General features: G+C 40.6%; 1 long non-coding RNA gene across 2 annotated transcripts; it reads right to left on the reverse strand.

Annotated features, from left to right (window-relative positions):
* Positions 1-31,186: 31,186 nt before the first annotated feature.
* LOC311608405 lies at positions 31,187-36,679 on the reverse strand. Of its 2 annotated transcripts, none has more exons than XR_014782955.1 (3): positions 36,453-36,679; positions 35,714-35,880; positions 31,187-35,120 (listed from the first exon to the last, which is right to left on the reverse strand). It is a non-coding gene; the product is annotated as an uncharacterized lncRNA (long non-coding RNA). The 2 variants fall into 2 exon arrangements; XR_014782956.1 differs by having other exon boundaries at positions 35,714-35,921; positions 36,448-36,679.
* Between the last annotated feature and the right edge of the window lie 26,679 nt (positions 36,680-63,358).

Raw genomic sequence — 63,358 nt, forward strand, 5'->3', positions numbered from 1 at the left:
TGACACCCTAGAACTTGCTATGTGGAAGGACTCAGAAGATAGCATGCCAAGTAAAACAAGCCTGACACAGAAAAATATATCACTATCATGTTTAAGTACTGGATTCTTTTAAAATAAGAATATATATGTACATATTTATGTGTTTACATACATATATTATTATAATACTACAATAAGTAATATAATATATATGAGAGAGAAAAGGAGTTGAAGGGAAATGGTACAGTCAAAAGATACAAAATAACAATATTTAAGATGTACAAACCTATAGATCTAAGGTATAACTTGAGGAATACAGGTAAGAAATTTGTATTGTTACATACAAATATAATATAAAATAAATGAATATATCCTCAGAACCTATTACAGGACTACTGAGGAAATAAATGAACTAATGGTTCTGTATCCATTGCCCCATGACTATACTTAATAATATGATTTTTATCCATCACCTTTTCCTTTATAGCTTCATATTTCCAAAATTTTAAGATTATTTTTCATATAGAGCTCAATCCTATATTAAATACACATTTTTTATTCTTTATATATGATGACTTGAATGAGAAACCACATTTTTTGAAAATAAGAGCTAAAACTATTTTTGCAGCACACTAAGAGTTACAAACATAATAGGATTGGTCCCATCAAAGTAGGCTAGAAGCTCCTGAGGCTGTATTGGAGCACTAAGGAAGTGGAGCAGAAGGTAGAACCAGCAACGGAGAAAGAAAGTCCAGCCCGACTCCACAGTGCTAGGTTTTGATAGTCGTAGAATGACTTTGTGTCAAGTGCACGGCATGGCCAAAGGTCAATCATGCCAAGATATAATAAGGTGAGAGTTAGATATGGGTCTCCATCTAGAAGGTCTGAGTGGGAACTAGTCATAGACAAAGATCAGATCCTCACAACTGTGGCTATGTTCTTAGAGTATTGAACTAGAGTTCAATAAATATCCTTTGTCAAGGTCAAGATTGATCTCAGTTCCTGGAGCAGGACTGAATCCATACATACAGGATACCTGAGAAAGGGAGTGTTAAGGGATCATATTGATTTTGAATGAGATTTTTTGCTTCATTTAGCATCTTTAACACATCTCCATATAAGAATCCTTTCAACATTCCCTAGGGGGGAGGATGGACTCAAGATAAAGCAGGAAAATTTAACTTTGTTTTATTAGTATATCCTGTGTCTTCCCACAATTCCCTGAAGATAGTGCCCTGTTTCTTTTTGTTTGTTTGTTTCATTTTATTTTTGGCTCTTGTTAAAATACCATGCAATTCCTTTATTTGAAATACACACCTTAGTGGCTGTGATATATTCACAGAGTACAACTATTCCCAAAGTAAATCCCTCCTTACCTACCATCACTCCCTGTTTCCAGGACATTCTTTCAGTTCCTGCTTCCATTTATATGCAGTCTATCTTTATGTTTGCCCATTCTTAGCATTACCCAGGGAGAAAATCATATTTAAAAGGTAGAATCATGAGACTGACTGATTCATTTGACATATTTTTTAATTCTATGTTGTACAACATTTCTTTTAGGAATGAATAATATACTATGTGTCATCGTACCCTATCTCATTTATCCACTTGTCAGTTTGTAGATATGTTCATCATTTTCTACTTTGGGCCTACTATGATTGTGCCATGAAAATTTGTGTACACAATGGCAGGGAGGGAAGAATGGGAGGATACAAGGGATGGGATAACCATTGAGATGTAACAAGAATAAATTAATAAAAAAAGGAAAAAAAAGAAAAGAAAATTTGTATACACGTTGCTGTATACGCATTTATTTTCATTTCTATTGAGCATATTTAGAAATGCAGTATTACCTTTTACATTTTATTTAAATATATGTTTAATAACTATCTTTTTCTTCCTGGTAGTAAGTTCTGGAGTAAACAAGTGAACAAAATGAAGAAACATCTGCTTTATGTTGCTTACATTCCTCTATATTTTTAAGTTCTTGAGAAAAGTAACTATGCTGACTTTGCTGCCTTGAACAGTCTTTGGCCTAGCCCACTTCTATTCACTAAGTTAATAAGAAGATTAATTCATGTCTCCACAGCCAATGAGGAAAAAAAAATAGGGTCATAGTAGTGTTTTCACAAAATTTGTTTCATTTCCCACCTACTAGATTGTAGACATGATGAGACCCATCTCTAGGTGCCTCCACCTTGTTTGAGATGTGTGTGTGTGTGTGTGTGTGTGTGTGTGTGTGTGTGTGTGAGAGAGAGAGAGAGAGAGAGAGAGAGAGAGAGAGAGAGAGAGAGAGAGAGAGAGATGTGTGCACACAACCAACCTATATGTATTTTCTGCCATGTTTTGAGCAGAGACGCTCAGGAGCTGGGCTCTTACACTGACATGCTGGTGTGAATGAGTGAGCACTTTCTTCCCAGAGGCCAAGGCTCCTTCCAATTCATTTACTATTCTTTTACTTTCTATTTTTGGAGTGCCAGCACCTACTTTTTCCATTGGAAAGAAACTCTCCACTTTGTTGGACTTACTGACTGTGAACACAACCTTCTATCTCTGGGTATTCGCAGACAGTCTTCAGCCTCAGGGACCTGTAGAGATTTTTTTCCACCCAGGAACTGTACAGCTGTTTCCTCAGACACAAGATTGCTAGAAGAGTTCATATCTTTGAGGCAGCCTACCATGGCCCACAGAGATATACAACTTTTTCTTTCTTCTGACAATTGATTATGGTTTTACATACATGTACTTAGAATATCTCTCGTGTTGAGTACCTCCCCAAACATACCCTTGACCGATCCCTTTTGCAGAGTGTCCAGACACCTGCAAAAGATTCAAAGTATCAGGCCCACCAGCTGATATTTTTCATATAGTCCCATGTACTATAAGATCTGTTCAGCCACTCACTCTCTTCAGACTTCCCACCTGTGAGTGTTTTGATTATGGCTTTGAGTTTATGAGCTTGGAAATAGATTTAGGAGCGGGCCAACAATTCAGCTCATTTCAGAATGACCTGGAAGCACTCTCAGGGTAGTGATTTAAGAAGTTACTTGTAGAAGTCACTGAAAACTGCTCTGGAATGCAAGTCTTTTCCTGGGAGAACATGATTATTTACCACCTAGAGTGCTAAGGATGATAGCAACTGTTTACTGAGCACCTGTAGGCACCTGGAGCAGATTCCCTTGTTCTGTGTCGATCAGCTCAGTGGGTCCTTCGCACACCAACCATGGGAAACAGCATGCCAAGTGCTATGGAGCCCATTCCATGCATATAAACCATGTTCTTTCTTTGGTCTGTGCTGGGAGACTTCTGGAAGTGGCCAGGGCCTTTGATCTCCTTTTCATATAGCAACTTGTATCTGCTTCTTTGTAGTAAAAAGAGCCCTTTGGTTAGTCACCCACACCTCCTCTGCCTGAGTGAATGGTTTATACAATGCTCACAGAAATTTAGCCAGGAATTCAGTTTTGATTAACAAATTCTGTTATATGGCTGAAGAAAATATTAACTAATTTGTTAAGAATTATAAGCAGAGTGTTTGGGGGGAGCACTTGGTGGGGAGGGAAGAATTGTGAACAATCAAAAAAATTTGCATGAAAATTCCAGTTCATTAAATAATCAGCATGGGGGTGTCTGATTGGCTGATTAGATGCAGAAGCAGATCATTTGTTGCTTTTTAGGTAAATTTCCATCAAAGTAGTTCCACCTGGCAAATTTAAATTAATGTATTATTTTAAATCTATGTATATTTATTTCACATTGAGTTACCCTTCAGAACAAAGGAGTCATTTTCCATGCAGAAATGGTGACTGGTAGCTAAAGAGTATCTATCTCTCTTCCAGGACTTGGATCAACACCAACCAGTCGTGGGTTCCTTGCCTGAGAAAGTCAATCTCTCTCTGTCTTGCACACACCCCACCAACCCAAATCCTGCAAGCTAAGAATTGCAGTGCAGAACATTGTCTTGTATATAGAACATTCTACTCTTAGAATTTGGTTAAAGTGGCAGGCAGGCACCATTCCACCAAGGAGGCTGTGTTTTCACTGGGATGGCAAGGGTGTTAGGGGTGACAATAGATAGAGCTAGAGCCTACTTAGAAGGAAAGGTCTAGATCACAAGGTGTAGCAGTCTTGGAAGCCAGTCTCAAAACGGGTAGGGAAGTAGGTTCACATCTTCTCTGGCAGAATTCCTTCAAAAGTCTACTGAATCAGAAGGCAGCAAGGCTTCTGAGAGACTTGAGACAGTCTCCCAGGAGACCTCACGCACTATCAGAGGATGCCTCAAGGATCTCTTCAGGAGTATCTGCAAACCCTTCCAATCAAGATTCAGTTTGAAGAACAGAGAAAAAAGATCATAACTCAGTACAATTGTGAAGCCTCTGGCAACACCCCCTGGAGCCTGAGCCAGCCCTGGTGCGGAAAGTGCCCTGCATCTCTGCTCTACTTGGAAGCTGGCAAGCAGTCATCCTACCAGACCTCAGACCTCACGCCCATGTTGATTCTCAGGCTCTGCTCAACATTCAAGTCCCTTTGACCATCTACCCTCTCCCCTACTCTCAGTCCCTCTCCATCTCCCTGCCCTCTCCAGCATGGCTTCTGCAATTGCCACTCTATGACTAGTCTACTTCGTTGCAAACTGCAGAGAGTTCCACCATCTGCTTGTCTCAACTGAAGGCTGATCTCCTATTCATAACTTTAAGCTTTAAAAAAAAAAAGGGTATCTCCCTGTCTCCCATTACATCAGCTACACTAAATCATTTCTCTACATGTCAAGAAGTCAAGACTGATATCAATGGGGGCCCTTCCCTAACTTCCACTTTGGGCTCCCTCATTGCCTTTTCTTTCAACCTGTCAACTTCCGCTTAGCATCATGGCAAATAACCCAATACATTCCCATTAATCTTCCGTTCCTATCTCCTATGAAGTCAGGCCCATTTCTCCACACAAAGTCTGATGCAATGCATCTACCTAGGGAGGCCCTAACATAAGCTCACATGCACAGTGCATCTCCTAACCAAGCACCACAGTGACATGGGAAATGGTGCCATGATGTGTTAGCTGTAGCTTGTCCTCATTGAGTTCTCCATGCTGTTGACACTGCTACAGTGGGACATCTACATCAAGGGATGTGCAGCTACATGCAGTCTACCTCGCGCTTCTCCAGTTCTTTCCAGGCCTGCCCTCCATGCTTATTCTTGCCACAATTCCATCAACTAAATATGAAACCCATACCATTCTCAAACCCAGGGCTTTGCACAAAGTGATATCTGACTTATATTCTACCCAGCTCAACTAGAGGAAGCCTCTTCCCTGATCAGAATTTGCTTCGTGTTAGAATCACACACAAAGAACATATAGGCTTGGAAGAGTCGTACAGGTTGTCAGGTCCCTGACGACTGAGCTGTTGTTCTCTAACTGTATTTTCCAGGTTTAATTACTTGTATGTGTATGTGACGCATGTGAGGGGGGGCATACAAGGAGACCAGAGGACAACTTTGTTAAGTCAATTCCGTCTTCTGTCCTTAAGTGAGTTTCAGAAATGGAACTTAGGTAGCCAGGCTGCAAGGCAAATGACTTTCCCTGCGACCCATCTCACCTGCCTCTCCTGCACAGCTCTGATGTCTGCTTTACATGCAGTGTAAGGATACCCAATGGGAGTTTCCTATATATCAACCAAACTCATTCAAAATTCTTATGGAGCCTCTCTTGTATGCCGTCTCTGCTAACAACTGCAAACCAAAAGTAGAGGCACTTTGTCTTGTTCTTTGCTGCTGTTTTTAGTGTCTTTTTCTAGTGTCTTTTTTTTTTAACACTAGAAGACCAGGTAATAGACCAAACCTTACTGTCTTTGGTCACCTCAAAAAGAAAAACGACTACAAAGTAGTCATGCCCTTGGGTTGCTTTCCATTCCTCTGTTGCCTGCATCCCTTATCTGGTGAATCAGTTACACACAGCTGGGTGTCCAGAAGAGATTCCTATAGATCAGCATTTCAGCTTATAGAAAGAACGAAAACTGTTAGGACTTTAGGGCTTTCTTTGCCTTTAAATGGGTTTGCCAAGGATGTTTTTAAAGGCCGTCTAGTTATCACACACAGAACATTCTTAAAGAGTAGACACAACTTTTAACCTTACTCTATAGAATAAGTATTCCAAACTTCACGGGCTTCAAAGTAGTGCTGTTTCTGCCTGTACTTTCCGAAACATCGACTTAGACTTTCCTGCAGTTTGGATATACTGGGAGATTTGCAACAAAGGTAAAACATATTCCTGTCATATCACACACTGTGAAAGGGACCCAGAAAGGAAGTTTCTTCGGAAAGTTATCCAGCCCCAGCAGCTGCCTATAATCTCTTTGACAGAGACAAAGATCTCCACTCCAAGCTGGCTAAGTAGACTAGCAGGAATTGATGAGGTCCAGGCTCCGCCAATGGGCTGTAATAAGGTGGCAAACAATTGAGGAAGATGCCTGACAGTAGGCCTCCACATGCATGGGTACACATGTGCACATGAGCCTGCAAACATGTATATATCTATATCCATGAAAACATTCATATATACAGGCACACACATCAATCATACATATACACAAAAAGATATATTTTTTAAAAGTTATCCACACATCTGTATTTAGTATCATTATCAATAACATAAATTAGTCATCCTTGCAGAGATGAAATCATGCAGCTCTGCTTGAATGACTAGTCATTCTTGACTGTCGCACACAAAATAATCCTCATGGGGTGACGAAAGAGTGAAAAATGTCCTGTAAGGAGTTCCCCAGAGGAGAATGGGTGACACGTCTAAGTGCAAAGGGAGTCACCAAGTCTTCACAACACTGAATGAAAATGCTGTCGAGCCCATATGTGAAATGAAAGAGCAGACAACCGAAGCCTTGATTTTATAGCCCTGGAGATGAGCGCAAAGGGAAGCAGCTGCGAGTGCAGCAGAGCGCATTAGGAGAATGCTGTAGCCTGGAAACGAGGGACGCCTGGAAAGCCCAGAAGGAAGTGCAGTATACAGTGGCAAACAATCAGAACTCCAGTTCTAGAACATTTGTAGACTGAGTTGTCACTATTAGAGAAGCAACATGGTTCTGACAGATTTCCAAAAGGGAGAAAGACCCTGTGTGGAATTCTGGAAGTGGAAGGTATGACAAAAAAAAAAAAAAAAACAAAAAAAAACCTAGAGGGATAGGTTATTGCATTGAGTTTGTTGGGTGAGAGGGGAGAGAAAGACAGATTGAGAATGAGGGAGGGAGAGAATGCGAGTGGGGGAGCGAGAGTGTGCAACAGAAGGGGGAGGGAAGGAGGGAGGGAGAGTGGGAGCGAGGGGAGGGTGGGGACTCTGAGGGAAGAGCTTGGCATAACCAGGGATGATGGTGAAGTGGACAGTGATGTCTGTACGTAGGGTAGAATCTGCCAATAGGGCCAATAGAGCATTGACAAGGCAAAGAAACTTCCATACTTAGACACTGGCGGTGGCAAGCAGAGCTCAGGGGGTTCCTTGTCCAAGGCAGGGCTGCAGGGCTGTTGTTCCACAAGTGGTAATAAAAAGATCATGACAAGAAATACAAAAAAATAATCACAACACATAAAAGGAAGAAGAAAATAGAGAAGAGACAAGTATAGTTGAGGACGTAAGAGGAGATACTTTGAAGGGACAGGGGGACAGAGAGTAAGAGGGAGAACCCATTAAAATTATTTAAAACTTATCAATTTTCTTTTAAATATTTAGTGTGTGTGTGTGTGTGTGTGTGTGTGTGTGTGTGTGTGTGTGTCTGTGTGTGTCTGTGTGTGCTAATATGCACCTGTGGTGTGGGTTCACCTTTCAACACACATGTAAAGGTAGGTGCCTATGGAGGCCAAAACAGGATGTGGATCCCCTGGGGCTGCATACACAGAGGCGGTGAGCTTGCTGACACAGGTGCTGGAAATTGACCTCTAATCCTCTGCCACCATCAGCCAAGGTAACTGACTAAGTGCACATTTAAAATTCCAGTGTACTACACATCCACCAACCAAAAAGGTAAAAAGTAATTAACTGCAGAGCCATGTTGCCAGCCCCCTTCCCATCACCTTTCATAGTTTAAAATCAGCAAGGTTGTCACTTGCCAAGGGTAAGTAGGTCAAGGAGAATGAGACTTAGAGAATTTTCTAAGTTATGGAAAATTTATGGTGAATAATTTACACAGGAAATCAATAGAAGGTATAAGCTGGAAGAGGAAAATTTTTCCAGGCTAGAAAGGCAAGTGCTTTGTTCTTCAGGGGAGTTTCATGCTAGCCCCATAATATTCCTTTTGTGCAGGTCCCAGAGAGCCACCCGAAAGCCATAGGCAGTCAAGAGCAACTTGATTCTTCCTACAGAGGCCCCGGTACATTCTCTACTTTTTTTTTTTTCCTACAATGCTTCACCCCTTGCTAATGAATCCTTGTGTGCTGATTTTGAGACTCAGATTTGCTTTGATTTACACAAGCATTCTCAAAGCACTTTCCTGTCCCTAAGAAACAATGTCAGAGAAGAAGAAAAAAGCTGTGGAAGGTATATGATTAGATAGAATTATGTACATGTTGCTGGTGGAAAGGTGGGACTCAGACATGAGAAGAAGGAAGAAAAAGGATTCTGAGTTCAGAGCTATAGTTGCCAATTGAGAGCAACTCTGCCCCTTGTCCCAGGGGTATTTGGCAACGTCTGGTGATACTTTTTAAGAGTCCCGGTTAGAAACTACTCCTATTGGTTTGCAGTGTGCTTCCACCCTGAAGTACAGAAGGCAGTTTTCACAAAAAATGCTCTGGTTCAAAATGTGACATGTGCCAACCATGATGGAGACACCCTGGTGAAAAGGATCATTTTGGCAGGCACTGTGTCCCTTTAGTATGAGACCAGGCAACTGACGCTGATGGTTGGGAGCATTGATTTTGATTCTAATGTAACACAAAACATGCTCATTATTTTTATGGGGAATGTGATTAAGTAACGTTTCTGTATTTAATAGCCTAATTCAAAGACATTATACATTCTGAGATGGTAAGAGCCAATCTTGGCATTCTGTTTCCACCATGATAACTTTGGTTTGGGACCCAGCTGATTGTAATTAGATAGTAAGTTCACTGTCTAGACTCACAATAGACATCAGCATTATTATATAGTAATGTTCTGTACAAGGTAGCTACATCCTAGTCCTGTATTATTTTTTTACCAGTTCTTTTTGCAAGCCCAGATCTGGACACAAATAGAGTGGTCCTCTTGTCTGCCCCACTTTCTCTTGCCCTGCCACAACCATCACCAGCCAAGGTAACTAACTGAGTATTTAACATCCAAGTGTGTTATACATCTAATCAAAAAGCTAAAGGTGATGCTTGTTGTGCCGTGTGATTTGGAGAGAGTCCGCTCAAAAGAAAAGAGCTTTAGGATAAAAAGTAGAGGGGGCAGGGAATGGAGGATGGGGGAGAGGAGGGTGAGAGAGGAGTTTCCAGATGCTGTCAGAAGAGGAGGGGAATTAACGGTTGAACAGCTAGAAATCCATAGTGATTTAATGACCTTTTCCAGCAAGGGATTTATAGAAGTTAGTGGCGCTTTGAGGCAGTAAAGCTGTGTGCCTGGTGCCTTTTGAAGCAGGAATCTGTTCTTGGCTTTTCATCTCCTGTGCTATGTTATATGTAAATTGGGTTTCATGGGATATTAGAACTGTGAAGACGATTTACTATGCCAGAATGTCTTACGGATCATTTGTGCACCAGCTCTGCAGTTTAAATAGCAACACTGTAAGGCTAATTCAAACATACCTCTGCCTGAGGAAAGCCAGAGAGAGCTTTCTCCTACCTTTCACATTGCAAGGGATGGCTTGGTTTGTCTGTGTGTCTTATGACAAGAGCATGAAGAAGGCTGGAATGTGAGTTGTCCCCATGCTCAGTTGTCCATGGAGTCTTCCCTTGCTATGTCAGCTTTGCCTGGTGAACAAACTGGAAGTGAAAAGAGAATCAAGTAACTGGAACCCACCAACCGTTTCAGGTGCAACCTGCTAAAATGCAGTTGTTCCTAAAGAACGGGTGCGTCCAAGCAGAGGGCTCCTGATTACCTGAGGTATTGGACTGACTAAATTGCTGAATGTCTAATAATACTAGCATTAAAAGTGTGTATTTTAAAATGAATTCCTTACTTACTTCCTTTGTTAAGAAATAACTAGTTTCAGTTAGAAAAAAAGCTGCATGGTGCCTTTCCTCTCTAGAGAAGATTTTGTAAACAGAAAGCATAGTGCCTTTGGTCATCGCTAGCTGAAGGTATATACAAAGGTTAAATCGCATACTTCATTATTAAATGGTTTATGAGTCCCTGCTCTGAAGCTGTGAAGGGATGTGTCAGCTCCCAGTCAGGCAAGCAGGAAGGAAACAAGTGTCTTTTTTTGTGTCAAATGTCAATTAAAATTTAAAAGGGGGGGGAGATGGTATCAGAGTCTAGTACTGAACATAGCATTCTAGACTTTTCTCCACGCAATAGATGTTATTATCTGGTGCTTTTCTGTATGAAGTGAACAGTGTGCGGTCTTGGCTTTCAGATGCAAAGCAGGGGAGAAGTGGTTACTCCGATAAATAGTGCAAAATTTCTTGGAAGAACTAAATTATTGTTTCTAGATGTTAAGTATTATTCCATTGGTACTGTGGACAAAAAAACAAAATCTGACCACTTACATTAATTCAATTGACAAAGACTTTGGGTTATTAGGGCGGAGAAGAGTGTCAATCTCCTTGGTGAGCAGTTTCTTTGTTTTGTTTTGTTTTGTTTTGTCTTTGGTGTTTGCAGAGCAGGTCATGTTGACAGGGAAGGATGGGAAGAGTCAAGCACAGTGCTCCTCAGCCTTGTTCATCAGTATTAGGCCTGACGAGGTAGGCAACGTTGGTTTATTTCTACAGTCTCCTGGCTTGCCCAATAGAAATTTCCATTATCTCCACTTAACAACCACCGCCCACACATATATAATAGTCCAGGCTCTTGAACCGGGTATCCTAAGGAAGCTAGCTTTCACCCACCTACCACTAGCACAACACAATTAGCTTTTCCTCCACACATGATTCTGCTCCACTTGCTTTAAGAGGGGTAAGGCTACTGATCATCCATCAGATGGAAGACATGTTGACTGCAAGGGGTTGATGAATCCTTGGTTACCTAAACATAATTCAAATGGCATCTCCTTGGTACAGGCACTCCTGTGAATTCTGTGATGTGAAAGCAGTGGGTTCATAAACACCAAAATGAAGATTCCATAAAGGAGAAAGCCAGGGGCCTTCTGTTCCAATGGCACACAGCTATTTCTGTCTTTGGAAATCAGCCTTTTTGTAGCAAATGCCTCTATATTCAGGGCTTTTCTTCTTTTGTGTTAGTACTACCAAGACAAACAGGTAGCTGTACCATTGGATTGTGATAGATTTGGGGGTCCATATGATTCAGGTAGTAAGTGGTTTGTTTCTCATACAAATAGAGTTGTCTACTTCTAGAGAGACATAGCTTGGCCTTGACCAAAACGACACAGGCCTTGGACCTGAACTGCTCAGCTTGCTAAGTCAGTTGCATCGGGCTTAACTTTGCCTTTAGAACTTGACAAACAAGAATTCCAATACTATCCAAGCATGTTTGTATTGTCTCTACCTACCCACAATGCACAATGGAGGTTTCATAGTCACAGACCCCTAAAGAAGCACCCCAGATTAGGCACAGACTCATTACGTTGTGCTGTCTGCTTCACCATGCTCTTGTCAGGTTACCCCATCTCTCTCTCTGAGAACAGAATAAAACACCCCTGGCCTTCCTAGCTTCCCTATCTCATTTATTACAAACAGCAATCTAATTTGCTGTCTCCTGAACACTCTGCATTGCTAAGTTACCTTACTGTGTCTGATGAATTTATCTCCATCTTTTCTGCAGATTTGATTCGTTTGTGCTTCCCCTAAAGGTATTTAATTATGTTATCTCCTTATTTAGAGCCTCTTTGAATTGAGGGAGGCAGGACAATGAGGATAGTGATACTTAGTGACATTAACTGAAGCCTAATTTTTATTCTATTAATGAATCCCTGGGTAACCTCTGGAAAGGCAGGAAGCCTCTTCCAGCCAAAATTTCTTCACCTTGAAAAGCTGGGAAAAGAACAATGTACCCCTGAAGGTGACTGTGGGGAATAATTAGCAAAATGAAATTAATAAAGGAACAGTAACGTGTAAATCAGAGCATTTGGAAGAATCACAGACATACCCCTTTCCCCCGCACAGATAAATTGCAGCAGTGGTCCTTTGGAAACCCAGTGGTTTCAGTGTGGTGGGAGGAAACCTTTGAATTTGGTAATGACTGCAGAGAGCTCATAAGAAAAGAGATGTCAACGACTTCTCCAAAATCAGCTTTTTTCCATGTTTTTGTTTGTATTTCTGTCCTATTTATGTCTTGACAGCAGGTCAGATTGATTTGATGACAACGCCCTTCGAGCAAGTCTCTACTCCAAACAGGAGTGACTTGCCCTGTTCAGGGATCACAGTTGCTTCAATCCCTAGAGGAGAAATGTCTTTTCTCCTGAAAATCTTTGATTCTTCAGTACCGCCCAGGCACACTTTATAAATGACCTAGCGATGCCACCTACATCACTATCTCTAGAGCATGTGTGGGGATCTACCAACACATACTTGAGAAAGTTATCCACATAGGAAAGGGCATTTAGCCATCTATACAAACACATGGCTTCATGCTTCATTCTTGATGGACTAAAATACACCAACACCGGAGAGATTGAAGAACTAGAGACGATTGTGGTCAACAAATGCACTCACTACATATCAGGTCCACAGTGTGCTCTCCTCGCTCTTTTGAAAATCTCTTATATTGTGAATAGCTCTAGACTTGGATGACGCTCGTGAGTGTAGTAGAGATGGATCTGTGGATGCTGTTTCTCTTAACATCTTACAATAGTGTGGCCTCTTTGTCACAATTCACGTGACAGCTGTGGCGCATCACTAAGTACAGCCCTCACTTAGAGCAGCTTGAGTTTTACCTCATGTCCTTTTTCTGCTCTCTGTTTCTGTCGAGGAAACTACGTTACTTGTCCTCATTTGCCTTCGATGGGCTCTCAGCTATTACTTCCTACTTAATGATGTGTTCAAATTTAAAGAGCCCTGGTCAGTATTTTGCAGAAATCCTTTTAACTGACATTTCTGTTTTGTTCTTTCAAAATTTGGTGATGCTCCACATTTAGGAGAGGAAGATTACAGACACAGAGTGTCATGTTTATCATAACAAGAGTATGTATTCTCAATATGACCTGTGCCTGCGAATGCTACAAACTGAAAAGGAAGGTCCCCTATACTGGCTAGCTCTGATAGCTGTCCTGTGGGAATCTGCTCCAGTGTTGTATGATTCTGGCTTTTCCCAAAATATAGAAAATTTAATGTTTGTATAAAACATCCAACTTCCAAAGTCTAACAACTAATTAAAATATAGGCCGCAATCATTTCATGTGTGGGCCAAATAATGAGATATGTCAGAGACCACTATGACAGGTCAATAGGTAAAGGTACTGGGCAGAAAGACCTATGGCCAGAGTTAAATCCACAGAACTCACAGTATCAGGTAAGAACTGACTTACACAGCTGGGTATGGTGCCACATGCCTGTAATCCCAGCACTCTGTGAGGCAGAGTCTGGTGGATCTCTGTGAGCTCAATCAGCCTGGTCTACAAAGGGTGTCCAGGACAGCCAGAGCTATAGAGAGAAACCCTGTCTCCAAAAACAAAACAAACAAAAAACAAAAAAGAAAGAAAGAGAAAAAGAAAAGAAAGAAAAAGAACTGACTTTCAAAATTGTACTATGACTTCAACATGCACATAATAATGTGTGTACACCTATACTCACACATATTGTGTTCTCTCTCTCTCTCTCTCTCTCTCTCTCTCTCTCTCTCTCTCTCTCTCACACACACACACACACACACACACACACACACACACACACACACACATACACACACACACACTTACTCACACACATTGCAGTAATAAATAATTTCTAAAATGACAATTGGCCAATAGTAGCCTGCAGTCATATTTGTAAATTCTTGCACATATACGGGAAATACTAATGTTTTTAGGGTAAGAACAGAATGAGTAGATTTTTCTCCATTTGCTCTGTATTTCACAAATCATTGCTAGTAGTGGCCACAGGAAAAGATAACATTGGGAAATAGGAGTCGTATCAGCCATGATTGTATCAGAGCAAGAGATGATAGGGATCCCAGCTCAGGTGTGATAGAAATCATATATAGAAAGCATATATATATATGCTCTGATTTCAGGCTATCACAGAAAAATTTAAGAAATCTCCATAAACAAGGGGATTGAAGAGGCAATATCAATTTGGAGAGAAACTTCAGGGGACTGATGAGGAGTGGGGTTTACAGGGTGTGAGTGAATAAGTTATCAGAGATAACATGTACATTTCTATTAGGGGAGAAGGAGGCATCAGGTGTTATGTCTGAGGGAGGGCCGGGTTTCCAGGAGAAGACACAATGTCTTTGGGTTGTAAAAATTGGACACCAGGAAGAGAAGATCAGCATCTGAGGGGAAAAAAAAAAAGGATGAAAGAAGAGAGGTTGCAGCCAAACATCTAGCTTAAGGCACACCTTTCTTCAAAGCACAGGTGAGACCTGACATTATACTCCAACATGTATTTCAGGCACGAGGAAAAGCACCTTCTTGTGTAGGTAGTTCGGAGAAAAGAGAGCCAGTGCGAGGTAATGGTAACCATATGTCTAGTTCAATTTGTTCAGTCTTTCCTCTCCATCATCCAGGGATAAAGGACTGGCTGGTCACACCCCCAGGGGCTCTCTTTCCACTTGCCTCTCCCATCTCTGTGCCAGCTTCTTACCCTCTCTGGTCTTTGTTTCTGATCTTCATGGCTTTGGTCTTATATATGAGCCCTCTCTCCAGAGACTCCCTCCCATCTCTCCACTGAAGCTCTGAAAAAAAAAAATCTCTGTTGCCTTCCTTTCTAAGAGCACTTTCCTTCCCTTTCCTGGCTTTACTTTTCTAAGCTCTGTGAATTGCAGATGGAGACTAAGCTCGCACGCATCCTTGTTTTCTTTACAGGATGTGTGGCTTCAGACTAGTGTCTTAACCACCCTGCGCTTGAGTGTGGTTATCTAAAAAATGGAGATAGCATTGACTCTTCCTGATATGATTGTGTGGATTAAAGGCCTTCACATAGACCACTGACAGTCATTACCCGTGCTCTTTCCTACCCATTTGCACATGACTGGTGACTTTCCTGTCATTAGCAACATGCGTCTTTTTACTATAGCCCAAGCATTGTGAGGACAAAGACTGGGGTGTGTGTGAATTTATATGTACATCTTCTTGATGGCACATAGTGTGGTGCCAGTAAATAACTCTCTCTGTGTGTGTGTGTGTGTGTGTGTGTGTGTGTGTGTGTGTGTGTGTGTATTTGTGTAGTCAATGTCATGAATTAAAAGCTCAGTAAGTAACTGAAGCATTGGTTTAAAATGTATGTGATTTATAAATATACACATATGTATCTACTATAGGAATGAAGCCTATTGATGACTTTCATACTATACTCTAATAGAAACAAAATATGGAACAAAAATAAATCTTTTTATGAATGGAAAACTAGTAGAATTGTAGAGTCTAGGCCTGTGGGGCACTGGTGTGTCACCCACAGGCACAACTCCATTTTCAGGTAAAATATTAATCCAAGCTATCACTGAAAAGAGCAGCACCCTAACCAACCCACTGGCAGCTAAGCTAAAATTCTGCCCTCCCAGCACCTGTGGCCAGGAGATGGAGCATGAATCACAAGGGCCTGGCGAGAGGCCAGTGTGGAGTCATGCCGGTTCCCTGACCTCTTACCTGAGGTGTTCTTTCAAGTCAACTTTCCCCAGTAGCCTGCCTCCTGTGTTTTACTTTAACTCAGGGCACTACCGTAAAATTGAAGAGTGAATAAGAACTGCAGCAATTTAGAGAAAATTGATGTCAAGACATCAAAGGCAGCAGTGAGCTAACGGGGAGGGTGGGAGAGCAAAGGGGGAAGAAATGGACTCTGCTGCCCACTATATTAGCCCAGCACCCTGCCTGGCTGCTCAGTTCTCTGTTTCCTCACCTGCAAAATGGGAATAGTGATTAATGTTTCACCAACTCTCTGAAACCCTTCCAAAGATCAGGTCAAAGCGTGGAAACTATTTGACAGTGTGAGTTTCTCGGTATGTCCTCAGAGAGTGATTCTAAAGAACCAAATGGAAGACAGTTCTAATAAATGAACATTAATCTACTGTCACTTAAGGAAAAGTCAGCCTAATTTTGTCTTTTAAAGGTTTTTCTTGGAGGGGAGGGACTTGAATATAATAATTTCTGGTCTTCTTTCCTTTCTTCCAGCTCTTCCCATAGATTCTCCCATCTTTCTACCCAGCCAACTTCATGCTCTTTCTAAACACGGAGCCCATTTTGTGTTGGCCGACTACTCCTGAGCATAGGTCCTGTCCTAGAGTGTGCTTGATACATCTGGGGTCATTGCACTGAAAGAAACTGGCTTTTCCCCTCTCCAAGCAGTCAGCAGTTGCAAGGAGCTTCTCAGTTGGGGATAGGACTTTGTTTCTACTTCCCATCTCTGCTTTGGGATTTTTGTCTGGCTTAAACTTGTGCAAGCTGTTAGTTAGATTTTAAATATGAATCTAGCATTTACAGGACCTTAGGTGGCTAAAGAGCGAATTATCTGAGCCATTTTGAAATTATTCAGGCAAGTACTTAACTTCAAAAGACCTCCAATTTATACATCTACTTGGCACATAGTTACTCCTTAGAAAAAGATTTTCCTATCCTTCCCTGTGCTTTTATATTGGTTGCATTTTGTCAACAGAACGTCTAAAGAAGCTACAGTTAGAAACCATTTGAGCTTCCTTATAAGGAGCAAACATGAGAATCCAGGGGAAATAATCTGTCCATTGCTTGTAATAATCGTCTTAAATAAGCAGTATGTGGCACACAGAAAAGCTGGCTCGAGCCAGACAAAGAAGGCAGCCAGCCGAGCCTCAGACGCTGAACTCTAACCCCTGACTGGACCTTGCACTGGGCAGCCTAGTAACAGGAAGGCAGCAAGACACACTTTGAACCAGGGGTTCTAAGGCTGCGGTGGGGTTAGCGACAGGGTGACAGCTGCACTTTGCAGTCTGAACTTTGTACCTAGACACAGGGGCATTTAATCTCCATAACAGCCACTTTGTTTCATTACTTATTAACAGATCCTCCTTGAGTGAGGTTCTTTGTTAATGGAGCTTTAAAAACCGATCCCTCTCTCCCCTTTATATCTGCCATGGGGGTGGGCATCTGTGCCTATGTGAACCCCTCCCTTACTTGAGCTTGCCTTAGCATGGGCAGGTTGTCTCTTCAAAACTGGCCCTTGTAGAGGCAGACCAGTGTCTCTGTTAGCACCAAGAAAAAGCTAAACCTGGACTATATATCATTAACTATCACATAAGAAAATGCCTGGTGCACTTCACCTCTCCCTACCAAATGATCTCCTTTGTTTTAATTCCTTTTGCTAATTCTTTTTGCCCATCCCCCTCTCCCTCCTCTCTCCTGCCTCCTTTCTTTGCATCCAGCCCTTCAGTGACATCAGAATTTAAAGGGCAGTGACCCCTGGTCCCGTCCATCATTCTGTGAGCTCAAATAGCCAAGGCCAGTTTCTTCGCAACTGGAAGTCAAAGCAATTTAAGGGCACATTCAAGTATTCTCCTTCCCAAATAAACACACTGTCCTGAGGTGTCCCATTACTGACACTCAGTGTTGTCTGAAAGTCTAGCTATTTAAAGAGAGGGCCAGGATTCTAGCAAAGGGATTCTGTTCATGGCCACCTATAAAATACGTATTGGTCTTCATGAAAATGCCAAGTTGCCCTCCTACACAAGAACCAATTAAACCACTATCTGAACTGAGAAAAAACGCTCCACAGTGATCAGCAAATATGCTTTGTCTTCTGGGCCCCCATGAAGTCCCTACTGCAGTACATGCATTTAGTAAAGAATAAAGACCACACGAGGCTCCTGTGAAGCTTCCCTTGAGGGTCAAGGGCCACCAACGATGTAACCTTTCAACACTCAAAAACTATGCCTTTAAAGAGTGGTTGAAATTAGTTCAGATGATAATTCATTTTGTGTCTCACTTTTCTTTTCATGTTTAAAAATGCTCATGTGTCCAGCTCTCATTCAACAAGGGGTCAGGCCTGGAGTCACCCTGTCTGCAGCACCATGCAACAAAGTCTTTGATTCTCCTTCAGCCTTCTATAATCCCAGGCATGCCAAAACTTCCGAAGAGACTCAGCACCACTGCTTACCTTTCTCAACCCTCAGGCTAAGGATGCTGAAGCTATTTTGAAAGCCAGAGTCGAAGTTTATATAGCCATGACTTCCAGCTTCCTTGTTTGCTTTTTTCTTCCCTAGATTTCTCCTGCTCTCTGCCCTTCTCTTATTTTCTCTTTCTTTCCTTCCTTTTTCTTCTATTTTTCTGCCTTCTGATCTTTTCGTAAATCTCTGGATGACATAGTTTCCAGACTTATTATTGGTGCACAGGTAAAATGACACAGGAAGAGCCAAGGATGAATAGCTCAGTGGTAGCGAACTTGGCTAGCATGTGTGAAGACATGGGTTCAACCCCCATCACCATGGGGGCAAAAAATCAAGGAAAAGATAAGAAAATAAAGCAATATGTAGGGTTTCTATGCTCATTGCTTTTCCTCACCCCTGCTATAGTTTTGCTAGCTTTCATGACAAGAGCATTCAACCTGACCTCTATCTAAATGTTATGATTTGCTCTGAATTTTTTCCCAGGGCCATGGAGCTAGGGGCTTGGTTGATATATAATAGTATTATAGTAAGATAACACGAACTGAAGAAGGCGGGGCCTACTTAGAGCAAGCAGGTGAGCACAGGTGAGACTTGGAAGGGTCTGGATAGCATCTGGGTCCTTCCCTCCATTTCTCGCACTATGAGGTCAGCAGCCTCCAGTGCCATGCACTCTCTTCACCATGACCTTCTACTTCTCTGTGAACCCATGGGGCTAGCTAGCCATGTCCTGAAACCTCTAAAAATCATGAGCCGAAATAAACCTGCTTATGTTGTCAATGTAAGATATTTTGTCACCATAACGGAAAAGTGATCATAAGAAGAAAAATTGCAAACTGTTCTAAGAATTTCAGAAGCACTGATTTTTTTTTCTGGGTTTTACACTCAGCATCATGTGTGGCTGGCCCATACACTTCTGTCTCTTTGTGCATGGCTCTTTAGGTATCACCCACTTTCATGGCAGAAGGGCAAGGAGATGCAAAGGACCACAACATGCATTGTTTCCATGCCAACAATGTGTTAGGTACTGCGAATCTGTACTTCTGGGTCTTGGGATATGCTCCTTCCTGTGGCAGACTCTGCTTATGATTCGCTTTTGACGTGTCTCAGCACTCACAGCTGCCTCGTCAGTGCTGCCTTCCAGAGCCTTGAATCAAGGCTGCACCTGTTTGGGATTTGCTCAATCTGAAAAATTGTGGGACTCCTCCAGAATGCCTAATTACCTTTGCCCTGAAAGCGATGCATTCGGAAGCGTTGGCAGCAGGCTCAGGTCACCTAGAACTGCAGGAGTGGCGTCCATATTTAGTCTCGATTATTCCAGACAGAATGCAGCAATTGATCCTTGATTTACAACACTTCTTCACTCCACTTGTCTCTCAGTCCCAAATCCTGCCACCTGCTCCAGTGAGATTTAACAAAGTGCAAACACAGGTTACTGCTTAGCTTGCATAGCGGACGATATTAAGGCAAAAAACAAAACTGGTACTATTTTTTATAGCCTATAATAACCCAAGCTTAAAGATGAGAAATGCAAGGTTTATTCAATTTACATTTGGGGATAATATGAATTCAACGAAACAAGCATAATTACTCCTTTAGATTCTTAGTTACTGGTCAATGAGTAAGAATTTAAAACTAATACTAGCTCAGTAAGTCTCAAAACTCTACGTTTGTAATCATCCATACGCTTTGGTTTCTTCTGGGACACATTTACGTATACATCCATGAAACAGAGGAGAAAGGATGGGGAAGGCAGGCAACGAAGTTACTGCCAGTTAAAAAGACCTAACCAAGGTCAGTGGCAAGTGTCAGCATGGAGAACTGAACCAAGGATAGCGACATCCAGGGACCAGTAAGTAAGGTGACATTGAGGAGATTATAGTTACTGATTTACAGATTGAAAAGTCTGAGGAAATAAAGGAAGAAAAGGAAACTAGCAAGGCAGAGATGTCGCAATACTAATGACAAAGAGGGGATGAAGGAAGTGCCACTTCCTGATCACTAAGCATTCAAATGCAGTCCACAGGGCCTGAGGTGAATTTCTGCAAATGGGGGTGGGGGGAGGGGGAGACAGAGACAGCGAGAGACCAAGAGAAGGACAGAGAAATAAAGAAACAGAGAGGAAACAGAGAGACAGAGAGATATAGAGAGAGAGAGACAGAGAGACAGAGAGAGACAGAGGCAGAGACAGAGACAGAGAGAGAACTTCCATCTTATCATCCACTGACTGGTTCTCAGTACTGGTCTGGCATGAATACCTCATCACTGATTATGATTTCTATTTCTCTGTGACTATTTCTACAATGAACTTATTTGTCACAAGATATCAGAACCTTGTGTATATATTCATCCCTTTACTGATAACATTTTTCTATCATTTTTCTCATTCTCACTTTCTTTCCCTACTTGAGTCTTCAGTTTCTGAAGTCTACAAAGGTAGGAAATAACCCTACTCATTTTAGTGCAAACTTTTCTCACCTCGAATCTCAGAAACAGGAACATAGTTCTTTGAATAATTCGTCCCATTTCAAAACCCAGTGTTTGGTTTCTGTTCACTGGTTAGAGTCACGGCTTGCCTTGAGGCACATCCATCCTTGTTGCAGTTGCAATAATCCTTTGGTTTATGCTGCATCTGATGCTCTCAAAAGAAGATGCAGGACTGGGCATGTAGCTCAGGAGTAGAAGCCTGGCTTCACTTGGACAAGGCCTTGGATTCCATCATCTGTACTACAGCAAGTAAATAAATAAATGAACAAATAATAAAGAACCAAATAAAGGAGGTGAAGTGAAAAATCTGAATTTGAAAGGATTTGAGAGAAAGGAGAAAGAATAGTAAAGAAATAATTAAATCATTGACTTATTTTTCTAAAGGAAGAGATGAAGGAAGGGGTGTAGATCTCTCCCTAAAGAGTGAGGATTGGAGACGTGTGAAGCACACACCATGTACCAGGTCTTGTACTAGGGTAACCGAGTCTGTGCTCTGTGCTAGAAACAAAGAGATGCACCATACAAGCCATTGAACATTTGTCAAAACTGCAATTTTAGGCTAGGACCTTGAGTTGTTACCTACTATGTTCTAGAACCTGAAATTTCTATTCCGCAGGCTGAATCCCTCCATAATTTAGCTCCATTCAAATTTACTGCCTTTACTGTGCAAACTTTTCTTCATGTGACCTCCCTACAAAATTTTCATCCTTGTTTTGTGATTTTTTTTCTCATTAAAAACAGCTGTTTATTCTGATAGTTATACATACACACACACATGCTATATATACATATATAATATATATGTATATATATAGAGAGAGAGACAAAGACAGATATATTATAATTTAATACAACATTTCTCCCTTTCCTTCTTCTCCCCAAAGCCTCTCATAGTCCTCTCCCATTTCTCCTTCAAATTCATGGCCTTTTTCTTCATTAACTGTTATTGCGTGCATATATGTATGTGAATGTACATATATATTTCTAAATCTAACCTGTTCAGTCCATATCTGTGTGTATGTTTTCAGGGCTGAACATTTGGCACTGGACAACCAATTGCTGAGCTCCTCCCTGGGAAGGAACACCTCTCCTGTTCTCAGCTTTCTCCTAGGCGTATAGTTCTTTGTGTAGCGTTGAGGCCTTGTGGGCTTTCTGTCTGGTTGGACATATTCATTGCTGTCATCCCTGCTCAGCTCATGCTCAAACAGTCATTTTGGAGACTTAATGAGTGTAAGTTCTGAAATGATTAGGAGTCATGATCTCACAGCAAACTGCCAGATCCTCTGGATCTTACAATCTTTGTTTTTTTTTTTTTTCCTTTTCTGCACTTTCCCCAAAGCCTCAGATCAGGAGTATTTTGTAGCTGTACCCTTGTGCTCTTTTCTAATGACGGATATAGACTTCACAATGAACCTGAGCTGTGTTTGAATCCTGCAACCACTCAGTAGCTGTAACTTTTTGTTTTGTTTTTTGTTGTTGTTTTTGTGTGTTTGTTTGTTTGAGACAGGGTTTCTCTCTGTATAGCCTTGGCTATCCTGGACTCATTTTGTAGAGTGACTTCTTTTTAGAGATGGAACTAATGATTATTTACTTAGTCTACCTAAGTTTGGGAGATAATGTACAACATGTGATAGTCCCGGCCTTGTGCCTGGAATTCAGGATATACTCAGTAACTCTATATTATACCATCAGTATGATTGGTATTGTATTCTCCAGGCCTGTCCTCTTCTAAACCTTCTAAACCTCGAAGTTTGACTTCAAATTCTCTTTGAAATTATTGTCACCCCATTTCATTTCAAATCTGTATTTACCTTCTTGTGGTTTCATTATAATATGTCCCTCTCTCTCTCTCCTCCCTGTGTGTGTGTGTGTGTGTGTGTGTGTGTGTGTGTGTGTGTGTGTGAGACAACCTTGTTATTAAGTTCTTTTAGAACAAAGACTAAATCTTGCGGTGTCACTGCTGACTCTCAGCTCTGAGTCTTGAGTAAACGAGCAGGGCAGAGTTGCTGAGTTTTCACCTGCTCACGGTGTTTGCTCTTATTGTTCCTAGAATCTAGAATCAATCTAGAATCATAATTTGCAATGTCAAGTCACAATCAGCATGCACCAAATTCTTTAAAAAGTTAAAATTATACAGTACAGTTACCATGGAATAGTTAACCTTACAATATAGTAACTGTAATATAGCATTATTAAAAGAATGGGATATATATATTCTAATTTTTCCCAAGGCTGCAATTAAAATATGAAAAATACACTTTTCTTCTAACAGTTTAGAAAAGCCTTTTGATTAGCATGAACATGCTGCCTTTTTGGGTTTTCCTCTTAGCTACTGACTGGAATAAAATTAATATACTGAATGTTCCTAGGAGCTGGCTCTCTGTTTCAATAATCCGGTGGCTTGCATTTGGTCCAGTGTCTTGATTTATATAGCACCCACACAATTATAAATTACACTAATGGTTAAACATGATGCCTGCCTTACACCATTGAAGAAAGAAAGGGCCTAGAAATATTTTCATTTCTGCGATGGGCATCGGGAGAAAAGTTCAAGAGCAATGACTCGGACAATCCTCAGTGTAGCGCAGTGTTCTCCCACCTCCTCAGATATCAGCCATACTTCTTCAGTGAACTTTATAGGCTTGATCCCCACCCAAGAGACACACCCAGCTCTGCCTCTGGGACCTGCCCCAACCAGCTCTCTTACCAGGACAGGCTGTAAGAAACTCTTTTGTTCCTCAGTGTGTGGATCAATTTGTCTCACCATTTCCTGTCTATCTCAGAAGTTACTTCAGTAGATTATTTTTCCGAGCAACCTGGAAGCTGCTGGTACTTATTATGTTATCTACAAAGCCCAGAGTAAATCCTAAAGGTTAAAATGTACCCACTGGTGTCAATCTACTGTCTAATCTATATAACCAAAGTTGTATTAACCATAAAGGCTATTTCCTTTCTTTCATAACATGTTGCATTTTCTCTGCTATTTATCTACATATCCTTTCCTACAGATCAGATTGTGGGGGAGGGGGTGTTTGCTGGACAGGATTAGACATTTTCAGACTTCTTTGCAATAGGAAGACATCGATTTTTAAAAAAATCTATTGTGGAGCTAACAGAAACCTCCAAATAAACTAATCAGAATGACTTAGAGATGTCAAATAGGTTGAACAAAAGATGTAAGATAGGACCTTCACCATAATGTTTTTAGGAAAGTCACACATCTGTCCTCAGATGAGAGATTTGTCTTTTCCAACTGGCCTGGTAGCCATTTCGTGTATCTTATAAATGCGCAAAATGCTTTAGGCAAGCTCTAGATCTGTTCTGGGGACAAAGAAAGGGCAATGGACTGAGTCAACCCCTCACTGAACAAATATTTCCACCTCCTCTTCTAGGCAAGCAGGGCAGAGCATGCGCACTCAGAGGGACACCAAACCAACCTAGTGCCCTGTGCCCATGTCGACTACATGGTTACAATTAGGACGTAGAACGCACATCTGAAATGTAATAATGTTCAACAGAGTGAGAGATGGCACTGTGCAGTGCATTCTGGTTCTAGATCCAGCTTCTGAGGACAAACATTAATCTCTTCCTTTTGTTTCAATGTCTTCCCCAGCCCCATCCATTTTCTGTAAGAATTGAGAGTCCACTTAAGTAAACTTCCTACCTTTGTTTTGATGTGAAGTTCTCTGATGGTTTTTAATCAATCGGAATATGTTACGCTTTATATGAGAAAGGTCCCCCATAGCTCAAGGATTTGGCCACCTGGTCCTCAGTTGGTGACACAGAGGAAGCATGTCGTTGCGCCTGGGCTTTGAAAGTTTCTAACCTCCCTCTGTTTCCGGTTCACTCTTGGCTTCACGTTTTTGATGGAGGGTGTGATCTCTCAGCTTCCTGTTCCTGACCCCATGTCAATCTTCTGCCATGCTTCCCTACCATGATGGGATCTTATCCCTTTTGAACGAGAAGCCAAAACTAACTTGTGCTTCCATATGTTGCTGTGGTCATGATTTTTCATAAGAGTAGCAGAAACATATCTAAGGCAACCAAGAGAAATTTTCCCATGCAGCCCAGCAGAGAATGCAAGACAGTGCATAATAAATACCAAAATCTGTTGTTCTTACAACTAGGTCGTAAGACTAAAGGATTAGAATATTTGTGAGCCACTGATCAAGGAAGATCAGACACTCCCTAATCATGTGTTCTGTCTCATGGCCCAGTATCAGGTTTTTGAGGCAATTCAGTTGGACAGTGAGGGAGACAGGGATGGTATCTACTATTGCTTCTGGGAAATCAGAATGGGGCCTCTCCCTTGTAGTGTCTATTTTACTACTATGAGTCTCTAATTCTGGTTGTCTCTATCTCTCAAGCAGAAAGAATGGATAGAGTAATGGTTTACATTAGACAAGACAAGACCTAGCAGATAATCTCCCAAAAAATATTTGCAGATAATCAGCAAAATACATTTGGTGAATGTATTACCAAATGACAAAAGATTACTTAACCATGATGAAGGTAATCACCACAGGTGAGGAAATTCTTGTGAGTTTATCCAGGTGGACCAAATATAATCACAAGGGTCCTTCTATTTAACAAGGTAGCATTTTCAAGGAAAGAGACAAAGGTACAGAACCCAGGTGGCTTAGAAGCTGAAGGTAGATCCTCTGTGTTACTTACACAAAAGGAAAAGTCTTTAAACTTCCAGAAAGGCCTTCAGACCTTCACCAAATCCCTTCATAATAAAGATCTCTCCCTCTCTCCCTCTCTCTCCTCTTTCTCTCTCTCTCTCATCTCCTCTCTCTCTCTCTCTCTCTCTCTCTCTCTCTCTTTCTCTCTCTCACTATCTCTTCTCTCTCTTTCTTCTCTCTGTGTCTCTTTCTCTGTCTCTCTTCTCTCTCTCCCCCCTCTCTCTCCTCTCTCTTCTCTCTCTCTCTCTCTCTCTCTCTCTCTCTCTCTCTCTCTCTCTCTCTCTCCCCCCCCTCTGTCTCTCTCTATCTCCCTTTCTCCCTCCCTCCCTCCCTCCTCTAATAATATCTGGCCTACCAAGAAATCTCCACATATAGCATTTAGAATCCTGTTTGGCCCTCAAAAAGAGTTATTGAATAGAAGATGGAGGCATTTAGTAAAGGTTCAGTGGGTCAGAGTCTTACTGCAAGTGTCTGAGACACGAGAAAGCAATTACAACACGTGCACTATCAACTGCTGTTAGTCATTCCAGAAACTCCTGCCTTGACTGTTTGCTGTTGCTACAACAGAATACCTGAGACTAGGAAGACTAGTCATCCACCAACATGTTTATTTCTTATAGATATGGAGGCTAAAAAGTCCCAAATCAAGGGTAGAATGTGGTGAGTATGTTCTAGCTGATTAGGGATGGCAAGCTGCAGAATGGCAAATAGGTTCACACAGGAGTGAACCAACTGGTCATGTCTTAAGAAAACCCACTGACTATTAATGTGTCCATGTGTGAGTGGATGAACCCCTCCACAGGGAGAACCTTCATGAAGGTTCTAATCACTTCTGAAAGTTCCTCTGCCTTTCCACCTTTTACTATCTCACAGAGAGATTCAAGGTCAGTCAGCATGAGTTTTCCTTAGACCATTCAGCAGACCTTGGCCGCGATGTTTCCATCCAATTTGATCATCTTTCACTCTCTCTGCCTATGTCACAGAGAAAATCCAATAGTTCTAAAAGTTCTTTGGATATCCCCCCAAAAGAGGACCATGGGATAAGAACAATGTCTAACATATGTAAAGGTATTTGAGTTCTTGAGAATTATATTAAATAGACGTGAAAATGTTAGCACTTCCTTCCATTGCAAGTCCTAGTTTTTCTTATCTGTTTGATTACTATATACCATTTCCACTGCAGCAAACAGAGGAGCCTGCTCCCTCTCCCTTGAAATTTGTTAAAATGGCATTTCTCTTGTGTTGCATTTCAGTAGACCTGTGCAAAAAAAAAAAAAACAAAAAAAAACAAAAAAAAAACATCTCTTCCCAAGATAGCAAGCAGCACACAGCTGTAGTGCTGCAAAGAATAATGCTGTGCTTGGAATATCAGATTCTTTGAAATCTACCAAAGCTGGAAAAAAGATTAAGAGTTAAGGCTGGAAGTCTGCCTTTAATGTGCTCTATTATGCACTAGGCACTACAGTTAATATGTCCCCCCAGATTTTGATGACCTACTTTGCTCGGCTTACAAATGTGCCTGCACACATTAAGGACAGCAGTTCAGCAAGGATTGTGATTTTCCTTGCTTACGAGGATTGACCTCACACTTGGAATCTAATTGTGGGTGGTGTTTTGTATATGAGGAGCAGAGAGCGATGGCTATGGATGGTTAGGAAAAGAGAGAGAGACAAGTAACTTTGTCCATATGTAATCACCATAAGTATTACAAAAATCAAAAGCGAGAACACCAGTGTTTTCAAAGACTTCTCCTATGCCAACCATTCCTCGTGTGTGTGTGTGTGTGTGTGTGTGTGTGTGTGTGTGTGTGTGTGTGTGCACGCGCGCGCGGGTGTACACACCTGTACACAGGCATTTAATTGCTATATATTTATCAAGTTTTCTTTTTAACAACATAAAGTTTCTAGTGCAATCTTAAGACCTTTGATTTTATTATTAGTTATTCTTAATCAGATTTTAAAATGTCAACAATTGGGCAGATGGTTCTTGTAGACAGATTTTCCCATGCCCCTCCCCCCCCCCTTTTTTTTCCTCCTTAAGCAGCTTTTTCAATTGCTGAGACACCTTTAAACAGGGTCACATGTGGTATGGTTAGCAGTTGATTCTACTCTTTTCTATTCTCTTTGTTGGCTTTCTTTATCTTCTGGGTCCCTGATTGCTAGAGCCCCTGGTTCCTGTGGGACTCTTGAGCCAGCCAAGTCTAGGCACCTCCACAAACCAGTGATGTGAGACTATGTACTCTGATCCTCCTCGGTAGGAGAATATGACTTGTAAACCCATCTTCTTTATTTTTCATTCCCAGACAGAACTTTTTTTCTGATATACGCACTAAAATTAAGCACTGGAAAAACAATTTACAAAACCTAACATCCACATGACAATTAGATTTATTTGTACCTAGCTTTTTTTTTTTTCTAGAAAGTTCTTGGGGTTGTATGTTGTAGCTCTGAAAATCCATGATGAATTATTTTTATTAAAAGCACCAAAGGCATAAATCACTTTGGAACTGCCTTGGCGTCTTGATGTCATGTACACAGCAGGCAGCAGGCACTGGGAACTGCTCTTTTTCCGGAACGTGTTAGAAATGCAGTTTCAGAGGAGACAGATGTTTCATTTTGAAAGCATTTGACATGGTAGACCGACACAAAACTTCACACGGGAAGTGGGAAGCATCCTGAGAATTCGTGGAACAGCGATCGGCATGTTGGTGGGGTCTAGCTTTCGGAGAGAGCTCACAAGAGTGGGTTCGCAGTGGGGGCTCAGAGTTGGGGAGGGGCATGAACTGTCCTACATCAGGAACAGCTTAACCAGGGGCCAAAACCTCTATGTACATAGAACTCCCAATACATTTCTTTGGAATCCATTTTTTCCCCCTCTGCTTCTTAATGACATCCAGTTAAACTCACCCCCCAGCTCAAAGTTCAGGAAATGTTGGGTTTTACATCTTAGGACAAGCTGGGTGCAAGCCACCATCATCTCTCACTTGACTTTTGCAAAGGCCTGCCAGCTGTTCTTCACCGGCAGAAGCCAGAGGTGGTTTTAAAGGAAGTAAATATAATCACACCACACCTGCTCTTACAACCCTCCAGCGGTTCCGTCTTACTTTTAAGATAAAAAAAAACTACGCATAGACATGTTTGTACGTGCATTCACTCAGAGCTTCCGGGTCCTGTGTGGTCTGGGACCCGGGGGGGGGGGGGGTTCAGTCTCTGTTCTACTGACATTTTTAATCTGGTAGTTCATTTTAAAGGGGCTCGTTTCTGCATTCTAGGGCACCTAGCAGCACTTCTGGGCTGTACTCACTAGATGCCAGTAAAAGCCCCTAGCTCCAGTTAAGACAATGGAAAATACCACCCAGTATCGCCAAGCACCTGCCTTCTCATAGGGAAGAATTAAGCTGTCCAGACTCTTCCCTGTATACATTGCCGCTCTGCACACACACACACACACACACACACACACACACACACACACACACACACACACACACACACACACACCTCTGTTACACACACACTCCTAACTACCACCATTCCCCTGCTGTTCTCCCATTCTCTAGGCACCTGGGGCTCCCTTCTCTCCCTTCAAGTTCATTCTTCTACCATTTTCACATTTCCTTCTTTTCCACTCCACTCCAAAGAACTCTGGACTCTCTGATTTCTTCTCTTCCCTCAAAACGGATGAACCCTTTCCCAGTCCAGGTGTATAGACTCTCTCCACTACACATCTCCCACGCAGCTGTAATAGCTGCTTTTGGCAGAGAGCTTATCATTGTAGAAATCTTTTTTTTTTATAGACAGCTTCTCCCTTTGATCCCCTGTGCATGGAAAGCTTCTTCCGGATGGGAGCCTTGTTTATGGAGCTTATTGAAGTTTTCAAGTCCTCTCATAGAGTGTGACACAGAGAACTCAAAAGTAAACGACGGAAGCTCAAGTAAGTTCTAAGTGCTGAGATTTTCTACGAGGTGTGCGACAGAGAAGCCCTGAAGATGCCCACTTTAGGCCACTTTGGGCCACTTTATTAGATGGTGTCATAGTATAATAGTCATGATTATGTGTGTGGTAACAACGCTAACATTGAGTGCTTTGTGCCTCATATCATACTGTATAGTAATAGAAATACATTATTTTCAGAAGAACCCTCAATTCACAAGAAAGTTAAGGAAGTTGTCTAGAGCTAGAATTCATACCCTTAAACTTGAATTTGGGGGCCTATCCTTGAAATTCCTTCACAGTAGGAAGTTAGAAGTTAGATCCTTAGTGATTCTTATAGCTATAAGGTAGGGGTTGTTTTAAGATGTGAACCTTGGCAACTTGGTCTCAATCTGTGGATTTTCAAGACCAGGAACAAGAAAATGATCCAAGAGCAGAATGCTGGCTGACAACAGACGGGTGCGTTTCAGTGTTGTTTGAAAAGTGGAAGTTGTGCGCAGATACCAGGGCCCAGACAAAGCGATAAGAATGTTTCAAATATCATCCTTGTAAAGTTAATCCATTCAGGATTTCATGTCAACCAAAAGGTAGGGGTGTGTGTGTGTGTGTGTGTGTGTGTGTGTGTGTGTGAAAAACCATCACCTTTTCCTTTTTTATTTGAGACAAGATCTCTCACTGACTTGGTCAGCACCCACTAGGCTAGACAGCCTGGCCTGCAAGCCCCAAAGATCCTTCTGTCTCCACTAAGTAAATGACAAGAAGCGCCTCGAGCTCTGATTATGGTTACTTTTACATCTATTCTGAGGTAAACAGCACTTTACCAATGCAACTATCTTTCTAAACCCTCAAAAAGTCTTTACACTTCTTTTAAACAATATTCTCATTAATTGAGTATTTCGTACAATGTAGTTTGAATACATTCATCTCCCTTCACGTAACTCCCCTAATAGTCATCCCTTCCTGCTTCCTGCCCAACCAACCTTCCTTCCTCCCTCCCTCCCTCCCTTCCTCTCTTCCTTCATTCTTTCCTTTTTTTCCTTCTCTCTTTCTCTATTGAAGTCTACATTGTGTTGTCCAGCTAGGCTTGAGAGTGTGAGCTTGCCCTGGCGTGTGGTTGACCTCTAGGAGTCATATGGTTAAAGAAAACTGACTCTCCCTCTGCCCTCAGTATCAAATGCCAATAGCACGTAAGCACACTAGTCATTCCTACACTTTAGCATGAAGGCTTTAAGTCCTACATGAAGAAAGAGTTCCATTAACATTGTCTGTGCATTCACATGTACCTTGAGATCGTGTGTGTGTGTGTGTGTGTGTGTGTGTGTGTGTGTACTCATGCACATATAATAGCATGAGGAATCTGGGACTCTTCTATGAAGGGAACTAAATGCTTCACAAAAGAGTTTGAAAAAAATCCCTGAGACTGGTTTAGCCACTGAAAAAAGTAGGTGGAAGAAGGATACTGGATATGAAGTAGAAAAATGCCCAGAGTAATTGCTACCCACTTTCCAATTACTCCTAGGCCAGAGGCTGAGAAAAATCATCCTGAGGGCTACCTTTGGCACTGTAAGCCAGCTGACACACTCTCATGAATAATGCACTTTGCCAAAGTAGAAGTGACCATGGTTTGTAGTTCACGCTTCCCTCCAACAATTTAATGTATGACTTTCATTTGGTTTGTCTGTAAAAACCAAAGGGATATGAGTGTACAGTTGTGAGCCAGAGCTTTGATTTATTTAGCAAGATTTATAAGTCATTATTTATATCATAGTTATGCAATTGTCTTTTAAAATAAGATTTTTTACTGGGTACAGAGTCACAAGAATAATAAGCATTCTATATGCATAGTTTACTGAATTTTATCTTTTCTGCTATTAAAACTTCATCTACTCAATGGTAATGCATGTACCTAAGTGCCAGACACGGCTCAAAGTACAAAGTCCATCTGTCTAATGAACATTTTGCCTATCAATCAAGTTTGTCATTACTCGGATTAAGTAGTTGAGATGGTCAGCTTCTTGGAAAATACGAGTAGTACATATGCCATAGTAAATTATAATGAATTACTGAAATTTGGGGCAAATGATGCTGTGTCAGTAAATATCATCTAAGTCTTGTTATTAGATTCTCTTCAGGACCAATAAAAACTAAAATGTTCCTTTTGATGTGGGGATTTTATCCCTTTGGCTTCCTCCTGAGGCACTTGTCCTGGTCATCATGATACCATCTCAGTACCTTGGCTACCACTGTCCTTATGACTAATTAAAAACTTGCACAACAGCAGTGTTAAAGGCAGCGACTACCTTCTCTCTGAAAGCAGGACTTCTGGCACCGGGTTTTGGCTTTGGTGATATCAGGCTGGTTCCACAGCATGGACACGGGCTATTTTTGAGCCAAGCCAGCTCCAGTGTCTCATTCCCTATAGTGGGAACAGGAGCTGACCTTGCTTGACTCTGAGTGAGTGGATTAGGCAGACATCATGTCTTCTCTGGGGAAGTTATAAAAAAAAAAAAGGTGTGGGGGTATTGTTTGCACAGGACAGGGAGCTTATGAGGAACACCAGGTATTTTCATACCCTCTTAGGAAGCAAAATCTTGACTTCTTTATCCCCTCTCTACTTCTTTTACAAGTAGGTGAAAATGAGGAGAAAAATGAGATACCAGCTTTCTCATAAGCACATACAGGGCAAATAAGATCTAGTTGTCAATAAGCTTAGCTACTTGTCTTGATGTCTGAAAAGGTCCTTTGCATTCCTGTTAAATGATATTTCCCCCTCAAGGATGGAAAGCATCTTAAGATAAAGAGAATTGCTTACTTAATTGAATTGGTCAGTATTTAACAGATAAAGATAAATTATCTTGAACCTGGTGAATAAAAAGAAGATTTAATTTAATTTAACAACATTCTACATAGCCATGTGATATAAGATAGACGTGGAAAATATGCTCTCTTTTTACATGAAAGAATACTGGGAAAAAATGAAGAAAGAGGGTAGCGGCAATGAACAATTCATTTCTCCCCTTGTCTCTGCAAGTCTTCCCTAGGCCACGCCTCCCCTCTGACCCTAGTGTGTCTCTGAGGACACTTAGGTAGCTATGCTTGGGAAAGACCTCAAGCCGGATCCTCTTTGTCTTTTTAGGTACATTCTGGAACTCCTGGGTCCACCCTCCTCCTTTCTCTCCTCTCACTGTGAAGCAACTGGCTCCATCCTAGGCAGTGTCCTCACACTGCTGGAAAGCAAGCCTTGATATCTTCTCTACCTGGAGTCTCCAAGGAAGGCTCCAGGAAGAGGGGCGGAAGCCCCTGCTGATGACATGGACATCCTGAGCACTGGGTTCCAAATGCTAGCTCCTTGAGTTTCTGCACTTTTTATGCCACCTGTTTATTGAAGAAAAACTTGGTACTGCTCATACGATTTGAAGAATTTGAAAAATAACTTCTAAGGAACTTTCTGGTTGTAAACTGATTTCTTTTTTTTTTTTTTAACTGATTTCTAAAGGCTTCTGGGACCCCAAGACTACCAGGACTAGAGTGCTTATTCCCTAATTATTTTGAGCTAATGAATTTTAATAATCAGGGGAAACACACTCAGCAATGTTATTACGCACATTGTTCTTGTGATATACTTAATTTTAAAATTATTTTCTACATTTTAAAATTATTAGGTCATTATGTCATTCATCAAATGGTGTTGAGCCCTTCCTCTGCGTCCAGGACAATGTGAAGCATTCAATGAAATATCAGACAAAACAAAGCCTGGTGCTTGCCTTTGACGTACCTTAACTCTGGTCTCCAAGAGAAAAAGCAGCATGCTATTTACCTCTTTCAAATGCTAGAAGAAACGCAAGAGTGCTCACAGAATGCTTTTCTAAAAAAGATTACTTTTTGTTACTGCAGTTATGCAAGATAATACTAGAGCATTAAATAGTATTTTTCTCCACAAATTTATGTGTGTGCATGTGTGTGAGTGCATGCATGTGTGTGTGAGTGTGTGCATGTGAGTGTGTGTGAGTGAGTGCGTGCATGCAAGTGCGTGCTTTATCTTCCCAACTACATACAGCACAAGCTTCCAGTAGCTGGAGGCGGAATGTTATATTGCCTTTCTTTTCTCACATCCCTGTCTCTCAACAGCAATCTCATGACTTTATACATAATTGTTTCTTACTTCTTGCTAAGTAGTATGAATAAAAGTAAAAACATATGAAAAATGACATCTTCATCCATTAGCTGGCTAGATTCCAATGAGAGAATTTGATAGCAACCTTGAGGTGGTAGATCCTTCCATTTCTTTTGTGTTGAAAAACTTGATAGTGGATCCTAATTCTCACTTTTGTATGATGGGGGGCAAAATGGCCTTCAATTATGACATCTGGAAATGATACTGACAACCTTTGGAAATTTTAGTAAGTATCATTTGGTGTCACAACTTCTTTTGAAAGTTACTGGGGCAAGAGTGCTACAAATGCCATCCAAGAAAATGGCACCCAAGATGTCATTATTACTAAGACCACCTCTGCGAGTCAATAAGTACACTCCTGATAAGACGGCAGCGTATTCTTTAGAAGCACGCCATCACTTTAATTTCTCATTTCACATTTGCGTTTCATCTGGCTCATATTTTTTTGAAGTCATTTTCTACTGTGCCTTCTTTTCTGAAACTGATTTTGTTTTGACGGACCCAGCTTCCCTGGAGGAAGGCACATATGGAAAAACCTATGCACCACTGAGCTGCTAATAATAATTATCCCTGCCCTCTCCCGGCTTTCCTTTTATCTGAAGATATCAAAGCGCTTTTCAAACCCGTGTCTATAGTTACCTCCACCACACAAAAGGATAACTACAAGGGGTTTACAGGTTGACAAAGGAAAGAAAAGAAAAAGCACACAACACCACGCCACTGCTTTCTTCCATCGTCTTCTCTTCCTCTGGACCCAGGGGCTTCTAAGGAAGTGGGGAATCTTTGCGAGATTTAGGAAATTCAGGCAAATCAGGACCATGTCTAAAGGATGGGCACTTAGCTCCGGTGGAGGCCTGGCATCAGAAGGCATTTGAACACAAATAGCCACATTCCTACACAGCACAGTGCTGGAGGCCATGCTTACATTCTGTTAATGACACTAATTAAAGCCTTTGAGTCAGAATTCCCAGGAACCCACCTACATGGGTGGTGCCAGGTTCTCCACAGTGTTGGGTCTTCGCCATCTTCTTTCCCACCTGAGTAAAACAATTGGTAAATTGGAAAAGCACTAGAATCTACATTTCCCAGAAGAAGCCAAGTGGGGAACTAACAGGATGAATTCCTTGGTTTCCTGAAGGGCTTGAAGAGTTTGGAGGCTTGAAGTGCATTAGCTGTTCGCCTTGTAGTCCTTAAGACATTAGCCATCTGTTCGTAAGACATTTAGATTTCTCTCTCTGCGTTCTACTTGAAGATACAGTGGTATACCTCAAACTGATACGTTTCCATCGAATGAACAAAATGGAACAAGTGGGCAGGAAGCATTCAACGACCATTAACCATGGGGCTTAAGAACTGGCAAAGGGTGTGGTCTTCCTGACAGAAACTATGGCTCCAGGGCCTCCAGACCAATGCAAAACTAGAAACTAAAAGCTGTAATGCAGTGAAATGCTCTGGCCACCAAGTTATTCCGAAAGCAGCTGCGAACATCTGGTAAGTGGAGAGAACATTGGTTATTATTTAACTCTTATGGATATGTCCCACGAAAGATACTTGGGAATATTTCTTTGCTCTTCATTTAAACAAGAACACCGAGACTTTTTATATGTATAATAAAGCTAATTTTACATTTAATAGACACAATTTTATTTTTAATGTTAATATAATCATAGTCATATTAAATTTTAGAAGTGAATAAAACTTTTATAACATTAGGATTATCTTTCTGGCCTCTATTTGCCGATTAAAATGTTCTTACTTCAATCTCTTTAGATTAAATTAAATTTTATGATGCTCTCTCTATTTTTCTCTTAGGAGTATCACCATTGTTTAAAAAAAAAAAAAATAGGTCACATTAGGTTGTCTTGTCGAGGTGGCTCAGAAGGTAAAGGTGCAAGCCTGGCAACTTGAGTTTAATTTCCAGAACCCACTTAAATGTAAGGGACAAAAAGCAACTCTGCAACATTGTCCTCTCACTGCTACAGGAACACTGCCGATGGTAGATGTGGCCCCTAGTCCCACACTCCAAGTAAATAGAACATAAATGAAAAAAGTTAGGGTTTTCACAGCAAGCTCTTTCTTACGTTTGCTTTCACATCTACTGTCAGACGTCTCTCCTGTGTTTGAGTTCTGAGATAGCATCTCACTGTGTAGCTCAGGATGGCTTCCTTGCTTGAATCCTCCTGCTTCAGCCTTCCAAATTCTGGGATTATAGTCATGCGCTGTGATGAGCTTGGTGTCATCATTTCAGCTGAATGAGAATGGGTTGTTGTCAACTGAGGATGCTTAAATCTAGGGAAACAGTAGCCATTCCTTATATAGCATCTATGGAAAGTCTCACTGTCTGATTTTGGGTTAAGCTGTATGTTCTTTCATTTCATCCTTAAAATACCACCGAGCTAAGCACTTGTATTATTTGCATTTTTACAGGCTGGGAAACTGCAGCTCAGAACTTAAGTCTTCTGACTTTGTCTCACAGGTACTAAACGATGCAGCTATCATTAGAAGCCAGGTCACACTGTCTCTCTGAGAGGCTGCAACTTTAACCTGTTACGTAACCGATTCTTAAGTTTCTAGTTCTGTGACCTTCGCTGTGTCTAGCTAAGTCATCACAGACCAGGAGCTCTTGCTCTCTGCTCCAACATCCTTAGGCAGTTTGGCATACATGTTTGATCGGGCTGGAAACGCCAAAGTTTCTAACCCTTCCCCGTAACCTCTCCTGCTTTATTTAAGCTTGGGGAACCGCCCGCCCCCCGCCCCCCGCTCCCCACCGCCTTGGTCAACTTTAATGGCTGAAATGCCCTCTCCCAGGGACGACCTTACTGCGTGTCGTTTCTTTGTAAATAGAGCTGCGCTGCTGATGGCTTTTGATTCATCGTCACGCTGCTATTTGGTGTCCGTGAGGAGGGCGCTGGAAGAGGCAGCCGTCTTGAGCTCTTATAAAGGGAAACAGGTGGCTGGTCCTGTTGGACACATTCCCTCTGGCAGTGGAGGGGAAGCTGCAACTTGTATTTAGCATTTTAATTGAGGCTGGCATTTGCAGAGCTACTTTTCTCTTTAAAAGTCTTTTCAGATGAGAGGAAACCAAAATAGAAAGTATTATAACTTCTTCCTGTGTCGCGAACATTTAGCTCCTGAAGATGAAACTTCGCTTTACTTTTTGCTCACATGCAGCATTGCCTGCTCCGGGGCTAACAGTCAGTAGGGAGAAAAGAGTACACACAGGTGTTCAGCGAAGAGGGAGAGTGAATGTTTTTGTCAACATTTTGATCAACTTTCCCCACAATCACCAAGACTCTCCAAATAGAATCTGCTGACTTCAATGCGGGGTCAGTGTGTTACAGTGACTCACAGCCAGGTAGTGTAGAACAAACAAACTCAACAAAAGGGAATTCATATGTAAATGCTATTTCCTTATTGCTACGGAGAGCTAAGTTTTTCACAAAATAGATCTGGGTGGGTTAAAAAAAAAATCCTCCTCATAGGTGGTTCCTGCTGAGTCTCCCATATCCCTGGGCCTCAAGAAATACACATGCTCAAACAACTGTTTCCCTCCCCTTCCTCTCTCCCAACTCCTAGAGTGCACCAGAGGCATTTAGTTCCTCAGAGAAAATACTCCTGAACCAGATCCAGTGTGGCTCCTACCCACGCCACTTCCCAGAAGCTAGCCTTGCCAAGGTCTCCAGTAACATGCTCACTGCCAAAACCAAATGGCAAGCCTCCATCGCGATGCTCCTTGACCTACGTACAGAATTTGACACTGCTGATAACCAATTACACAACCCTCCCTTCTTGGCTTCTGAGCCTCTTTCCTCATTTAGTCTGCGCCTCACTCCAGCTGATTTAGACACCCCTCAGCCTGTACCACCTAGCTCCCACCTCCCAGGGCCGTCCTCCCCTCCCTACCCCACCCCCCTGTGCTCTTTTGCTGACCATAAGCTTCATCTGTGGCTGACTCACAGATAGCAGAGGCCACTCGCTATTCATTATATTAAAATCCCAGTGCCTAGGCAATGATTGCAAAAATAGGAAATGTTCAAAAGATGTGTGTTGAACCTATGCACATACTTAAGAGATCATTTTCTGCATTTTTCTGTATATTTACCTGGTTGGAGTACGAAACGCCAGAACCAATCCGTATTATTATTGTTCTGGTTTGTTCTGTTCCTTCTAATTTCTGAGGTTATATGGATATGCCACCACGTCCAGTTTATTCAGAGTTGGGGTTTGATCCCAATGCCTCATGCAAGACAGACAAACATGCTTTATCGCCCACACCCTCTCCACTCACTAAACAGAAAGTTTTCTTCTTCCTTTCACTTTTCCCACACCTAACATCCATGCGCGAATAAAGAACGCTGATAAATAACAAATAACAGTGCCGCGAGCAAAACTCTACACTTGGTGGTTTTTCAACTTCTTTTTCCAGTTCCCAATTAAATCTGCTTTTTCAGTCATGGCATTTTCTGAATATGATTTGTCTCCTTTTTAAGACTTCCAGTAGATATTTACAATACTTGTGCATAATAAATTGTAAAAAGCATTCTGTGTTCAATTCGCATTTTGTATTGCAGGTACTTGCCCTGATACATTACAATGTGGCCAATTACTATTAGTTGAATGATGCCTTCATGAACCAATGGATTTTGTGTATGGTTTCTTAATTTGATCATTAAGGTCATCCTATCAGTGAACTAGCTCTTCTATTCTCTTATTACTTTTGTCCTTTTAATTGCCAAGTCATATAATCCCTGAGGTGACATAATCAAAGGCATGGCAATCTATTATTTCCACGAAAAATCTGTAGGCTTAATTCTGTCTATAGGTTATATGAAATCCCTCATCTCCTAGCTCCATTTGGATATGAATCTCCCTACAATTTTAGGTCACAGTATTTCATCCCTATAATTATTCAGTTCACTGGTGCCTCCCACCCACACTTTTTTAGGTTTGTGCAGACATGTGTGTCCATGTGCTCAGAAACAGGTTTGCAACATGTAGCCCAGGCTGGCTTATCATCGTCCTCTTCATCTGCCTGAGGATTACAAGCATTCTATCACATTGGCCCAACGTTGCCTTTTTCTTTATTATTTACTGGATGCTATACTTTCTTGAAGCCATTTTTTTTTAATTTGCTGTATAAATTATGTTAGCTCCTCATTTAGTTGAAAGTTCTTTTTTCTTTTTATAAGATGCCTTACTGTCTTACTTTCTCTTGCTGTGAAGAGACAGTATGAACAGGAAATTCATAAAAGAAAGCATGTGATTGGTGGCTTATTACAGCTTCAGAGAGTAGGAAAGCCCATGACCGTCGTGGTGGGGAGCATGGTAGCAGGTAGGCAGGCATGGCGCTGGAGAAGTGGCTGTGGGCTTACATCTGATCCACATGTAGGAGGCAGAGAAAGAGAGAAGGCTAACTGGGATGCCATGAGCTTTTGAAACCTCAAACACATCTCTTCCCACAAGGCCACACCTCCTAGTCTTTCCAAGCAGTTCCACCAATCCCAGAGCTAGCATTCACATACATGAGCCTACAGGGGCCATCATCATTCAGGCCAGCAGAGAAACCATTGTCCCTCTTGCTGTTTCTGTCATGTCTATGAATATATCACAATTATGAGTCAGCTCACTCCGCTCAACCTACAATAATTTCACTTTACATTTCTCATTAACTGAATAGATGGATGATCAGATAGGCAAATTAACTTCCAACATGTTTTTAAAACATTGTTTAATACATTCTTTTAGAACTAAAGTCTTGCTTCAGAGAAATATTTTATTCTGTCCTTTCATTGTAAGCACATTTTTCACACATTCCAATGGTCTGAAATTGCCTATGTTTCAATTCCAATATATTTGTGGCCCTTTTACATATTTCTGATCATAAACTCCTAAAAACAAGAACTGTTATTTATTGCACATAATCTAAAACCTTTTAGCACTATTCTGTGGGTATATAGACAATGAAAACATTATGTGTAAGTCTGCTAACAGATTATTAGGCACATATCTGAAGCTGCATTGATATCTGAAACCACAAAAATCAATTTATTCTTCCACCTCTGACCAGTATATTCATTGAACATGGCTAGAGAGTGTGTATAATCAAAAATGGACCCCTTCCATTATTCAATGATTCTTGTTAGATCAATAGTATTTCCCATTTAGTAAAATGTGATGTCTCATGACTTTTCATGGCAATCTGTATAATTGGAACAGATTCATTTGATTAGCATGAGGAGTGGAGATCATACGAAGCATCACAATGAGCTACAAAGAGAAGCCTGTGTTGATATTTCTAATTCTAAAAAGAACACCTTTTTAATTTCTAGATTTTTCCCCCCTCCTAGTTGATTATTCCAAACTACCATTTGTGCTAGCTCTAGACAGACTCCTTTGCCCAACATTTCAGGTCTTCGATAAAATATAAATGAGCAACAGCTTCCTGCTAACCACAAATTCCCCTTCTGCTTTTGCTTTGTCTAAATGTTCTTCCTGAATGCCCAGAGGACTTTCCCTTCCTGCTTGGCAAAGTCCTAAATTAGTTTGAATCGCATTATTCTTATATCCATTGCATGTACCTGCATTATGATTCCAAGGGTAATGTGTGTCCTTTAACCATAGTGTGCTTATCATCAATGCTTCAAGGGATTACACTTGGGCCTTGATCTTGCTCAGGTCATCAAGGTTGCTTGCAGGCGGGGGGGGGGGGGGGGGGGCTACAGTGGACACAGTAGTGGTTGCATGTCTATAAATCTCTGAACTCAGAACTCGTATTTCTCAACCAAAGCAGTGACTGTCTACCCGTACTGTGTTATGTTTTTGCATTAGTCATATGCTCATGTTTCTGCCCATACAAAAAGTTACAACCCATTTTACCCCTTTGCATTCAAGGCAAGCAATTTGTTCTATTGTATTTCTGTTCTAACTTTCATGAGAATCAGACAAAAATCTTATTTCACTGTCATACATGCTTGTAATATTGGAAGCCAAATGAAAGCAAATAAAAGATGGGGGGAAAGCATGTGAAGTTTAGTTGAATTAAGTAAGTGTTCTTTGTCTGCTTTCTGCTCTTTTGTGCATTTATCTCTTCTTGATTATACTAAAGTTGGATCTATGATTGTGTCAAAACATATGGATTCTGAAATCTTTGGCTTTTGAACTATCTACTCCATGTATAGGGTGTGATATGAAGCACTCCATCACTCCTTTTAGATCATAGTATTGCTATTTTTTTTGACCTTATAGCTTTTATTTTAGACACTGAGATCTAGAAAATTACATTTGTAAATGGTTCCTCACCATTTTCTGCTTGCTTTATAGTCACTAACTTGGCCCTATCCTCTTAGATCTAAGTCGCTGTGATAAACACAGTAACATGACCATGGCACACCTAACCCTTCTCCAGCACCCTCTGAAGTTCATGGTGCACAGCACCCTCGAACAACTAATGACAATGAGAAAAAAATCATCAGAGCCTTGATTTCATTCAACACATGGGGAAATATTTGCTTATAAATTTTTGCTTTAGGTGCTAAACTAAGTTGCATAAGTTTCAAGATGAATGCAAGACCTCCCATATAGATCGTCCTCAAGAATATGTCAACAACCACATTGCTACACACACACACACACACACACACACACACACACACACACACACATATATATATATATATATATATATATATATATATATATATATATATATATCTCAGAAGCCAGGGACTTAAAAGATAGCAATTTTGGTTGCCACTGCCTCATCTAAATGCTTAGGTCCTAAAAGGTTGAACTTTGCCACTTTTGAACTGAAGTAATGGCAGAAAAGGAGGTAGCTGCCTATTGGCATCTCAGTTCCCATTCCATGAAACTGGTAGATTGGTCCAGAAGAGCAGTGGTCCATCTGGTATACCAAAATGAAGTTTAATGGCAAGCTCCAGATACAGGGAGGGCCAAACATCTAAATCTTTCATTATGTACTTCGGCAGCCAGAGGGACTATTTGACACAAAAGTATGAGCCCCTACGTACGCTAGAGGAGACAGAGAAATTGAACATTCCCAGAAAAAAAAGACATCTAAGATATTAGACAGCCTTAAGAGAAAATGAAGATATTTAAGAAACAATAAGCTCTTTGCTCCTTTGAATCTATTTGCATTGCTAATGTATAAACACCATTATTTTACCTTTATTTTCAAATTTCCAACTCTCTTAATTATGATTTCTTTCTATTAGGTATTTTAATGTTTGTGAAACTCATGAGGTGAGCTGCGTTGATGAAAAATGACACTCAGAATAAGGAAGGACTCCATAGGCATAAGCTGAAGTAAGTAAAAATTCCATCCTATTTTGTGAAATTCTTGCAAAGGGGTCTAGTCATCAGCAACCCACAGAACTGGGAGAGAGGAGGAACAGTCACTCATTTTCTCCAAAACTCAAGGGTGTTTATATAGGAGGAAACCCACCTAAATACCATACATCCTAGCCTTCTTGTTAACACCAGTGGTCTACTTTTAGCAGCGGCATGTTGGTTGAAGTAGTGGGATTAGAGTGTTGTGAAGTGGTCCTGACATTCGAAATGTACCAAGTGCTATGTGAAGCAAAGGTTGGGGTCAGTAAATGTACCCACATATTTAGCCTGATAGGTCTAAGAAATGGCACTTACAATAGTGAATACAGAGAAGAGAGTGGTGGGAGGTGATGGACTGTGTTGGACTATGTTTGAATTCAAAAGGATTGTGATATGGCTAACAGGAAACGCCTACTAGGAGATTGCATACATGACTGCAGAGGGTTTCTTATCAGCAGTATTTGAGTTAGCACTATTAAAATGTGGACAGAGTATCTATTCTTACTTTTGAGTCATACAGTTCGCTTGTCTCTTTTCCTTCCTTCCTTCATTCATTCCATCTTCCTTTCCTTTCTTCCTTCCTTCCCTCCTTCCTTGCTTCCTGATTTCCTCCTCCCATCAAATCCTTCTTCCAGAAACACAGTTATGGAGAAAATAAAAGCTGCCTATTATTTGCAGGTTTTTTTTTCAGTGTTAGATGTAGACCCCAGACTCTCACACATAACAAATAAATGTTCTACCTTTTGGCTGAAGCTGTAGCTCAGCTCTTTATCTAAAATGTTTTTACATGCACTTCTTTGTGTGTGTGTGGGGGGGGGGTGCGTGGGGATGGAGGGGTGCATGTGGAAGTCAGAGAACAACTTGCTGGTGTTGGTTCTCCTTCCATCATGTGGATTCTGGGGACTCAGGCCATCAGGCTAGGTGACAAGTGCCTTTGTCCTCTAAGCTGTCTCACTGGGCCTGTAAAGATTGTCTTAAACATTATTTGGGGCGTTTTATTTATGGAACTTGAAGAAAACTTTTGCTCACATGTGCACTTTAAAAGGAATTGCCACAGTGTTCATATCTGTTGTCCTTATGGCTATTGTGTTTTTATATTTAATAATGAAAGAAAATTGCACCTGTCGTAAGTATTTTCAAAACATCCTATTTCTTCCATGTCTTCTGTCTGAAGTGCGGCACGATTCTCATCTCTGCTCCTCTGTCAGTATCTACTAACTTTGACTTCTCTTGCTAATCTGCTGCCGCTTCCCTGTTATTCCTCCTGCAAGCTCTTCTCAGATGAATGAGGCCTTTCCAGGCTCTTCCCTTGATCCATGCAAATGTAAATAGCTGATTGAATTATGTCACTGTGTGTTTATGAAGTTTTTATTACTGTTTGGCTCTGTTATAGTCATTTTGAAGTTAGGTAAGTGTTCCATTAGGATCATTTAAAATTCAATTTATTAATCCAGTCATTTTCCTCTAGTGGGAGAAAAACGGAAATGCACGTGAGAACTATTGTCGGAAGCTGAGGCATTCGCAGAATGGTTTGTTTCTTCTTTAGATTAGACAAGAATAAAGACTTTCATTAGCATACCTTAATTACAATTTTCATTGGAAACATTTGGGCTTTTGAAAGCAATTAGAAATCATTTGAATTATTTTTACAAATGGGACAATTTTACAGGTAGTTATTTTCATATTATATATATTTAATGGTAAGATATTCAAACGATAATAATCAGTAACAACTAAACTATAATGCTTATAAAACATTAATTTTTAATGAAAAGAGATAAAACGAAAGGCTGATGAGATGGTTCCATGGGTAAAGGTGCTTTGCTCGAAGCCTCACAATGGGTGCTGCGTCCCTGGATGCACATAGGAGGAGAGAACAAACTCCTGAAAGTTGTTCTCTTATCTCCACAGGGGTATCATGTGGCATGTGTATACCCCACCCTCACCCCCATCATGACACACAAGCAAACAAACAAATATAAAAAAGTAACTAAAATGCAGAAATTGAAGAGAGGCAATTAGAAGTTTATTTTCTTAAATACCATTAGTGGTAACAGGGATATCAATATTACCTCCACAAAAGTCAACTCTTAAACATCTTACCCAGAAGAAATCCATTCCCAGAGGTGTGTTCCAATTATTTATAATATTGATAACTACTGTTGATGCCTTTTATAAACCTGGGAGGATATAGTTCACTTTGTAATACTTTTAATTCTTCAAAATTCTAATTTAGGTTTTTACGTGTATAATTGAACAAAAATTACAATGAAAGACTAGCAAAATGATTTATTACCATGTAGATTTTGAGCTACATTTCTTGGTTAGAAATTGCCCAGCCATAGGTTTAAAATAACTAAATTTTAACATTGTATAACATCTTCTGAGGATTTTTACGTGCATGGTATAAAACCACAATGATTTCTTGAGACAACAGACACTCAAAGACTGCTCACAGGAAGTCGTGGAAGTGGGTATCATTAGGAAAAGACTCTCAGAATCTCAGATGCTTTGCAGATGGAATTGCATCACCGTCCAGCCGTGGTCCACGTCTAACACCACACTGTTTTAATTCTTCATGTTTGGAGCGCATACGGGGAGTTCTCATTAGCTAAGTGGAGAATACACTTTTCAGAATGCAAGTGACATCTTACCCACTCAAGCCACCTCCTTTAACAGCTCAAGAACACTGCCATCCTACATCAGAGCTAGCCCACTGCCATCCTGCGTTGGAGCTAGCCCATCCTTGCTTCTCCTTTGTACATTTATATGTGTCACTTAGCACCCTTCCTCCTGCTTGGAAAGCCATCAAGAATATTCATCTTAGGAGTCATTGTAACTCTATTTAATGAGCCAGTCAGCAGCATTCTAGACAAGCATGAGCAAAAGTCTGTCTGTGCTTTTTTTCCCCCTGGACTAAGAAAGTCATTATCTCAAAACCCAGCCTGTGGGAAATGGGCTTGGATATGCTCCATAGATATTACACAGCCGCAGAGCCCACCTGAAAGGCTATGCTCTGTCCTAACTGTCTAAGGCCCTCCATGTTTATGTAGGTTCATCAGTGCAAGAGAAACTAGTGAAAAAGCTCGCCTTTCACTTTTCTTTTCCTTTATTCAGACAGATGCCGCAAGCATTGGGATGTTTTGCTTAGCATCTCAAGTGAAGAACACAAAAGCACAAAACCGTCTAATTTCTATAGCTATACCCACTCCTGCCCTACCCCCACCACCTCCTCACTTCCCCAGGGTGTTATCGTATTTGGCAAGATGGGGCTCAGTTCCACTTAAAATGATGGGACTAAACATCCCATCTAAAGTGGAGGGTCTGTGCACTCTTAGAAACACAGTTCAACTTAAGCAGATATTAGGCCATAAAATTAGATATTAGGCCATAAAATTAATCGGTCTACATTTGGAATTCAACAGATTTTTGAGTTTCATTTGACATTTTAAGAATAAGTTAGCATAAATATACATTAAAGTATCAAGCCCATTGAGCCAAAATATTTAGTGGCGATATTTCATATTTTATAGTCTTAGAATAATGCAAATTGGTAAAATGTGTGTTAACTCTTGAATATTTGTATATTGCGTGCACAACAATAAAACACAGTAAAGAAAGCATTGGGAATACATAAAGAAGTAATTATGTCATCAATAAAATGTATCACTAATGCATTTCAAAAATACATGCAAGGGAGCTGAAAAGATGGCTGAGTAGTTAAGAGAACTGGCTGCTCTTTTAGAGGACCAGGGTTCAATTCCCAGCACCCACATGGCAGCTCACAACTGTTTCTAACTCCTGTTCCAGAGCATTCAATACTTTCACACAGACATACCTATAGACAAACTACCAATTCACATTTAAAAAAAAAAAGCTGAGCATGGTGGCACACGCCTTTAATCCCAGCACTCGGGTAGACAGAAGCCCACAGATTGCTGTGAGTTTGAGGCCAACTTGGTCTACAAACTGAGTCCAGGATAGCCAAGGCTACACAGAGAAACCCTGACTCGAAAAAGAAAAGGGAATAAAAAGCAATGTATAGTTGGTAGTGTAGTGAACTTTTGGCATGCCAATCAGTCATTGTTTTAATTATAATGGAAAAATTCAGATTTTTCTCAAGGGGTCTGTGCTGTGTATTAAATCTGGAGCATCTCACATGGAATCTCCCATACATTTTTCTGCGTTACTTGGGGAACCATTTGGATAGGCTGCTAGGACCTCATCTTATACATAAGCATTTGTGTCTATTAAAGCAACCAAAAAACTGATTATCTGTTACAAAGGAATAGACAGTAGAGCAGGATATAAATAAATATTATAAAGTAACAGAGTTAAGGATATGTAATCAGAGGTCATTTGAGGTGAAATACCTCAGATTTCTCATCTATTATTTAAAACTTATGAATTCGTACTCATACATACATATAATATATATAATCCTCAGAGGATGACTCACTGCTTATTTCCAATTCAAAAATAAATAAATAAATAAACCAAGTCAAAGCTTTGATGACTCTTCAGAGTGAGACCATGTCCACATAAAGCAAGAGCCATTATAATTTTTGGTGCAATATTATCTCCAAGGCCACATACAAGAATAGTCTGACATTATGCACAACCAACTGTAGACCCTCATAGAACCTGTCATTTTATCATTGGCAATCTTTTCTAATAAGACCAATTACTGATTTGTAAGGAACTGACAAGGTATTAACTTCTGCTCTTTTTAGTTTTTAGGTTTGCATGTGCTTATATTAACTGTATTTAGTTCTAATTATTTAAAATTAAGCATAGGTATATGTTAGAATCTGAAATTTCTAATTGATCTCCAATACTCCCAGATGCAAGTAGTTCATTGTAAAAAAAAAAAAAATACTGATGGAGGTATAAGAGGAGGAGGAGCAAAAGGAGACAGGATCCCATCTGATTTGAATATGACAGGTATGGAAATATAACCTCTCATTCCCATTTTATGCTCAAGCACAAGAGTTTACTCATGGCATTAAATATTCTTTCAATGCTTAATGCCTGTAAAAACTACTAGTATTGACTTACTAAATTCTTTCTGAAGATATTCCATGTTTCTATATAACAAATGGTTTTGTAATGTATAACCTTACATATTACAAATGTCTATACAGCGAATGATTATTTGAACAGAATTTCTTAGAAGTAGCTTTATTAGACCTATGGATATGATAAATGAGCAAGATCCCAAATTGCTTAAAAAAAAAAACTATTGTAGTGGACATTTTGTTTTACATGTAAACATGTTTTGTTTTGTTTTAATCCCAGGTGTGGGCTTTGAGACTGCTCCAGTTTGTCCACAGCTGATAACTGCCTCAGGAGAGGGCAGGTGATCTTCCTCAGCTGGGAACTACCTTGTCAGTAGGGATAAAAGCCAGACCCAGGGAGAGAAACTGGGGGCGCTCCAAGAAAAAGGAAGTCTGCTGCTGCTTCCCCCTGCTGCTCCGAGTTGCTGTTGATGCAGTTTGACCACGAAGTTGGAGATATCCTGAAAGGAAGATTGAACTTGCTTCAAGGAACCCAATGACCCTGAACAGCAGGAAGTAACTAAGAAAAGCTACACCCTTTCTCCCCACTAACCTTCTTTCTCTCCAACCTGGTGTTCGGGTGTTGGAAGGAATTGGGGTGGAGTGGGAAGAAAGAGGTTTAAGGAACCCAAAATAAAAAGAGATTTAAAAAAAATACGCCAACAAACAGTCCAAAATAAAACAGCCGTGAAACCGCATCTGTCTGTGTTTCACCTAGCCCTCTAAGCACTGAGTCGGGCAGCCACCACACTGAAGGCTTTTTGAAAGAGAGTGCATGTGCAATGGTATTGTGGTTTTTTCCAACATACTTACCTGCCTCACCCTGCCTCACCCTGCCTCACCCTGTCTCACCAAATATTAGATTTTGTTCTTTTACTTTTATGTTGAAATTATTCAGTTTCATTTAGCATCTATGGTTAACATGTTTACCAAACTTGTCATCCATGAAGTTGTAGGCTCTGTAATCTTAGTCCTCTAACAGGAGGATATCAGTGGAGGAAGCTGACAGTATGACAGTGGGTTTTATGGAGGGAAAAGCCCCCATGAAAGATTAGTAAGACTCAAGCCAGAGAGATAACATTCAAGGATCTTTAAAACATAGACAGAACTCTACAAAGTTCAAATGAGCATTAGACATTCTAAGAGTAACTACATTGCTATATTGGCTTAAAATGGATAGAGTGACTTGATACTAAGTATCCTTAATGACTTTCCCCTCTTCCTGTGTTTGGCGGTAGGCCTTTGACAGGGTTAACATTCTCCTAAGCAACTAAGAGATGCCTGTTGATAGAAGTACACACAGACAGACAGACAGACAGACAGACAGACACACACACACACACACACACACACACACACACACACACACACACTCTCTCTCTCTCTCTCAATTTGTTTTTCTGCATTCCTCAACATTAGGCAATACTTTCCTTTGGTTTCAATGGCTACACTGACAGTTTTCATTTTGATGATTTCCATAAAATTCATATCTAAGTGTAAGTTTTTTCACTAAGTGAACAGAGGGAAGAAAAGTTTTTGTAAGCCTGTTTTTAGAATTATGCTTTAATGAGCAATCTCAAGTAAAAAGTACCCCCAATCCATCTGTAAACTAGTATTCATATCTGACCATCCCATTATGTGCAAACAGTGAGATTAAAAAATGAAAAATAAAAAGTATCCATCTGGATTTCTGATATAACACCAAAAAGTTAGAGTCCTTAAAACACTCTGTGCTTACATTCAATTTCCTCTCATTTAATTATTCTGTCATTTTTGTACCTATGTGTTCAACATCCAGAGAACGATTTGTAGGTTTGTATAATTAGGACTCCCCAACAGAAATCATTTTTGTGAGCCAGAATTGCCTTTTGTCTCCTTCGTCAAAATACATCAAGTAGACAAGGCCTATCCCAACATCATTTTCCCAATAGCTCTAAGCTGAAACTGATGGGGTATTCTCCAATGTATGGATGGGTCACACACACACACACACACACACACACACACACACACACACACACACACACCCTGAACACATAAAAAACCGCAGTAGGAGTGAACTAAGAATCGTAGTCCAATCCCTGTATTGTAATATCTATTTTCTTGCTTTGACATTGCACTATAGTCACATAGAATAGCATCACTCAGGGAGACTGTTGGGAAGCTCTGTGATGTTGCCACTTGCAGTGAGCCTATAGTTACTTCAAAATCAAAAGGATGGAAAAAGCACTAGGGTTTTCCCTTGTGGGTCCATCAGTGCCTTGCTCTACCCTCTGACCCTTCTCAGCAAAGTTGTCATTGTCTCACTACGTGTTCTTTCCTACTGTTAAATGTTTTCACTGCACTTTTGGTTCTTTGAACCTATCAGATTTGCTCTTAACGAATTCCATTATCATGGCATGAAGTATACTAACTGTCTTTCTCATGCCATATATTTTTGAAAGGCACCATTCTGAGATCAACCCTGCACTTTTATCACTTAATCTATTTTCTAAAGTGCCTAAAAGCCTAGGCGATATTTGGTGACATAATGACTGAGAATGACACAGCAGTGGGAGAACATTTCTCCACGTCACAGCTGGCAAATTTTAGTGAGAAGAGGAAAATGAGATCAGGAGGAAATCAATTCTGTAATTAATAAGTCCATCATAATCATACATATGTTTAGAGTGACAAAAGGTTAAATATTAACTCCCTCAATGTACAAAAGTTCATTTAAAACTAATCACATGGGTCTGTGTGATTACCTCCATCTTTTCAACACTTCAACAATTTTATCTAACATTGGTAAAATGAATCCTGGGTGTTGTTTTCTTTTCTCTGAGGCAATTCCTCAACCAAACTTGTTAGAGCAAATTCTGATAATGAGGATAGTACATGGAAAGGCACGAGCAAGTTAGGTTTTGAGTGGCTTTCATTGATCTTATTGTCACGCGGTCTAGCAAAAAGACACAACTGATCATTGATACTCTTGACATCAATTTTTGTTTTCAGTTCTTCTCCAATCTCATGAACTCTACATTATAATTACTCTATCTCTTTCCTTCATACAGGCTATAAATACCATCACTGTAGTATGCATGTGCATGTTCTGTCTCTCCATTTCTCTCTCCATCTTTCTCTCTCATCTCTGTTTCTCTGTCTACACACACACACACACACACACACACACACACACACACACACACACTCTTCTCTATTCTTTCTTAGCTCAGATCTCCACCCATTCTGAGTTCGAAGGGACTCTAAGATGCTCGGGCTTACCCATGGGAAGGAAGAATCTGATTTACTTCTCAAAATAATGAGCAAACATGGGTCTCTAAAGTAGAGCAGAGATGATGTTTTTGAACAGCGGTGGTGCCTATCTAATCTTGATCAGCATCCCACACCCCAAACCCCCAATCACATGCCAGAAAAGCAGAGATTGAGACAGGAGCCTGACAACTCGCTTCTGAAAACTTTCCAATCCTTCATGTATAAGTCAGATGAAAAGCACAGGAGACATCTGGACTTGCTAAACTTTGCAATGCTAATGTGTGTGTTCTGGAAGCTACTATGCTAAGAGACAACATAAAAATCCCAGCCTCTTTCACAAAATTAGTTCAGAGGAACATAGTGAGGACACAGCTAGTAGCAGAACCCAGATGCCAAGCAGCTCTGGGGAAAGGCAGGGTGGGGCAGGGAGGGGGATGTTATAGAAAGCCAAGAGCAGAGCTCAATATTTCTAAAGTTCTTACATAGGAAAACTTGGGTTGTTTTTTTTTTTTTTTTAATTTCACTAATGGTTTAGTCTCAAGAAGTTCAATGATGGTGGATGCTGCCTGCTTGCTCAGCTGTCACTAATATACAGGCTGACCATTTTGTAAAAGTTTGGGTTTGTATGTGAGAATCACACAATATTTTTATTTTCTGTTACTTGAATAGTCTTTCTAGAGATGTGGAGGAAAGTGAACTTTGGAGAACAACTCTATGATTCAGTACGAGAAAGAAAACAAGTAAACATTTGCTGATCTCATTTTCCCCTCTGGAATATCAAATGGCATCCTGAGTTTGGCTTCTCGGTGGACACTTTTTGTTTGAGAGTCTCAAGGGTTGTATTAGAATTGATTGCCTTGGATTGGACCATAGTACAGGAAATTATATAGAAAAGAATAGATCACATTTCTGTCCTTCATTCCCCATCTTAGATGAAGTGCAAATCTCCTCATTCCAGATCGAAACCATTCATTTACTAGATGGAGCAAATTAGCTTATTTCAAGTATAAGCCATCCTTTTGTCCTTTGGGAATATTGGGCCTTTTGTAATAACTGTCTGGGCAATAGTGAATGTAGAACATAGAAAGCAAATGGAAAATTCCTTCTCTAGTCTACTCTACTCATGGCGCTCTTTATCAGACGTAGAAAACTTTTACAACAATAACAAGCATGCACACTGCAAGAGGACATGAGTTGGTCCCTAAAGGGTATGTGCAAGCAGGTTGTTCATAACTGTGACACACAGATAACAGATGATGCTCTACATCACAGTTCAGACCATCAAGTGTCTACCTAGCAGAGAAGCACAGGTATAGACAATGAACCTTACCTACATCTTCTTCCCCATGCCTACATTTCTTGCTGACCTTTGGATCTTTGGTTTTTAATATTTAAGCCACTGAATCTTCATACTTACCTAAAGTCTCATCACAGATGTCAGAAGCCTATCTTGCTCTGTTCTTAGAAACTATCTGCTCCATGGGAAGAAGTTACCAATCATTTACAGAAAGCCCCATTCCTTTTGATGATGTTTATTAACTATTATATTTCTTGTACCTAGATTCATCCTTGGTAGGCACTATGTGGTAATAAACACTTGTTGAATAGAAAGGTACACCATGGATGACCCCAACTTCATGTGGAAGACAAATTCTAAATTAGGGCAAACTTACATTTGCATTGGGTTAAGTTCTTAGAATTAGAAAATCCTTGCCTTTAAAATTAACAACTGATAGAGGATTTTTTTTTCTTTTCTAATTATACCTTACAAATTGCCCATATCTATGTCATCAAACTAAGCAGGAACTAGGCTTTTCAGTGACATATTATGATCTCAGCACATGAGCAGTGGCAGCAGGAGGATGAGGAGCTCAAGGCCTTGCTTGACTACATAATGGATTCAAGCCAGCCTGGGATATATGAGACCTTGTTTGTCAAAAACAAAAAAACAAACCAACACACACACACACACACACACACACATACACACACACACACACTCACTCAAGCTAAACAAACAATAATAAAAACAGGCAATTTGGTGACAAGTTACATTTTTTGACCAGTTATGGCCCTATTCTTCGACCAACATTTAAGGAGTTCATTAGTTTTAGACTTAACTTTCAAAACCAAATCATTACAAGTTTCTCTTTGGTTTTAATACCTGCTCTCTTATGTACAATGCATATTTAAAAAGAAGAAAAAGACAAAAAAAGAATTATTTCTTGAAAATATGAATTGGCTTGAAAATGAAAGTTATATTTGTTCTTCATGACCCATTAGTTTGTGTTATCAAATTTACCACATATTATCTGAATCAATAATTTGATAGCATTTATAGCCCCTTTATATCTATATTTTGGTGTCCAGAATAATCAGTATCTATTATAGAAAATATCTACTCAATCTCTATTTTCTATTAAGCATATATTTTTATTTGGAAATATCTTTCTATGAATTTTGAAGTATGGTGTTCACTAAGCAGTTCCAATGTCTGTTACTTGGTAACTTCCTATGTTATCAAGTCCCAACTCAACTTCATACTTTTTTTCTTCCCTGAGAGACTCATACCCATTCATTGATTTTATTTCTCCAATGAACTTACATTTCATGTCATGAAAGAGACCAACATACAGATATTCCCACCGCTTCTGAAAGGCAGCATAAAAGTATATGCATAAGACCCTGGACAGTCAACTTCACAGAACTGATGAAGAGGTGAAATGGTTTACTTCATCAATGGACTCAGAACCATAGCATTTGTACTATTAACTCTTGAGTTATCCATATTTTAGCAGTATATTCCAACTAGTCGGCATAGTCACATCTCTTGTTAACCTTCTTGCCATCTACCATTCCAAATCAAACCAAAATTCACCACAAACACTTCTGGCATATAAGCAAAGTGGAAAAAAAAAAGCAAACAACAACAGAAGTCCAAGCCAAGATAAGGAAAATGAAAATTCTATCATGCTGTCTTCCCATTGCCTTCCACTCTTAATACCACAGCTTAAAAATATTAATACATATTGTACACCAAATACCAAGTACAGATTGTATACAATGGGTATTTGCTATTTTGTTGAGTGAGTTAGTTCTTGTACCTGATCCAGACTTTTTTTTTGGCGGGGGTCAGTGGCGGGGGAGGCTTAGGATATGATTCTTCTACGCATTAACAAAGTCCATTTTTAGTTAGCTTACAGGAAAACATTTGAAAAACTAAACACCCTATTTAAGTGGAGTGCTGGTATAAGACATCATTCTACTTTATTTCCTCTTCTGAGACTTTCCTTGATGACACTTGGCTAGCTGCATTTTTGCAGCAGGTCTTTTGAGAAGTGATATTTGTTGAATACCTACCACATCCGAATAAATGTAAGAGTTTAATCTAACTCTGGTTTGGTCATCAGTTGTGATGTGGATGGCTTCCTTGGATGGGTTGAAAATTTAGATCATTAGCCATAGACCCTTTTGCTAGTGAAGTGTAAGATACAAGTCATTCTCACCTAGACTTTTATGACTAATCAACTTTGTGACTTTAACCATAGGCTGATATGTTGATTTCCCACTAGCTAGATATTTAGCATTGTTTCAGTGTTGGGTATGGTTCATATTTTGGTTGTCATGAAGATGCAGTCATCTATGAAGGGTACTGTGGCATTTAAAAGAATCAGTAGAGACTAATGAACCCCTTGCTTCTAAAGAGCAATTATAAAATAAATAGACTTTTAAAAATCTAATTGGAAAAGCCTGCGTCACTGAAAGGTTATTTTGGAAAGAGTTTTTACCTCAAATAAAGATATCAAGCCTTTAAATAGGTGTAAGTACTGGATGTTATGACAAGGCAGTGAGCTTTTATTGCTGCCCCTTGGATAGCACTGGCAATCTGTTAGGCTGGACTTTGACCCAGGACCCTAGAGACTCATATTGTAAATGTGGAGTCTTAGAGTAAAGTTAAGATTAGAAGCAAACACTGCACATGAAGTCAGTCACAAACTGTGAGTGTTCAAGACAAGAGATGTCTTTTCCGAGGCCAGGACTTTGTAAAGTTGGATTTTTCTCATTACCAGTTCATGCTGTAAAAGTGAAAACGAGGGTTGTTTTCTTTCAAGGCAGCGAGTAATTGAGCCTTTTGCTTTGAAAGTTCTGACACTAATATGCTGCATTAAAACAAATGTTCAGTGCTCAAATGGGCGCTAAGTGAAACATAAATGGTTTATAGGAATTCATAAATTCCACATTAAATGTTACAAATCTGCCAACTTTTGAATAGCAGCGCTTATAATGGTTAACTTCGACACACAGTGAATTTTTATTTGTCTCTTTGGGGTTTTGGTTCTTAGACCTGGTCATAAAGTATAAACAGGATAATTTAGAAATAAACAAGAGATGATTTTTCTGACTCTACCCCCTGAGTGATCTGTGTTTTGATACTTAAAGCATAAGATAGAAAAGATTAGTGTAGAGTCTAATCAAAGACAGCATAACCATCTCCCTAAATTGATACCTACTAAATTGATTTCATTAGCAACAGTACTTTTGGCAAATCATTTCTTTAGAGTCTTGGACCAGACTCCTCAGTATTTGTTCTAATGGAAGCTACCTGGAAGATATTCGGTCCTGCAAATCCAGCAATTTAGGCACAAAGTAAGAAGTTCCACCATGTCTCTAAGTTTTGAAAATGAATGTTGCTTGAAAGGTGGGGCTCTGAGAATGTTCAGAGCTTAAAATGGCCTCAGCCTCTGGCTGACAGGTTAGCACATGAATGGGGCAGCCTGCCACGGTTGTGTGTAAGTGGTGGTGTAATCATGGCCATATTTTGCTACTGAGGCTTCAAAAAGCAAGATGCCTATTTGCTAATTCATCCTCTCGAAGCTCTGAGCACTCTTTCATTACGGGCTCTAGTCTAAGGTCAAATGTGTGATCTTTAGTAACATATGCACAAATATTCTGTGGACCTGTGTGCCTCTGGAGGGGTAAAGGTAACTGTATTTTCCAGAGGCCTCGTTTAAAATATACCTCATGAAACTGATAGTAGCTTTTCCTTCTCATTTAAAATGTCACAGGTTTTACTTATTCTTGAAAATTACAGTATATTTTAAATGCTCACAATATGCAGAAAGCTTATTTTATTTGCCCATATGAAAGAGTAAGGAAAAAATTGTGAGGTTTTGATTTCCTAGGTAATTTTAGTCCAATATTGTAGAAGTTTATTTCCAGCAGACCAGGATATTAATGAAAAACTAGGGAGCAGGCAAGAATAAAACTTGCTCTCTGACTCGACAACCTTTGGATCCTTTGACAAGGAAGTCAATGGCTTTAAGCCTGCTTCCTTGTCCAAAAGTGACACCAGTACCCACCTCAAAGAGATATTGCTAATGCTAAATAATCCATATAAGACGTAACAGAGCACCTGGAAGGCACTAACAAGCCCTGAATAATGTTGGCCAGTGTGAACAGAAGTATGCAGGTGGTAGGCGGAATTTCTAAAATAATCTCCTACATTTCCAAAATAGTCTCCAAAGATGTTCTGCCTTAAAAAAAAAAACTATAGATTATTTTACTGATATTTAACTAACAGAGGAAATAGCAACTGAAGTCACTTAACATGCCCTGCCTTGATCTCTGAAAACTGTGAGTTGATAAGACAGCACTGCCAAGATGATGCTGTGGTCACACGGTAGAGCTGGCCTTCGGACGGGTAGTTAATCTTGGTAATTCTCATGTAATCATTGCAGAATTTTCTGCAACTGGTGGCCTAGAAGTGGGTCAGAGAGATTTGTAGTGTTGAAAAAGATTCAGTGAACTATTGCTGCTTCTGTGATAGACAGAACCACACAGGAAAGAGTGTGGCACAGTCGTGCGGACTTAGAGTAGTTCCTTGCTGATACCAGCAAAGACATGGAAACTTCAGTCCTAAAACTGCAAGCACTGGGTTTAGCCAGCAATCTGAATGAGATTGGCAGTGGATTCCGACCCGGAGGCTCCATGTAACAGACAAGCCAGTTGACACCTTGATTTATGCCTCAGAGACTCAAGTTAGGGGACTTTAGGCCTAGTCTACCTCCTTGCTTGTTTGTACTTCATTACCATGAGATAAACATGTCTTAAACTGTGAAATTTGTGGTAACTTGTTAGGAAGTGGCAGATAACTAATACAATCTGAAAGGTAACTTGAGATTAAAAAAGGATACCTATTCTAATTGTTAGAGTAAATTTACTAAAAACAAAAACAAAACAAAAAAATTCAGCTCATATTTGCATTTGCATAGAAATAAATCCCTTAGAAGAATACAAGTCAATAATTGTGAGTACTAAAAGGTATTTTTTTCTTGTTCTCAATAACATAAAGCAGAAATGATGGCTATAAGAATTAGTTGTCAACTCTTCTGAAAGTAAGTGGTCATGCCATCTGTGGCCAAAAGCAACAACGAAATCCTAGTAAGGGCTGGCCCTTGGCGGTGGTTTTAGTGAGATTGGTCCCCCAGAGGCTCATGTTCGACTTCTTGGTCCCCACTTGGTGGAATTGTTTGGGAAAAATAGGAGGTGTGGTCTTGTTAGAGGCAGTGTGTCACTGTAGATGAGCTTTGAGGTTTCAAAAGCCCATGCCATCCCAAGTTAGCTCTCCCTGCAACCTGCTTGCGGATTAAGATGGATGCTTTCAGCTGCTGTTGCAGAGTCATGCCTGCCTGCCTACTGCCATTCTCCTTAATATGATGGTCATAGACTCTAACCTTCTGGAGGCCCACATCAAATGTTTTTGTCTATTAGTTGTTTTGGTCATGGTGCTTTGACATAGCAGTAGAAAAGTAACTATGACACCTAAGGAAATTATTTTCAAGTATGTATATGAAGCAAAATTCTTTAGATTCTCATAAGGGGAATCAATTATTTTATATTATGTATTGATTATACTATTCATGTTTGTTTAACAAAAGAAATAGTTTAAAATTGATATGGTAGCATCTAAAATTTCAGTGCTTGGGGCTTATTTAATACACAGAGTGACTCATAATTTAGATTTGCCTTGCATTACTTTCTTTTGGGCAACTGTCTGTCTTTCTGGGAGCTCAGTGTGTTAGTCACTTTTTGTTACTGTGATAAACAGCAATGACCAAAAGCTACCTCTGGAAGTCGGCATTTCTTTCAGCTTATGATTCTGGAGGGACAATCCATCATGACAAGGATGGCATGATGACAGGTGGGTAGAGCAGGAAGCTGAGAGATCGCATCTTCAAGCTCACGAAGAAAGCAAAGAGAGTAAACTGGGAGTGGAGCAAGGCTTCAAAGCCCTCCCTTAGAGACGGACTTTCTTCAGTAAGGCTGCACATCTCAAGAAATCCTATGACCTCCCCCCAAACAGTGCCACACCTGGCAACAAGTGTCTACGAAGGACATTTATCACTCAAACGCACATGTTTGGTTTCTATGGCATTGCCTCTTCCTCCAAAGGGTTCCATGCCTATTTGCTTCATGCTGGCCCATCAAAGAAGCACAGATTTCAGTATGTGGTGCTGGGTCTATGCATAGAGATTGGCTTAGAGCTCTTTACACAGCGAGCCACGCTCAACCAGGGAGAAACACATAACCCAACAAAACGCTCAGGCTCGATGAGTAAAGAGCATTATGTCATCCATCAAATTGTAGTGTGTGTGTGTGTGTGTGTGTGTGTGTGTGTGTGTGTGTGTGTTTATAGACTTTCGTTTTCATTTCCTTCTAAAGTTCTTTATTTTAGGATTTCTGTACTAAGCGTTATTTTAACTTCCCTTGAGGTTGGAAAACAATGAAAACTCAAACTGCTTCCTGTTGCATGGCCATGTTAGGGGTGGTAGTGCATGAGAGTGATAACTTCAAAGTTACCTGCAGACATCAGGCACAAGTACGACGGATGCTAACCATACTTCCGGCAAACTGGAAACACCAGACTACTTGTTCGCTTGTTTACAGAAAAGCCCCTTCAACAGACTCAGATTCCCAAAAAGCAAAAGCCTGGAGTTCTGCATCTCTCTGCAGGGTGTGATTTGGTCACAAGTGAGGTGACTAGCTAATTTGGCGAATTGCTGTTTGAGCTCATTTTCAGTTGAACTTCTGCTGAGAAAAGAAAGAACAGGCAGGCGAGCCGAGAACACACTCCATGCATCACCGAAACTTATTGCTTATCTTTATTGCATTTGAGTAAATGCTCTTTTTCTGCGGTTGCCAAGTAAGTCATCATATTTTAGTTCTGCACTGAATCCCTCGGTAGGAGATCCAGAGTGCAGGAAATAAAAAGAATGCACACTTTGGATAAAATGCTATGTGGCCCAAACTCTCTCTCTCTCTCTCTCTCTCTCTCTCTCTCTCTCTCTCTCTCTCTCTCTCTCTCTCTCTCTCTCTCTCATACCTCCTTCTCTGGAAATTTCTACCCTTTGTGCTAATATGTATAAATTGTTTTCTAGAGAAAAAATACCAGGTTTTTGAAATAAGATTTCTATCTACTCAAAACTACCTTCTGTTCTTCTGATAAAAATAATACTAGCTCACTATATAATGGGAACATGCAAAGGAAAGGATAGCATTTACTAACACTAAGGCTGCAGCCTTCATCCTCCACATCTGTTTGTATAGACCTATGTGAGAGAGTCAGAATACAACCACAGCAATATAATATTTCATTCCATAAGCTGCTTCATTTTTGTACAGTAATGGCTTTTTCTCCCTTTTTCTCATTCCATCAATTGGCATGTTCTCTTAAGCAATCATAGGCCTTATGTGTCCTCAGGTAAAGAGTTTGATATTATAGCATCTGGATGGATATATATCCATGTGTGTGTGTGTATATATATATACTCTATCATGTTGTCTTCATAATTTCAAAGTAATACAAGGAACAAATTTAACACATTATTTGGGGGTGATTAGGTAGTGTGACTGTCAATAGTTCTTTAATAATTCCTCATATTTATAATCAAATGGGTTCCAGCTTGCCTATTGTCACAAAATAAAATGAAGTGGTAGATATTTATGTTTTGACTTATATAAACAAATATGTGGTGATTTGAATAAGAAGTATTCCCATTGGCTCAGCTTGTTCCCTGATAGTGACGCCATTTGGGAGGTTTACACAGTGTGGCCTTGCTGGAGGAAGTGTGCCCCTCAGAGCTGGTTTTGGAGTTTATGGCTTCATCCCACTTCCAGTTTTCCCTGTCTGACTCATGCCTGTGGCTGAGGATGGGGTCTCTCAGTTTTCTGATCCTGCCATCACCCCTAACCCTTGTGCCATGCCTCCCCAGTAGAATTGACTCACCTCTTTGCAACTGTCAGCTTAAATAAGCTTCTTTTGCTTTTGGCTTTTTAGGGTGTGTGAGTGTGTGTGTGTGTGTGTGTGTGTGTGTGTGTGTGTGTGTGTGGTGTTTCTTTCTCTTTTTTGTCTTTTGCTTTTTGTCTTTTAATCACAGCAATGGAAAAGTAGCTAATACAAAGTGTCTTCAAGTAGGACTGTTGAACCAGCAGTGCATCTCTCTCTCTCTCTCTCTCTCTCTCTCTCTCTCTCTCTCTCTCTCTCTCTCTCTCTCTCTCTCTCTCTGTGTGTGTGTGTGTGTGTGTGTGTGTGTGTATGTGTGTGTGTGTGTGTGTGAACAGTCAATGCTAGCAGACGTTGCCCAGTGCTTCACAGCACAGCTTCAACACTGCCCAAGTCTACAGCAATGTACACAGTTATCCCTCCCCACAATCCAGCCCAGCAAATGAAAACAAACCACTAGCTTTTATACTTTGATGATTGGGTAGTGAAACTTTCTTTTTCTTTTGGCTCTCATTTCCTTTAGGCCTTTTTATGCCCCCACTAGGTTGTTGAAGCATTTATTTATTACTGACCATCCAAGTGCACTGATGTGTAATTGATTATTCTCTTCTCTTTCCCATCTTACTCAGGCTTAAGCTTATTTTATATTGCCGTTAGGAAGCATGGTTGGAGATTATTTGGAGAGCAAATTCTGATCCCCAGCTTTGTCTTTGTTGACACTACCCACTGTTTTCATCTCTCATTACATATGAAACCACTAGACAGCTGCTATCTTTTACACCAGACTTTTAGTATTGAATGAGGACATTTTGTAAGTATATTGTAAGTCAAAGTAAAAGAATAAACAGCAAGAGACAAATAACACAGACAGACAGACAGATAATAAAATGCCATGAAGTTGAGTACTCAACCATCAAACATCAACTGTGAAGCCCTTTTGAAGAGTGTCCTCTCCAGCAAGGTTTCCGAGTAAAAAGCAAACAGCGGCACCACGGGACAACATCATCTCTGCCCAGCAAAAGCTGACTAGAGAAGTTGAGGCAATCAGCAGGGGTCCCAGTCAAGCTTTCTCTCCACAGATGAGCTGCCCATAGCTGAACTTCATCTTCCTCTTACCCACTGTGCGCACTTCCACACTGTGGGATAGACAGCAGTAATCTCTTTGGGAAACAGTTCACTTTGCAGCTGTTCTCAGAGACAGTGTTTTTAACCCATGGGCTCTTTTGTCGTGCCTTCTCCTCCCTCTTTGTCACCAAGTTAGGCTCTTGGAGGATGCCTGACACAGTCAAGGGCCCAACTTCCCTCACAGAACCAGCTTCTCTGTGAGTTCAAACAACACATGCCAATGTCCATGTAATGTCTATTTCACCAGGTTTACTATAGATGACCCTGTATTTATTTCTATTGAATCAGCTGGTTTGGATGAAGATGGTTTATATTCTCCATGACCTGGGCTGATCCTGACATGTGTCAATTATTCTGAATAAATTATAAGTCTTTCGGCAAAAGAGAAGGATTATTTGATGTTTTTGATATTTTACCACTCCCCTGTCTTACTTGTATGTCGTAGTACAGCATTAAAACAAAGGTTTGTTCTTTCCTGACATTGGGTGTATATACATGTATCTGTGGCCTATTCCCAGCCTGAGGTAGTGATATTCTGAGCTGTCAGTTGCAAACCAACTGTGAGATATTCCCCCAGCTTAGTTTGTTTCATTTATTCCAGGTCATTGCTAACCAGATGCGTCAAAGTTTGCACGGTTCGTTTTTATGTGGATGCAGATCTGTAGCTTTGAGTGAAAGCATTACATTTGTCAGCAGGGTAAGTAAAGGTCTGTGGGCCCACAGGCAAGAGAAATATGTGTATATTTAGTTCTGTTTGCTCTGGCAAACTTTAGAGTACAGACCTGGCTATTTCAGAGCCCCGAAATGTGTGTCTAGACTTGACCTATGCCTCTTATTAGAACTGAGCTTTCAGCAGATGCCTTGTTCTCATCGCTTTAGGTCAAGCCTCGAGTCTTGACTTGTACCCAGTTCCCTTCTGGTGGGACTCACAATGCGGCTGATAAATCTTCAGCGTAAATGGCAGATTCCAAACAGTATGGCCAAGGCCAGTACGTCAGAGAGAGAAACATAATCTGCCCTCCGCTTCTCAGAGCGCGCCTGTAAATGGTGGTACGCGGATCCCCTGACAGACAGGCAGCTGCAGAAACTTGGAGTCAGAAGCACCAGGGAGAAGAGCAGGCCCTGGGTTTTCTCCAGGCACGCAGGTATGTACTCCCAGCTCCCAGCACTGAGCTGGGAGGTTGGGGACTCCTTCTGGTTTACTCCTGAGTCTTTTCTTTCGTGTTCTCTTTCCCTCTCTCTTTTTCCTTCCTGAAGCAGTTCTTTTTCCCTTGAAGGGATCTTTTAATTACCATCCTCTGGACTAACCATCCAAGTTGCAAAAGACTTCTTAAAGCACTCAAAGCGCCCTGCTTCCATGACCGCCCTGCAGTCTCAGCAGGTTTCCCTGCCGAGGGAAGCAATTTCTCTCAGGCAGCCGCTTCCTGCCAGAGCAAGAACTGAATGCAGTGTGTTGTTTAAGGAGCCACTTTATTATTCATAGGAACGGAGAACTTTGAAAAAGAACATCATCAGAAGTGACCAGCAAAGTGACCGGTCTCCGAAGCAAAAGAAAAGAACAGAAACAACTCTGCTGCGTTACTAATATTCTTTCTTGGGAGGGGGGGCTTATTTTCCTTTTATGGGGTGGTTTGTTATGCAAAAGCTTCCCTGAATCTCCCCTGTTCGGTGGCGCTCAGCTGTGTACCCCTCCTGCGTAAAGGAGTGATAGTTGTAGGTGGGGATGAGATCAAGGATTAGTGCCTTTTATTCTACGCTGTTGTGTAGCACCTTACTCTAACCATCTCAACAACTATGCTGCTACTGAACATAGATGAAAGTAATTGACCTCGAGCTGGGATCATGTCGACAAACAGTGTTAATACAAAGCCATATTGGCCTGTCCAGGAGATACATCTTGTTCAAGCCTCGTCTCCATTAATGAAGTTCTACCAGTCCCTCCCGAGTCAATCTTGGTGAAGGGCTGTTACTGGTGTGCAGTAGGGTGACTCACTGGGCCCAAATTAGTACTGAAACACAGCTGGAAGAGGCGCACGAACAAGATCCAGCTTTCTCTCTGTCCACACGTTAGGTTGTGGGTTGATGAAGCCAACGATGAAACACGGACCAGGCAGTTCACCCTTACCCGAAGAACAAAGAGGAAGCCGTGAGGAAAGCATAGAGATTGATAATTTATATTGTAATATTACGGTCTCCCCTGTAACCTGCAGCATCAAATGTGATTTAACTCGGTTTCACCTAGTGTTTCTCAAAAGAATCTGGCGACAGAACCACAATTTGGTTCCTGGTATGCTTCTAACAGTCCGTGGGACCACTTGGCCAGAAACACACTGAATGCTGTTGGAACCATGATTACAATTTCTATGGAAAATTTTAAACTGTCCTTCATAGAGCTGTGTCATCTTCTTAGAAACACATAGAATTATTTCCGTTTCAAGGGAAATCTTCCGTTTGGTTCTTGTGTTGAAAAAAAGCGATCTGCTTCCTGTTGCTGAGAGCAGAGGGCCATGTGTCCTATTCAGCAACCTATAATTTCTTGAAACTGTCAAACCCTGGTGATGCCCTTTCTGGAAAAATGCACTGTCTCTGTCCCTTCATCTTTCTCCTCAAGCTTCTTCACTTTCCCTTGTGTTCTCCCTCTTCACCCCACCCGCACCCCC

The sequence above is a fragment of the Acomys minous genome (assembly GCF_964271855.1).
Source record: "Acomys minous genome assembly, chromosome: 11".
NCBI lineage: Eukaryota > Metazoa > Chordata > Mammalia > Rodentia > Muridae > Acomys > Acomys minous.